The 72089-nt window shown below is 34.0% G+C and overlaps 7 protein-coding genes, 1 long non-coding RNA gene and 2 pseudogenes across 10 annotated transcripts; 7 read left to right on the top strand and 3 right to left on the bottom strand.

The window, feature by feature from the left end:
• The first annotated feature begins 900 nt into the window (after positions 1-900).
• LOC146926982 (beta-glucosidase 13-like) lies at positions 901-6534 on the top strand. The gene is made up of 13 exons (XM_085700421.1): positions 901-1055; positions 1148-1217; positions 2561-2619; positions 2719-2794; positions 2948-3025; positions 3125-3212; positions 3527-3779; positions 4174-4289; positions 4704-4918; positions 5007-5038; positions 5602-5704; positions 5789-5885; positions 6110-6534. The coding sequence occupies exons 1-13, from the start codon at positions 927-929 to the stop codon at positions 6276-6278; spliced, it is 1485 nt and encodes a 494-aa protein (XP_085556547.1). The 5' UTR covers positions 901-926; the 3' UTR covers positions 6279-6534.
• A 14403-nt stretch (positions 6535-20937) lies between these two features.
• Positions 20938-24826, top strand: LOC146926983 (O-fucosyltransferase 20-like). The gene is made up of 6 exons (XM_085700423.1): positions 20938-21802; positions 22219-22384; positions 22645-22734; positions 22819-23102; positions 23468-23726; positions 24190-24826. The coding sequence occupies exons 1-6, from the start codon at positions 20961-20963 to the stop codon at positions 24418-24420; spliced, it is 1872 nt and encodes a 623-aa protein (XP_085556549.1). The 5' UTR covers positions 20938-20960; the 3' UTR covers positions 24421-24826.
• Positions 24827-25448: 622 nt separating this feature from the next.
• On the bottom strand, positions 25449-30419 carry LOC146926984 (TMV resistance protein N-like; annotated as a pseudogene). Its single transcript, XR_015005566.1, has 5 exons — positions 29834-30419; positions 28539-29634; positions 28137-28412; positions 27252-28055; positions 25449-27150 (listed from the first exon to the last, which is right to left on the bottom strand). The product of XR_015005566.1 is annotated as a TMV resistance protein N-like (transcript).
• A 1042-nt stretch (positions 30420-31461) lies between these two features.
• Positions 31462-37281, bottom strand: LOC146926985 (TMV resistance protein N-like). The gene is made up of 5 exons (XM_085700422.1): positions 36651-37281; positions 34550-35654; positions 34167-34442; positions 33228-34031; positions 31462-33124 (listed from the first exon to the last, which is right to left on the bottom strand). Exons 1-5 carry the CDS (start codon positions 37118-37120, stop codon positions 31532-31534), a joined length of 4248 nt encoding a protein of 1415 aa, XP_085556548.1. The 5' UTR covers positions 37121-37281; the 3' UTR covers positions 31462-31531.
• Positions 35456-35797, top strand: LOC146926986 (uncharacterized). Its single transcript, XR_015005567.1, has 2 exons — positions 35456-35575; positions 35611-35797. It is a non-coding gene; the product is annotated as an uncharacterized LOC146926986 (long non-coding RNA).
• Positions 37282-38630: 1349 nt separating the features above from the next.
• LOC146926987 (F-box/kelch-repeat protein At3g06240-like) lies at positions 38631-40153 on the top strand. The gene has a single exon (XM_085700424.1). The coding sequence runs from the start codon at positions 38725-38727 to the stop codon at positions 39835-39837; it is 1113 nt and encodes a 370-aa protein (XP_085556550.1). The 5' UTR covers positions 38631-38724; the 3' UTR covers positions 39838-40153.
• Positions 40154-42190: 2037 nt separating this feature from the next.
• On the top strand, positions 42191-42976 carry LOC146926988 (uncharacterized). The gene has a single exon (XM_085707000.1). It carries the CDS (start codon positions 42191-42193, stop codon positions 42974-42976), a length of 786 nt encoding a protein of 261 aa, XP_085563126.1.
• A 3016-nt stretch (positions 42977-45992) lies between these two features.
• On the top strand, positions 45993-56388 carry LOC146926989 (disease resistance protein RPP2A-like; annotated as a pseudogene). The gene is made up of 9 exons (XR_015005569.1): positions 45993-46498; positions 46670-47777; positions 48032-48486; positions 49144-50248; positions 50664-50942; positions 52609-53412; positions 54575-55036; positions 55337-55502; positions 56023-56388. The product of XR_015005569.1 is annotated as a disease resistance protein RPP2A-like (transcript).
• Positions 56389-64821: 8433 nt separating this feature from the next.
• Positions 64822-65947, top strand: LOC146926990 (uncharacterized). The gene is made up of 2 exons (XM_085700432.1): positions 64822-65380; positions 65483-65947. The coding sequence occupies exons 1-2, from the start codon at positions 64856-64858 to the stop codon at positions 65813-65815; spliced, it is 858 nt and encodes a 285-aa protein (XP_085556558.1). The 5' UTR covers positions 64822-64855; the 3' UTR covers positions 65816-65947.
• A 991-nt stretch (positions 65948-66938) lies between these two features.
• Positions 66939-70562, bottom strand: LOC146926991 (uncharacterized). The gene is made up of 2 exons (XM_085700416.1): positions 69437-70562; positions 66939-67213 (listed from the first exon to the last, which is right to left on the bottom strand). Exon 1 carries the CDS (start codon positions 70451-70453, stop codon positions 69443-69445), a length of 1011 nt encoding a protein of 336 aa, XP_085556542.1. The 5' UTR covers positions 70454-70562; the 3' UTR covers positions 66939-67213; positions 69437-69442.
• Positions 70563-72089: the final 1527 nt, after the last annotated feature.

Consider the following 72089-nt stretch of genomic DNA (forward strand, 5'->3'; position numbering starts at 1 on the left):
ATAAAATTAGATCAACCCCTTAATTTAGGAGTGATGTGACATTTTTTTAGTCGAATATTAATTGTTGATGTGGACATAACATCAACATTTTAATTAAATAATAATTATTGACGTGTGTCCACTAATTTCATAAATAAAAAATTGCGAAACTAAAAATGTGAGTATTCAAATCCAAAAATTGACAAAATAATAGGTCAAGAATGCAATTAAACCAATAAAAAATTAATAGATTTGTTTTAGTTATTAAAAAATTAAATATACCAACTATCAACAACATTTTTATATTTTCTTTGGTCTTGTATGTAAGAAAAAAATTAAGAAAATGGGTTAAGTACATTAATTGATGAAAAAAAAACATATCAATTCCAATTATATACTCCAGGTAATAATTGACGTGTGTCGAGTTACAAACTACTTCTTAAAAAGAGTAAAATACTACATTTATTATTAAATTTAGAAAATGAATCATAATTCATTTTCGAATAAAATTAAAGTAATGACATTAAACAGAATATTTGAAGTAGATTTTTGCTTATATTTAAGATCATATTAGATTATTGACCAATTTCTAAGGCAAACATAAGCAATTTCCTTAAGTTAATTTCTCCCTTCAAAAGTTGCACTAACTACCCATAAAGTTAACCCATTTTTTGAACTTCTCATACACAACTCGAATGAAGCAAAGAAGCAAGTGTGAAACTTCACAAATTTAAGCATCGAACCTTTATTTAACCCTTATCAATAATCATAGCATCTTTTCAATTTTCAAGAAAAGCAATAAAATAATAAAAACTAGTCCTTTTTCCTTTCTATTTTTTATATTTTTTGGGTCCACTTTTACTAAAAGACAGAGAAAAAAAACCATCCTTTAACAAGTTCCTTTAATGGAGTGAAAAGTTTAAGAATCAAAATCAAAACTTTGAACAATGTCGGTTAAGGTTTCTCTTCTTCTACTTGCAACAATCTTCTTTGCTCTTTTTAACTCAGCAGTTTCTCTTAACCGTAGCAGTTTTCCACATGATTTCCTGTTTGGAACAGCTTCTTCAGCTTACCAGGTTTTTGTTCTGTCTTATGTTTTTTTTTTTTTTTTGCATCTACCTATGTAAATTGTTTGGTTGGATCTTACTTGTTTTTTTGTAATATCAAGTATGAAGGTGCAGCACATGAAGGTGGCAAAGGACCAAGCATATGGGATACCTTTACTCACAACCACCCAGGTTTGCATCTAACTATACCTTTTTTTTTTAATGTTTTTAGTGTTTATGTTTAAGTAGTCATTTAGTATGTTTCTCTATGAAGCACGGACACACGTTGGTGTTTGACACTGACATGACACCGACACCTATAATTATACTGAATCATGTCATTTTCTCAATGTCAGTGTGTTTGTGTCATGTCCGGTGTCCGTGTCTGTGTTACGCAGATATTGGACACGACATTGACATTGATAGTAATTTAAAAAATGAAAGAAATAGTTTATAACTATGAGTGTCGGGTGTCAGATCGGACACCATGCACACATTTAATATGAAGTGTTGATGCTATATAGCGGTTCTTACTTGGCTTCTATTGAAGTAGTAGTTTAAAAAATGAAATAAATGAATCTTCTCACTTATAATTTAACTAGTTACTACTATTGAACCTTCTTACAACACCTACAGTTTAGAATAGGGCTATAATGGGTATATTAAAATAATAAGGTGATCATGTGGTTGAGATCAATGTGGACTCTGTGGTGGTTGTTGAGACAATTTGTTCCGATTAGATGGAGTCGGTTGCTGGTAGGGGTTTAGTACGTAAGATTCCAAGGTTAATGTCCCTGAATTGGAATATTAAAGTTAGTTACACTTGGAATCCAATTCTTGTGCAGACTTGCTAATATTGATTGTCATCATGGAAATCACTTGATTGTTTATGAGCAGCCTCCGCCTTCTTTGGCCCAGGATCTACTTTTTGATGTAATGGGAGTTACGACTTGTCAACTCCCAGACTTATGTCCGTGTAGTTTTCTTCCTTTTGGGGTTACGAACCTTCCCTTAAAAATTAAAGATATTGAAAAGATTTTAATTGGGTTGGCAATGAAGAGACTGAATCTGAATTCCCTGCACCGAGGGATTCAAGCATTTAACACAATTACACGATCTAAACGATCTATATTCTGACTTTAAATCGGGTTGGGATGTGAGTAATCCAATTTTTATATGACGGTCTAGATTGGCTATTGTGCGATTGTGTGAATGCATAAAATCCAAATTTGGATTAACTTCAATGATTCCCTGTTTTGTCAATTTGGGTGCTAATATGTGGAAAGGTAGTACCAAGATTATATATGTCAACAATATAAGCCATGCTGCTACTAGGCAAAGAATACAGGATTTGAATTAAGTCAGTTAAGAACTGATAGAAAAGAAAAGCTATGTACCAGCTTCCTGATAATTCACTACCAACTAAAAGCGAGTTTCTTTGTCCTTTCACATTTTGCACAAAGTCTCTGTACAACTGTGCTTAAATTTTAATAAAACAAACTTATAAATATTGTGACATTTTCTTGGTTCTTCAGATAGAATAGTTGGCCGCAGTAATGGGGATGTTGCCATTGATTCATACCACCGCTACAAGGTACTTTCATTTTCTTAATTCAAGTTTATAGCTTTTGATAAATTTCACTACTGTCGAGATTTGATTACATCGAAATGGATGATATTGTTCACTCCTCAGGAAGATGTGGCCATGATGAAGGATATCGGATTTAATGCTTATAGGTTTTCGATCTCTTGGTCCAGATTACTACCTCGTGAGTAACTCTCTAATCATCTTTTACTTATCCTCAGACTAGTTTTCTAATAAGTAGCTATTTATTGTTTTATGTATGATAAATTGCTAATTTGGATCATTAGCTTGTGTGATTCTAGGGTAACTATTAAGCTTAACTATATTGTTTTTTCAGGTGGAAACCTAAAGGGAGGAATTAATCAAGAAGGCGTCATATATTACAACAACCTCATAAATGAATTGATATCAAGTGGTAAGTAAAACTTCATTCTCACTTTCTCTTTTTATTTTTTCTCATGATACCTTAAAATAAACTAGTATATTTGATTTTGATGCACATTTTTTTCTACAGGACAAACACCATTTATAACTCTATTTCACTCTGATCTCCCTCAAGCTCTTGAAGATGAATATGGTGGTTTTTTGAGTCCCAAAATTGAGTAAGTAATTGTAAAACTTTACAACGTTGTGTAACAAAGAGACAAACTTGTTCTTGCCAGCAACACACTCTCTAACAAAGTTTTCAACAGTTTCTTAATAATTAGTTGCAACTAATATGGGTCCCATTGAAAGGAAATGAAACCGACATAAATTAGTTTGAACCGCATGAATTTCGATCAATAATAGATAGAATGTTAAGAAAATAATCAACAAAAAAAAATGTTAAGAAAATAGGACAAAGAATGTTGCTAGCCCGTTCTTCTTCCTATTCCATGCCAATAATCGAAAATTGACATTTTGATTATGCAAACAGGCAAGATTTTGCTGATTATGCAGAAGTATGCTTCAGAGAATTTGGTGACAGAGTTAAGCATTGGATTACATTGAATGAGCCATTGCTTTATAGCACTCAAGGTTATGGAAGTGGATCATCTCCACCCATGAGATGCTCTAAGTCGGTAGCTAACTGCAATGCCGGTGATTCTAGTACTGAGCCCTATGTAGTTACACACCACCTGATTCTTTCTCACGCTGCAGCAGTAAAAGTCTACAGGCAGAAGTTTCAGGTTGCTGCATAGTTATTATCATATTTTTTTTCAAATCCAACAGCATATAGAAATAGAAATTGATTACAATTTAGGACTCAAATCATGGTATATGTTGTTAGTAAAAGACTAAGGCTCTACTTGGATAAACAACTTAATTAAGCGCTTATTATATAAGTGTTAATCTATAAGTTATTGTTATAATTTTTTAAAATAAGATAAAATAAAGCAAAAGTGTTTTTATATAAGCTAGAAATTGTTTTCATAAGCTATCCTGGAGAGCTTATGGACATGCCATAAGTTGTTTCCTTAAGCTCTCCAAAATAGTCTCACACGTGTTTATGCCAGTAGATACCTCAGATAAGATAAGTCAATCCAAACAAGCAATAACTAACTGTGAATGTGTCTATGACAGAATACTCAAAAGGGTCAAATTGGGGTAACACTAAATTCTGCATGGCTTGTGCCACTATCTCAATCAAAAGAGGACAGAGAAGCAACGTCTCGGGGTCTTGCTTTTATGTATGACTGGTAAGTATCTTTTTATTTTCTGCTCAAAATGCTCTTGTTTATCGTTCTGTTAGTTTTCATAAAATTCATGTGTGGTTTTATTTTGAGATTAAGCTAGAAACTTCAATGAAATGTTAATTTATAACTTCATTTTAATTTTTAAAATCTTCCAGTTCGTATAAATTGATTAAAAAATTAGAAGGTTGGTTTAATGTAAATTATATTAATGTGGAATACATTGGAGAGTGTAGGCTTTTAAAAATATTACCTAGTGAAACATGATGAGTTTGGATTCAAACGGAATATTGTGAAAGAGGTCCAGGGTTTGATCATTGCTGCTAACAAATTCTCACTCCTCAAAAAGGAATAATTCATTGTTTTCTAGTAATTTCCGGTACACAGTCATGTCTAACTAATCATTTTGTGTTTGTCAAGGTTCATGGAACCCCTGCACTCTGGTACATATCCTGCAGTAATAGTTAACAAAGTCAAGGAACGTTTGCCAAAGTTTTCGAGAAGTCAATTCCTAATGGTCAAAGGGTCCTACGATTTCGTTGGTTTAAACTATTACACTTCAACTTATGCTGCCAATATTCCTTGCCCGCGTGGAAAGCCAAATGTTTTTACAGACAATTGTGTTAGATTTACTAGTAAGTCATTCTATATAAACCTTTTTTAACTATTGAAGTTTCCTCATAACTTTTCTACTCATGGTTCGTTTTGTTTCATTTGCATCAGCTTTAAGAAATGGAGTTCTCATTGGTCCAAAGGTACTTGCATATGGAGATAAGTTATTACATTTTACTTGGGCCATCTTTGAATAAGTGCTTGTGTATAAGCTATTTCTATAATAAAAGACTAAATAAAGTTAAACTGTTTTCATAAGTTGTTTCCATAACTCCTAAACAGTCTTACAAGTGCTTGTGTCAGTAGGTAAGTTCAAATAAGTGAATCCGAATAGACCCTTCGTTTAGATTCTTTTAGTGCATGACAATGAAAAGTTATCACTAAAACTAAGAGTTGACAAGGGATTCACTCTACCTGTGAATGACTGATGTAATTCCTCACCGATTTAGCTCCTCTAAAATTATTTATCGCTTCTGAGAATTAAAGAGCAAAGTAAGATATCTCAGTTGCTGATGAGAAAAAACAAATGTTAATATTTTATTCATTGATTTTTTTTTTTTTTATATCAGCAATTGAGACCAATACTTTGCTCTTCAAAGTTCAAAGCGATCAACTCTCTTTAGAGGAGCTGAATTGTTTCTCACCACACTTCCATCCTCAATAATTTTTTTTTGAAAAGGAGTTAAGAAGTTAGTGATGTTTGCAGGCTGCTTCGGACTGGCTCTATATCTATCCACCAGGAATTCAAGGCCTACTAGAATACACCAAGGAAAAATTTAGCAATCCAATCATTTACATAACAGAAAATGGTAAGAGTATTTATAATGATCTTCTATATCTTTACCATGTTACAATACTTTGTTTGTTTGAATCTAATATTCAAATATATGCAGGAGTCGATGAGGTTGATGATGGCAAAAGGTCACTTGATGACAAACCAAGGATAGACTATATTAGTCACCACTTATTGTATCTTCAAAGGGCCATAATGTGAGTTTAAAATGAACAATTTATTCAATTGTAAATTTTTTACACTTAGCCAGTGTTGTCAAATAGCAGATATAGTGACACTAAAGTGTAGTAGATGCTATAGCATTGTAGCCTAGCAGAATTTGAACAAATTGTTATTCTCCGCGATTGACAATACTGCATTTACAATCTCTGTATTTTGAACTCAACAATTGGAATCCTAATTAAAACTTTGAATTGGGCAGGAATGGAGTGAGGGTGAAGGGATACTTTGCGTGGTCACTGTTGGACAATTTTGAATGGAATGCTGGCTACACACTCCGCTTTGGACTTGTGTATGTCGATTACAAGAACGGACTCCGAAGATACCGTAAAAGGTCTGCATTGTGGTTCAAATTATTTCTCCGCAAATGAAATGGTCCTTAGTACTGGTTAGAATTTGTTAAAAGGAGATTGGATTTGGAACATGTGTTGTATCCTTCTAAATCCTAGTCATAGCTTTAGGCCATTGTAAGAACTAAGCAGGACAAATTTGATGATTTCTGATAACTGGCCAAGGATGAGGCTTTATTAACTGTTGGTTTGCTAACTTATTTGCCATCTTGTTTGTATTCTATATTTCGAGCAAGATATTGTTGGAAGCGGCGTGCTATTTATTAGCAACCAAAAATGTACAAAAATGCAAAATTAGTACTAACAAGATCTGACACAATTGGTTGGTCCGAGGTATGGTTTCCTCGGTTCAATTCCAATTGTTAGTTTAGAAATAATCTTGAAGAAATAGGCAAAGTTCATTTCAATTATCTCTATACTCTGGAGGATTTTTCTTCCAGAAGTACACTTGTAGACAAAATTCCTCGAAAGATATATTTCTAGAATCGTGTATTTCCGCGTGAGGAACAGGAAAATAAACATCATTTTTCACCTCCGCGATGGCACATCCGAAGAAAACAATGTACTTTTTCAATCCAAAACGGTGCATTCGGACGGGTTTTTTTCTAAAATTATTGAGGGATAAAAACAGCTCTCTTCTTATTTGGTCAAAAAGGGGTGTACACTTATGTTGGGTGGGGTGAGTCTTTATTTGACACAACCCACATGACCCAAAAAGAAAATCATTACACAACTCACTTACACTACATATAAAATACTAAAATATTAAGAACTGCTATCTATGCCTCCTTTATCTTATTATCCACACTCCTCCAGTTTTCTTGAATTATCTGCCTCTGCTAACACTCTAGAATGATCAATTTATGTTTGAAAATTGCTCTTCAGTCATCCACTATTTGCTCTCATGCACCTTAAATAAACGAAAATATCTCTAACGATAGTTAATTATCGTTTACTGATCGATAGCGGCAGTTAACTATCGTTGGAATCTCCTACAAAATTTTGATCCTGTCTGAGGCAGTGCCACTTGATATATGCAGTGCCACTTTAATCACTTAACAGGAACCAACTAATCACACATCTATTGCATATGCATAACACTAACAGTTCCACTACAAACATCTAATCCATAGATGCATGCGTTATGTGATATCCTTAAGAAACTCATCAATTTAGTATGAGGTATTACTTTTTAAGTTCACTAAATAACTGTCCAATGAATCTAAAATATAAAAAATTTCTTATAATAGAGAGCAGATATAAAGTAAAACACATTATTTTATCTATGGACTATGGAGTAATAGAAAAAATAAATCAATAATTCATTGGTATTGTCAAATGATATAATATAAAGTGAAACACATTATTTTTGTTAGAATACTTAGTATATAACTTTGGATAGAGGGAGTAATATTTATTTTCCCACTTGTCACCATGGATACACTGAATGAAGAGCAAGACCAACAAACAAGCTCCTAAGTCTCCAACACATCTCTCAAAGCAAAATCCTATCTCTAAAATTTAGTAAATAATGGAAACCAATTGGATCAGAGTAGTATGAAACAATTTTCAACAATGTTATGAATTCAAAGCAAAATTAAAATAGATAATACTTACTCTAATCTGATGTGATTTTACCTTTGATGTGAATGTTTTTTTTTTTTTACAAATGATTTTACCTTTGAGTTAGGATTTATAATAGATCCAGGGGAAAGATGCTATAATAATTCGGAGTTCGATTGTGATGTAAGGGTAGTGTACTCATGAATCGAACTCGAAGTCTCCTGAATGATTCATCTTTGATGAAGTTCATTTACCACTTGAGTTCAATTGTTTGTTTACATTTTTTAACTAACATGTTAACTTATACACATTTCCTTTTTTGTCAAGAACTAATACATACTTCCTATTTCATCTATATCAACAGAATTGCAATCATGTTCAGAAACTGTACCATCAATAATGCACAGTACTGGAGAAATAATTCGTCTTCACATATTAAAAGTATTTTTTTTTTGGTTCAATACATTAAAGTACTTTATATATATTAGAAAAATAAAGACATGATATATCATGATATGATCGGTTAGAGTAACCCTCAATGAAAAAGAACACAATAAATGCACATGGAAGAGGGACAATCCTCACATGTTAGAAACATGGCCCTTCATTGCTTTGCTTCCTCAAGTCAAAGCATTTCTTCGTTGGTTTCTTTTGATGCAGCCAATCACATCTCCTCCCCTTATCCTCTTTGCATTTTTTTTTTACCATTAGTAAATTTTTCATCTCAGTCATAAATAACGGTTATTCTTTGAAGAACGTGTAGGAATGAGTTCTCTACTCTCAATTAAACTTTTTCCATACGCATAGATCAGAAATCGAACTTCTAATCATGTGCTTTAGAAGTCCGAATTACTTACAATTTAAATCAATTTATCATTGGTCTCTTTATCAAATTATTAATAGTTTCTTCCATAAATATATAATCTTCTTGTTTTGATCACTAGAATTAGAAAAGTTTATAGTATTAATAAAGTATGCTACAATTGTTCTCGTAAGTTTATTTCAGTTGGTAAGGACAATGTATAATATATGCAAGATCTGTTTGTAAAATGACACATCTTAAAGTTCTCTTAATTAAGTAAAGATAAACGCAATGATATTCAAAAAAATTGATTATATATATCGCTCATTCAATCATTCAATGTCATTCATAAAATTTCCAGAAATTCTATCCAAATTTTTAAAAATCTAGTATTATTGTTTTTCAGTTGTGATGGCGGGAAAACAATGTCCAATATTCATCTTTAATTTCTCCCTCTCCTGACAATAATTTGATCATGGGCTACAAAATGGGGCATGATTTGCAGAACTAAATTGTCTGTTCTGAAAAAAGCAAGGAAGGACAATTCAATTTCCATGCAATAAGGGGGTCCCTTTCTTTAATGGGCATATATCATTTTTCATCAAAGTAGTAACAATTAACATGAGTGACATGGTAGCTATCCATAGAGTGAGTAGGCATATTTATGTATTGGTAAGTGCCAAACTACATTGACCTACTTGTCACATTGTTGTATGTCATGTTTTCTCAATGATATAAGAAACATCATAATTGGTTTTCTCACAATAATACAGCCTTAATTGCTTATGGACTTGAACAACCTCATTGCTTTGCTTGCCCTCAAAGCAGGGGTACAATCCATATAGATAGGGTTTCAATAATTTTTTTCATTACTTTTTCCATCCTTTGAGCTTTTCGCGTGCCTATTCGAAATATTTCAATGTGCTTTTTCAGAGGTTTTATAGTGTTTTTATGCAGTTTGGATTCTAAAATCTAAATTATATAGCGCATGAGAAACTCATAGGGTGGGAAAAGAAACAATCTAATTTTTTTTTATAATTATCAAATAAACATATAAAAAGTGCAAAACATAAATCAAAGTTGAAAATGTCCTTCTCTCTACTGCTTTTGAATAAGTTACCTTCTTGATGTTATGACAATTATTATTGATGACATACAATCCAGTACAAAAAGAACCAATATAATGGAATATCATTCACATGAAGATCCTTCAATGTAATGGTATATCCCCCCTAGTTTAATTATCACATAGAACCCGAAGAAAAAAAATCACGTGATTTGTTTTAATTAGATCAATAGACAAATTGACATATTAACATTTAAAATTAAATAACTGCTTAGTGGTGTATATGTGCCTAGTTGCCAACTACTTTTTTAAAGGAAATAATACGTCATTTTTTTATTCAATTTGGTATATTCAACTCTTGTTATTATGTTTACAAAAGAATTTCTTATCTACATGATACAAATAGGTTGTCAACATTTTTAATTTCCTATAAAAAAAAAAATAGGTACAATGCAGGTGATGTATCGATGTAGGAGGGTTTTCATAGTATTTTTATTTTAGCTTAATTTTAGTAATTTTCTATTTTTGTTTCAGTGTGTTATTTTCAGCTCATTAGGGTTTTGTTATTTCCCTATTAAGCTTAACAGTTGTAGCATAAGATGCAACTTTTATTTGTTCAAATAATATTTTAGAGAGTTTTCTCAATTTCTGGTGGATTTTGGAACCTTATTTTCACAAGTTTGTCGCTTGCAAACTTGTTTCTTTTCCATCTAGGTTTAGCGCTTGTTAGCCTACACTTCTTCTAACTGTGTCATGTATTGGAATACTAATTAGTATCCCCTAAGTATAACTTATATAAGTACATACATACCCACTTTAGAATGAAATATAAACAAAATTAACTCGTGTTTTTTAGAATAATATATATAAAAAAAACAATTTATTTACTTACAATAGTATCTCTAAAATACTTCTACTTAATTTCTTCAAAAAGGGATTATGAAGTTTTTACTTGGGGATTGATATCTTGTCCCAAGTAGGATCGTGTTACACGTTATACCCATAACATTAATGATATCCGGCTACATTATTTTCTTCAAATATACTCAAAGTGAAGAGCATATTACACAAAAGGTTCAAGATTGCATATTCATAACCAATATTATGATATCTTAGTAAAATAGTAAAATATAACCATTATTCAAGTGGTAACTTGTTCGTACAATATTCCTTGCTTAAAAATTACAACAAAAATTGAAAAAGTTCAAGGAACTTGAGTTGTTAATTAATTAATGCATAATTAATTCAACCTTGTTCCCCAACCATTCCTGGCTAAGAAAATGTGTGTCCTACAACGATTAACTGAAACACACCTTCATTTCTTTGTTTTTGTGTGCTTGTTTGTCATTAATTTCTAGACACAAACTATATTATTCTCACATGACTTGTTCTAATGATTTTGACCTATTAACTACCTTTTTTTGTCTTTTGTATTTAATCCAATCTTTTCTCCTATTACTTTAAAGTGTACCAAAATACCAAATGAAAAGCCATACCACATAGTCAAGGCTAACAACATGATTTTAATTTCATCTTTTTAAAGTAGAAGTTTAGAGTTGAGTTCTAAGAATTTAAAAGGGAAATTAGAAATGGAAAAACTGATCAACCCGTTTTCGTTTTACCTTTCCTTGCCATCAATCCGTCTAAAAAGAGGCGAATGGTGTGTTCCGACTTGGATAGGTGGGTTGAATTCCACCTTGTCCAACCTCTCGACAAATTGTGTGTTGAAGCATCAATAACAAAATAAAATTAAAAACAAAACAAAAAAAAGTATTTATTTTTAGGCATCAAAAGAGAAAAAACTTCAAAACTTGTATATTAAAATTCAACGTATATAATCCAAAAATCGTACACAAACAAAGAACATTTAATTAAATCGGTTTCTTAGATTCAATCCATTTTACCACCCTTAAAGAAAACCACACGCTCCTATAGGATACGAGTCGTGTACTCACTACATCAACATTTGTTTGTATAATTTCAGTTTCATCAAAAAGAAGATAGATAGCTAATATATTAATATTGGCTCTCTTCTTTTGCAATTGATATTAAGAAGTTTAATTCTGCCATGTTGCTAAAGTCGCCTTCGAAAAAACTTTTTAAGATAATGACATTGGTGTAACCACTTTCGCCTAAAGTAGGACAATAATTTAGAGTTAATTATTATATGGTTTAGTAGTTAGAAACAAATACACACCCACCAAATAATCACAAAAAACCTTAAATCATTTTTCCACCAAAAACCACCTAAATCATTAATATAATGTCATCCCCTCAAAAAAAAAAATTAATATAATATCATATTATAGCCCATTTTATTGGTCCAATTGGTGTAGTTAAAATATGACAATCAGTTAATGATTTCTTCCAAAAACAACTCCACGTTTTGTCAATTCTAGGGTTTAATATATGTTCAATTTGATGAATATGCCCTCAGACAACTCCATGCATGTATGAAACTAGCCAGTGTGTCATAACGATGAAATGAGGCAACCCTCATCCACGTTCAGCTTAAAGCAATCTTTACTAAATAGATTGTAAAATTTAATTTTACAATAACTAAATTCTTTAATCACTAAATTTGCCTCTATTTTTTTAGTCCTAATAATAATTAATATGGATAAAGCTTATGCAACTATAATTAAGTTTTCGTCAGAGAAATTAGGTGGAGTTGCAATTTTTTTTAGTAGATTCCTTCCATCGAGACAAATTGGAGGCACTATCGAACATTAAATGTTGGCATATCTCTCAATCATGATTTAAACTTTGGTTCGTCGCATTTGTGATAGTTTAAGGTCATTCAAATTTATGAATTCTTCATATGAATTTTGAAATATCTCATATTTATATAGAGAATGAATGTTTGTGCTAATAAATTAACATTTTACCGTCTTGCTCATCATGGTGCACATTAATTTATGGTTTTCTATTCCTAATAGCATTTATGAAGACTATTTTAGGAATAGGATTTTGTTTCTCAATTACCATTTCACTTAATTGTTTTATTGAGTTTTGGCCTAATCTCCAAGTTTTTATCTTCTTTAATACATTTATTTTGTGGTACTGCAAATGATTGTCAAGGCAAAGAGATGGCAACATAGTTGTGATGTTTTTGTTCTATAATGATGCATTTGCACCGCATTAGTCTTTTACAAATAAAAAAAATAGTGTATTTATTAATAATTAAGGATAAAAAAATATTAAAAGTATATTTTTATAAAATACAAGACCTCAATCAATTATTGTATGCTCATGTGCAAATTAGAAAGTGGTTTACGGTACACCAATTAGAAACTATAGTATAACTCCCATTTGATGAGAAAAAGAAAACAAATATACTTCCTCATCCCTAACTACTCTCTCGGGTTGCGTATGTAAGCAACAAAAAATATACTATTTTCATGATATAAAACATAAACAAAAGTCTACTAAAATTATTTATATTTAATTTCATTATTACAAATTTACCTTTAAATTAATTCAACTACAATTATTCTTATTCCAATATTTTCAACATTTTTCAAAACACTTTTAAGAGTAAAATTGTAAAGGGCATGCTTTTTTACGACGACTTAAATGCATTTAAACAACTTTTTTAAGGGGCGTGTTTTTTTTGGTATTTTTTATTACATATAAAATTGGAGGTAGTATGTTTTGGTCTCTAAATATAAGAATATAAACAAATCTCAACATAGATTGATGATTTCTTTATAAAAATGTCTTTATTATTTTTTTTTAACAAGCAAAAATGAGATTAAATTAATACCAATGGTTCATCTCGCACAAAGCGTGCAAAAGAGACCCACCAAAAGAAATTACAAAGTCAGATCACCGGTGTTTCAAGATCACCGCAATAAAAGCGTAATAAGAATAAGATTAAAGCATAACACCCATGCAAGACAAAGGGTACATCCACCAATCATGATAGGAAAACGCAAAACTAGACATATTTGCATTTAACCGTTGGAAAGATAACAGTTTCACTCTATCAGCAATGGTACTAATATCCGCAGTCTTGTTGTTGAAAACGCAATTGTTTATCTCTTTTCAAATAACCCAAACACAAGTTAGCCAAATTATAAAAATGTCTTTTTTTTTTTAGGGATATAAAAATGTCTTTATTTAGTTTATCATTACAAAACATAAATATGTTTGCATTTTCGTATGATACACATTTTAGATAAATTTACTTTTACATCAATTTTTTTAATGTTCTGTAACTCATTCCCGTCGACTTTTCCTTTCATTGAAACCATTTTTTTTTTTTGTTACTTTTGATTGAAACCATTAATAATATAAATAAAATTGTAAAAATTACGATGAATTCAATCCAAATACTTTGAGCGGAGATTACAAACCAAAAAGGAAACCACCAAAACCAAACATCTTATTATGTGGACCCTAAAACCCCACACACAAATTAATAAACCACATAATACGAGAAGTTGCACAGCTGGATTATCGTGTTCGAATTTAGCTTATGATTATTGATTCATTGGATAGAGAAGCATCGACAAATAGTACAAACTATAACTATAAAGGTGTCATTCTCAATTCTTATCCTATTTATAAGAAAAATTTGACTTTTTAAATTCATTGAGTAATTGATGTATCTTGTCTACAATATAGACCAAATACATCATTTATGCAATGAATCAAAAAAGTCAAATGTTTCTTATAAATAGGACCGGAGGAAGTATCTTTTTAATTATTCTCGGATGCTTTACTTATTCACGTTAAAATAAATAAATTTTTAGCATAACTTGATCGAAAATGAAAAACTATTATAAAAATAAAGAAATAGGAACATGAATACAGAGAAGTAAGAATGAGAGAGAAAGAGAAAGAAGAGAGATGACTCGATGTTGACTCACATGTCCCCCAAGTCATTGTATTTCTCTATAAAAACCTTACCAGAAAAACTCAATGAGATAAAACTATTGTTAAAGAAAAAAGCGTGCAGAACACATTTATCTCTCCCCATCGTAAAGACAGTTATATATGAGACGAAGAAAGTCAAATAACATTTTATACTAGTTACTCAAAAGTTTTACTTGACGGTGACTTTATAAAAAGATCTGACTTATCTCCATACTCTTCTCTAAATTAGTAGGACTTGAGATATTATCTTAATATTGAGTTGTTGAAAAAGCCTCCTTATAGAACAAGAAAACCACAACTTGTATGTGTAAACCCATAATCCTTAATAAAAGAGCATCCTCCGCTTTCTTGATTATATTGTTTCTTAAAGATACAAAGCGTATATTTGGCTTTGTTCCGATATCTACATTTACTAATATTGACAAAAACAAAATACCACGATACATATGATTAAGAAAATGCACATATGGCCACTATTAGGGTCCGTTTGGTTCGAGAATTAGGAGGGGAGGGGAGGGGAGGAATTTTAACGGAGGGGAGGGGAGGAGAAATATATTAATTAAAAGTGTGTTTGGTTCACAAGGGGAGGGGAGGGATTTTAATATTATTTTACTGTTTTATAATAAATGAAGTATGTAATTTATAATATTCATTCAATAAATGAAGTATGTAATTTATAATAAAGATCACATACATCAATAATTAAATGAATTTAAAATATAAATGTTTGTTTATAATAGTGACGGGATGGTGTACATTAATGTCCTCGTTTGAACTAAGATATGATACTTCATGATCAATTTAAATTGATCATCATTTTCTTAAGGGCATGATCTATACTAATATCAAATGATGAATTTTTAAATCACATAAATAAATTTTGAAAGTTCTTAGAAATATAAAAAATTTACCAAACACATTAATCACATAAATAAATTTTGAAATCATGAAAGGAAGGGTGACATTTTTATTCCTGAGAATAAAACACAAATATCAATAACTATACTCATTGTTTTCCTTAATAGAAAAAACTACTCATTGTCTTATAAATACAAAAAATTTACCAAACTCATTTATAAGAATAATATCCTCCAAAATAAAACTTATGAGAAAACTACTCTAAGAATAAATTTTAGGTAAAATATATCTTTTGGTTATTTAAGTTTGACAAAAATACTGGATTAATCCTTTTAGTCTTGTAAGTTTTAAATAAGTCCTTATTACCCTTTTAAGGACATATTTGAAACATAAAAACTTAAAAAACTTTAAATAGGTGCATTAAATTAATGACTTAAATGACTTAATTTATTTTATTTTATTTTATTTTAGCAAGATCTAATTGAAACTTAAAAAAACTTAAATAACCTATTTGAAACTTAGAAAAACTTAAAGAACTTATTTAAAAATTAAAAAACTTAAAATATTAATTCGGTATCATTGTAAAACTTAAAAGATAAAAAAATGTATTATGCCTAAATTTTAAATTCATAATCTTCGAGAACATAACTCAATTTACAGAAAACGTTGCAGTATGCAGGGATCAAAGTTCAAACTTTAAATTTTGTACTTAGACATTTTTTTTTTTGACAGTTTTTTTTTTACTTATACATTTAAAAGGTGAATTTTTTACTAATAAACTACTTGAAGAAAAAAATTAAAATCATAAAACAATCACACCCCCTTAGAAATCAAAATGGAATGGAAGGGTTAATGAAAAAATAAAAAAGGTGAAGCACACAAAACCGAAGAACCTTTGAAAGCTGTGAAGCCATGGCATCAGTTGATGTGTCACCATCGTCCCCGTGGCAGATATAATATGTTAGATATGACCACGATCCAGCAAAGCATATAATAATAATAATACATATACATTTTATCCAAGTAAAAAAAAAAATCCAATATTACTGAAAGAGTTCAGCAATCTAGAATCCAGAAATAAAAATAAAAATAAAGGACAATGTAGAAACATATGATTAAAACAAGGATCATTCCCCTCAAAAAAAAAATTTAAAACAAGGATCATTTTAACGATGTCCTAAGAGTACATATTAAAGATGATTTAAGAACATATGTTAAAAATTCTACAAAAAAATATATTTATTATTAAACATTAATTTTTAACTTTTTATCAATAAATTGATGCAATTTTCAAGTTAAAATTAACTTATTAGGTTCTTTATAACATGTCTCCTAAGAACACATGCTAAAATAAATGTATAAGTCTGCATTTCTCTTAAAATAATGTATAACTCCGCATTACCAGAACTCATTCTACTGAAAACTGGAGGATTAACCTGAAAGGTTAAAAAAAAAAACTCATTTTAAGTGATTAAATTAGTCACATAAATACACACCGATCTAATTATATTTTTTTAATCTTAATATCCAATAAACATATAGTATCCCAGACTTTTTTTTTTGATACAAAGTATCTTTAGACTTTAGCTTAACATCTAAAATTTTACTATAAAGTCATACTAATAATTTTGTATTATTGTATTTCAATAGAAATTTTTTATTAAGGGTCCCGTAAGTGTGGCTCAATTTGTAATTATCATGAACATTATATGCAGCAGTTGTGATTCGAACTTCAGATTTCCACATCTCCGCATATTATGTGTGTGAATCTAATCATTAAACTATTTGACCAAAAAATATTCCGTAAGTGTAACTCAATTGATAACTATCAAGATCATTCCCTCAAAAAAAAAAAAATATCAAGAACATTATATATGTATGAGTCGTGATTTAAACTTCAGATTCCTCACTTTTCTACACATTATGTGTTTGAATCTAGTCATTAAACTACTAAAAAAATGAAAGAAAGGGAAAATACTTCAATAACCACATTTTTCAATAATAAAGATCTAATATTTTTACTTCCTATCATGTGCCTATATAGTCATGTAATGTAATAGATATTTAAACTGGTCCCCTCGAAAAATAGATATGTATCCTTGTGGATAATTAACTAGTTCACATACCCATGTAGTTCCAAACAAAAGTTTGGATTGAAGACTACTCAAGCAATCTTTCTCACATAATTAAATCTGATTGACCACTTATAGCCAGCCCATTTAATAAAAATGTTTCCCTTTCAAAGAAAAACCTAGGATATAAGATGTATATAAATAATAGGAACATCTTAACGAAAATAGATGTAGCACCTGCTAATCATATAATTAAAGGATAATGAGATTATCTTAATGAAATGGATGTAGCACCTACTAATTATAATTTTTTTTCCTCTTATAAATATACTTTTTAATCCACATAATAGATGTTAATATATACAGATGTTAAAACAATGTTAATATATACAAAAAAAATTACACATAAGTAGAAAGCAATCAGACAACAAATGGCGTCGCTGAATCTTTTTACATGACAAAATCAATCATCGTAAATACAATATTTATGAATTTAGAAGACATAATATTGTTATGCATGATCTTTATACTCTATATATGTAAAATGTCAGCTATACCTCTGATGTTAGGAAGTCAAACATGTCAAAACAAATTGTATCAAATAAAACTTTTATTTTGTGTTTTGTTGGTCATTTGAAAAATAAAATATTGAAGTAATATTTTACTCCCTCCATCCCTATATATAAACACCCTTTTATCAAGGGCAAATGATAATTACAGGGACTGAGGGAGTATTTTGTTTGTTAGAAAGTTATGAAAATGCAAATTGCTAAATAGTGTATTGTCGTGGAATGGCAGAAGTCTTGAATGCTACCTTTCTTGATTGGTTCATTCATTCATACTTGGCAGCTGGCCTTTACCATGAAACAACACACTTATCTGTTTTTTTCTGCTTATAAATATAAATAATACAATTATTACATGTATATATAAAGACTGAAGCCTAACCCAAGATTCCATTCCATCCTGCCATATCATCCATCTTTTTCCTTAGCTTTTTTCACACTCCAAGAATACTAGTATGAACTATTTCAACATGTGCTTTTAAAATTCAAATTCTTTTGGTTTGTTCTCTCCCTGTTTAACATTCGAGCTTGACTTTCTTTGCAAGAACAATGTTTGTGAATAGGTCATTAAATTATTAAAGATTAAAATTGTCTATTAACATACGCAAAATAATAAGTTAAATCATTTATGTTGAGACAGAGAGAAAATATATATAAAAATCAAAAGAAATTACTTTTGATTCTGCATGTCATCTTTGTTTATAAAATTGTTTATAAAATAAGTTGTTCGAGGCGAAAATAAGTCAATATGCAAATTAATACTCCCTTCGTTTCAAAATGAGTGTCGCTTTAACCAAAAAAAATTGTTTCAAAATGAATGTCACTCTCAGTTTCCAATGCAATAATAACTTTTTCTTTTCAATTGTACCCTCCAATTAATACTCTGTACACTACTTCCAAAGTATTACTTTTAAAACTAACCAATAGTTAATAAGGATAATTTGGTAAAATAACCATTCTCTTTTTTTTAATCATTGCATTTCTTAATATGTGTGTAAACACCTAAAATGACACTCATTTTGAAACGGAGGGAGTATTAATTTTGGCTTTAGATTAACTAGTAACTTAGATGGATGGAGAAAATAAAAAAATAACTTAGATGGATGGAGCAATTGATGATTAGATTACTAATAACAGTATAGCCTAATTTAGGCAGAAAGTTCTACCTAAAAATGTGTTTATTTATTGAAGAAAACGAGCAAAGACAATGTATTTTTTATTTATCAGGAAGGGACATAGATAAAACCAAAAAAGTACTCCCTAACAAGCATACCATAATTAATTAAAGAGCAAGGATATTTGAACAACCATTTGGTACAATCTATTTGACAACCTTCCTTTTCTCTCTTTTCATTGGTCAAAAACAATGGAGAGAGAAAAAAGAAGAAAGAGAGTAAGAATATAATCTGAGTATGAGAAAGAAAGTTGTCTAAAAGTTGTCACAAAATGATTGTACAAATATCATTTCTCTTAATTAAACTACAAAATTCATTCACAAAACGAAGGAAACACTCACTTTTAAACCGTAAAAAAAATTCCAATAATAATAATTTTTTTAACAAACAAAAATGGATTATATTAACACTGTTATAGCAGTCCTCTCAGCACAATGTGTACCGAGAAGGCTACTAAAAATGAAAGGAGCAGTTTATTATTAATTATTTTATTTTCTTTTTGTCAAAAAATTTAGTGGTTAAAAATTCTTCTTTTAAAGAAAATGAAAATAAGTGAGATGTTCAGTATTTGAACACCGATCTTAATATTTTTTATACCATAGACAAATCAATAAAGGTGTATCCTTTTAATTATTCAAATGTCTTTCTTGCATTTTTTTTGTTGCAAAATTATTCATTCAGAATTAAAATTCTCTAAAATTATAATTTCAATAGAATTAATTAAAATAAATTTTTTAAAAAAATCTAAATAGTACCGATAACTATTAAGAAAAAAATAATAATTTTGGTACCCTTAGAAAAATGGTATCCTGGGTTGCTGCCTCTCCCGCAAACCATCTAGGCCACCTCCGCCTTGTGTCACTTTTTAAAGGCTTTACACAGTAACTTTTGAAAAAAAATATACACCCTCCGGTCACTATTATAAGCAAAAATTAACATTTTAGATTCATTCATTAAATGACATATATAGTCTTTATTATAGACCACATACAATCATTTAATGAATGAATCTAAAATGTTGATTTTTGCTTATAATAGTGACCGGATGGTGTATATATTTAGTGCATTGAAAATTGAAATGTTGAAAGACTTTGATTTGAAATTTTTAAAAAGTATCTTAGACACTCCTTAACAAAACGTACCTTATATACATTTGTTAGTTTTTTTTTTGTCAACTAGCCTAGCGACTGGAGTTCCCACTTTTTAAATGTAGAGAAGTGTAGTTGGTGTTTGAGGTTTAAATTCTGACTCTGCATATATTATACGATGTCTTTATTAACTGAGTTAAACTCACAAAACCGTTGTCATTTTCTTTAAAAGTACAAATCAAATCTATAATTGAATTGACAAAAAAAAAAATTCTGACGAATAAACATGAATGAAATGGCAATTTATAAGAAAACGAGTAAAAATCAATAGCAATGAATGGAAATAAATAAAATATTGTCACACCCCTCAGCTCCTTATTTTTGATTCACGCGTATGACTTTGTTCTTCCCGCCGCCCTTTCTCTCTCTACTATTCTTCCTCTCTCTTTCTCTCTCCTCTTATTATTCCATTTTCTATAATAAAAAAGAAAAAAGAAAAACATTTAACAACTCAAACCCAACACAACAAAGCTTTGTTGTAAAGAAACACTCTTTCTTTCTTAGTATATAAAAAAACCAAACATTCAACAAGAAAAACCCAATACTCTTTCTTTCTTTCTCTTTCATCTTCAATGGCTAAGTCAAAGAACAATGCAAAGAAACTCTCATACATCTCAGTTCCTTCACAAATAATCAATTCCATTTCATCTTCTTCTATTCAATCATTACTTGATGATCAAACTCCAAAGAAATCTTCAACAAAAATTGCTTCAAACTTCTTCTTCACCACCTTAACAAAATGGAAAAACCCTTCAAGATTGTTCTTCTTTTTCACACTCTTTTTTCTTGGTGGTTTTGCTTTGTTTATGATTGGTTTCAATCTTAAAACACCGTTTTTTAAAACCCCATGTGCTACAAATGTTGAAAAACCCTTAATCTCAAATGGGTTTGGTTCAAAATCTGAACTTAAGGTTGTTTCAATGAATAAAAATGAGATTTTTAATGGTGATGTTTTGGTAAAATCTGAACTTGGGGTTGTTCAAAACCCTTCAATCTCAAATGGGTTTGATTCAAAATCTGAACTTGGTGTTGTTTCAATGAATAAAGATGAGGTTTTGAATGATGGTAGTTTGTCAAATTCACTTCCTTTGATAGGTAATGTAATGTTGCAAGCAAAGGTTCCTAGTGGAGTTGACTTGGAGGAGGAAGAAAAGGGTGAGGGAGTTGAAAAGAGTGAGTTTTGGAAGCAACCAGATGGGTTAGGGTATAAGCCTTGTTTGGATTTCAGTAGAGATTATAGAAGAGAAAGTGATGGGATTGTTAAGAATAGAAAAAGGTATCTTATGGTGGTTGTTTCTGGTGGGATGAATCAGCAGAGGAATCAAATTGTTGATGCTGTTGTTATTGCAAGGATTCTTGGTGCTGCTTTGGTTGTTCCTATTTTGCAAGTTAATGTCATTTGGGGAGATGAAAGGTAAACTTTACTAATCTTCTTGTTCATGGTTTGTGATGATTTTATTGAATGAAGTTTTATGTAAGGTTTAGTTGTTACAATTTTGTACTTAAATCTTCCTAATGACCAATATTGGAGCATAATCTAAGCCTAAGCATAGATTGTCTTGTTTCAATATTGTTTGATGAAGACCAAATTTGGATATATATTTAGCTGTTACAAATTTGGACTGAATCTTGAGAAAGAACAACTTTGGAGCTTAAGCTTTAAGCATAGTTCTATTCTAGCTATAGTTTCAATCTTTTTGTTCTTTCTTGATACTGGTTATGTTTTGTTGTTAATGTTGATTAAATTTCTTTCCTTATTTATGAATGCTAGAAGAGAGTTTTTTGTAATTTATTATGTTTTTCCTTATTGGTTTTGGTTTTGTTTTGCAGTGAATTTGCTGATATATTTGATTTTGAGCACTTTAAGAATGTTCTTGCCAATGATGTGCGGGTGGTTTCGTCATTGCCATCAACACACTTGATGACAAAGCCAGTGGAGGGAAGTCCTCCTCTTCATGTCACTCCAAGTTGGATCCGTTCGCGCTATCTCAAAAGAGTAAGATTTTTTTGTTAATTACTCTTATGTTGTTTTAGCATGTTTAGGTTTCAATACTAAGTTGTTGCTTAGTTTTTATCTACTTTTGCATTGATAATTTTCACACAATGATTGTCTCTTTGATGAGAAAGTGTATTAACTTGTATATATCATGTTAACTAATAAAAGCTTTGACTTTTGTGGAAATAAAAATTTGGGCAGTGAGTGATTATTGTTCTTGTTAAACAAAAGTTTAACATAGTCTTTGTTGTCCTTTGCAGTTCAACAGAGAAGGTGTTTTGCTTTTACGCAGCTTGGATTCAAGGCTATCGAAGGATCTTCCTTCGGATCTTCAGAAGCTTCGATGCAAGGTACTGTGAAGTCTCTATAGTATCTTCATTTGTGTAACAATCGGTAGCATATTCTAAATGTTCTCATCTCACCTATGTTTTCAGGTTGCTTTTAGTGCATTGAGATTTGCGAAACCAGTTCAAGAACTTGGAAACAAGATTGCTGAGAGAATGCAAAGCAAAGGACCCTACCTTGCTCTTCATCTAAGAATGGAAAAGGATGTGTGGGTGAGGACTGGTTGTCTACCTGGTCTAAGTCCTGAGTTTGACGAGATTGTAAAGAATGAGAGGAGAGAACGACCGGAGCTCTTGAAAGGAAGATCAAACATGACTTACCATGAAAGAAAGATGGCTGGTCTTTGTCCCTTGACTGCCATGGATGTTACCAGGTAAATATTAAATTCTTCTACTTTTGTATAGGAGTCTGTTTGGATTCTCTTATTCGAGTTTATTACTGGCACTTACACTTATGAAACTATTTGGGAGAGCTTATGGAAACAACTTATGACATGTCATTAAACTGTTTCCAGCTTATTCCCACAAGCTCTCCAAGATAGCTTATGAAATCAGTTTAGTTTATATAAATATAGTTCGATTTTATTTTATCTTTTATTATAGAAATAGCGTATACATAAACACTTATGCTACAAGCGCTTAATTAAGTTGTTTATCCAAAGATCCTATAGGCTTCACTTTTCAGTGGTTTCTGAATATTAGTGTGACAGAGTTTTGTTTATTTGTTTTGGATTTATAGGTTGCTTAAAGCTTTAGGAGCTCAAAAAGATGCAAGAATTTATTGGGCTGGGGGACAACCATTGGGTGGAAAAGAAGCTTTGCATCCATTAATCCATGAGTTTCCACATCTTTATAATAAGGAAGATCTTGCATTGCCTGGAGAACTAGAACCATTTGCGAAGAAAGCTTCTCTAATGGCTGCCATAGATTACATAGTTTCTGAGAAGAGTGATGTTTTCATGCCATCTCATGGAGGAAATATGGGCCATGCGCTTCAGGTATGACTATATAATGACAGCAAGAGTGCTTTGCAATTAAGATACTCACATAAGCATTGATGATTGTTGCATAACTATATTGCAATCATGCTTACATATATTGGCCATGCATTCATATATATTGTATTCACACATATTTTATAAGAAAAGATTGCGACCTTTCAACTTTAGTCCCTATAAAATTTGTACTCACCTTTAGTGTTCATATTTAATAAAAATAGTGTGCTTTTAGTAATTAAAAAGGACTGATGATACAATCAATTATTTTAGGGATGTTGATGGGTCGTGATTTTATAGGACCAAAAACATATTTTCTCCATAAATTGTAATCATGCAATTAAGATAGTCACATTGATGGATGTTGCATAAATATATTGTAAATGTAATATTGCATACGCATATTTAATGTAGATTCTTCATTTGACAATTTCTAATATCTGAACCTAAATGTTATTCCTTCCAGGGTCACAGGGCCTATGCAGGACACAAGAAATACATAACCCCAAACAAAAGACAAATGCATCCCTATTTTCTGAATTCTTCCCTCCCTGAAGCAGAGTTTAACAGAATTGTCAAAGAATTGCATCAGAATTCATTAGGACAGCCGGAACTCAGGACTAGCAAGGTCGGGAGGGATGTCACGAAGTATCCTGTCCCAGAGTGCATGTGCAACGACTCACATAATGATTCGTAGTCGAAGAATCAATGTCAAAGCTTTTGGCATAAAAATATTACACGGAAACGGATACACAAACGTGGAAGCAAGTAGTACTTTTGGCAAACGTGCACATTTTTTATCCCTCGAAAACTACTTGGAGGCTACTTTCAGGAAACCATAGTTCTCAAAAGCAACATTTTGAAGAGCTTAAATGTCAGCCACTCCTCTCCGCAGGTGTACACGCATAATTATGCAATTTAGGTTTCCTGTGATCCATTAAAGGGATGTTACATACACAATAGATAATTCTTTGATTCTTTCTATAGATCTTGTATAGGATATGTGTTCTTTTGTTTGTAATTCTTTATAGTATATAAAGCCTTGTACATATATCTGAATAAATGATCAGTTTTGATTATATAAAGCCTGCAAAATTTTATGATTGTTTCCAGCTCCATCTTCATTATCTACAAACTACTGTACATATACAGATATGGAAATACAGTAGAAAAATGACAGAGAAACCTCCTTATATTTTTGATTCAAAATTGACATCGAAGTTCGTCACAAAAAAGCTACATGCTTTACACAATTTAAATGTGGTTAATTACGTTTAGTAAGCGATTAATGAATATAAGAAAGCGCCTCAATTCATTAACCAAACACTGAACACAATTAACTACAATTTAGAATGTCATTAACCATGATTTCCAGGTGTTCAAATATTATACATAAATCCATTAACCAACCAAATTGTCTTAAAATATACATGACTTTGAGATGTTCAAATATACATTATATTCATTAACTACGATTTGTGTTCAAAACTGCCTGATTACTTGTGTTCAGTGGATGGTTAATAAGTCGAGACACATTGTTATATTCAATCACCTTATTCATACCTGTGTATGATTCAAATGGCACAATTTCAGTCAGAAAAATGGCAAAAACAACCAAAATCATCATTAATTTGAAATTGGATACAACAAATGAGAATGAGAACGAGAAGTAACACAAGATAAAAAAAAAAAATGCAGTCATGTTAAAGGATCAAGATTATACCTGAATTCAAGACAAATCCTCTCACAATGCAACTATTATAGACAAAGATGTAAAATCCTTATGAACAAAGCTATAGAGAAGCCAAACATTTGTGGACAAATTTACAAACATTCTGCCACTACAATTCCTTCTCTTTTATTCTCCTAATAATCTTGCCAGTTCCCCTGCACAAGTTTTTACAAGCCAAAAAAATATGCTTCACAAGCAACCAACCCCACCCTAATAACTTCCTTATTATTGGTATCCTATACAAATAAAGGCACACACGTACAAAGAAATAAAATGAAAATAGAATTAGGGCAAGAAGACCCAAGATCGAACCCCAGAAAAATCTCCTCAGTCTACGGAAAGGTTCGTCCTCTGCCCTAATCTTCCCATAAGGTGTGATCTTGAACTTGGTCAATGATCCAAACATTGTCAATTTTCCTAAAATCATTAGTCTTCTGAATAACAATGTCTCCAATATATAATTTTCAGAAATTAATTCATCAGTTTGAACAATAGATGCCTTCATTTTCCCATAAGATTTGTTCAAGCTCATAGCATCCTTCTCTATTCTCCTCATTAACTCTTCCAATTCAGGATTGTAGTTTCTTTCTTCCTCTGTATCTACAGGCTGGCATTTCAATTCAACAATGATTACCCTCGGCTCAGACGTCCCAAGTCCCCAGGAAAGTTGGTTATGCCTCTTCAACACTGGTTTGTAAAACGGATCTCCCAATTTCATCTCCATGATTCCCCAAAAGCGTCGTTTGTAGCTCCCGATGCATCAGTATACTCTAGTATAATAGGCATACTAATGTCCAAGCTATTTTCCTTCATTAATTCTACCCGTGCCCTCAATATTCTTTCCGAAGCTCCACATGCAATTTGAATATCTTCAGGAGATGAATCAGCAAAATGTTCTGATAAATTCTCTTTTATCATCTCTAATACCTTAATCACATCCTCCTCAGAATCTTCATGGTCTTGCTTTAGACTTACCCCATAGGCAGAGGAAGAAGTCTTTTCTATAACTTCAGCCTTGGCATTCCTCAAAGACCGCAAAAGCACTTTTAAAGACTTGACTGGACCTTCTTCTGATTCAAATAAAGGCAAATAATCATGAAACATGTCTCTTGGATTGAAACTTTCCAACATATGTTTCATTTGCTGCTCTGCAGATCCCTTTGGAACCAAACATGAGGATGGCATGTGGGAAAATGAATTGCGATTCGGAGGTATGAATTGAATATCATCCATGCTTGTTTCTTGCTTGTACACATAAACTCCCCAACTAATTAGAACCAAATCTGAATCATATTGAACCTGAATGGCCTTCCAGTCATCTCCAAGATTAGCATCAAGGTCCTGCCACTCTTCATCACTGAACAAAACTCGTAGATCACACAATAGCACATGATCTTCCCCAACAATGAAATATTGACAACCCGTGCCACAAAATTCTTGGCCATCAATAAATAAACGGAGGCCAACAGTGTGCCAACCTTTGACTCCAGTTAACAAATTTATATCATCAAAGACTTTAGAAACATCGTCCGTCTTTTTTACTTCCTGGAACACTAATGCTATAGCAACAATGGGAAACTTACGGCGAGCCCATAAAAGCGGAATCTCTTGACTGCAAATGTAGTCAAACCATCCTGGAATATCCCTTTTCGGCATCGGCATCACAACTTGTATTCTTTGGATCTCTTGCGAAACCTGTGAAACCAATTCAAAGGACATCAGTGTGTTTGCATCAACATACTACTTACAAATTGGCAATATTTCTATTATGTAAATAATGGAGAGAGAAGTAAAACCTTGGACCAAAGCACACTTGTTGCATCTGAAGTTAAGGATTGACATTGTCTTGCATCTATCTTCTGAATACTCAATGGAAGTTCTGAAATTTCCGTAAGATTCCTGCAAAAACTCACATCAAGACTTTTCAAGTGCATAGATCCTCTGATGCAATTTGGGAGGGATACAAAATCATTGTGTGAAACTTTCAAGTATGCCAGTTTTGGAAAATTTTCAATAATGGCATTAACATCTTCATCTGATAGATTAGCCTCGCTAAAATGAAGTGCTTCTAAATTTGAATAGTTGTTTGCCACTGAATGGCATTCGTTGAACCGTTGAAATGATTGTCCAAGTTGAGAGCAGCCATCAATTTTCAAAGTTACCAGTCTTGGAAGCAATAAGAAGCTACTTGAAAGATCTTCAAGCCCTTTACAAATTGACATGTCTATATACTCAAGGCCTGTAAGGTTAGCAATAGACTTTGGAAACTCCTTAATGGCAGTACTTATCATGTGAATCTTTAATGGCTTATCCATCTTTTGCATTACTTGAGGGAAGTGTTCAAATTTTTTGCAGTAATTGAATGAAAGCACTTGAAGGGAGGGTAAATACATTTTTGGCACAAAACTTTTAAGCTCAGTGCACTCAGAAGCACTTAAATACACCATATTAGGCATAAATCCAATGGATATATCAAACCTTACCAATTTATGGCATTTATCAAGTGTAAACACTCTTAAGTTTTTAGCTCCAGACAGATTAGGAACTTGAGTTATGGATTGACTATGGGAGAGATTGATGAATGTTAAATCCTCAAAAATCTGCAAAACAAAATATAATTGAAATGACTAGAGAATACTCAATTATGTTAATTTATAAATCCTTATAGCTAATAGGTGTACCTGAAAGGGCTTTTTCAATATCATAGAACTATGAGGTAACTTGAAATCAACAATTCTGTATGGATAAAAATTTGGTGGGAAATCCTTTGAAGGGTAGCACTTCCAATCGAGTAGCCGTAAATTATTTGGCAAATAGCTAGGTCCTGATGAAAATAATGTATTCCTTACAATCAAAATTCTGAGGTTTTTCATCTTCTTAAAGGCAGAATAAGCCCAATAATCTACTTTTTCTTGTTTTGGGGGATGAAGCATCATTCCTTCTACTTTAGTACTTCCCTAAAGAAAATACATGAAAAATAAAAAATACATCAAGAACAAAATTCTTACCAGTAGAACTCAGTACATGCCAAAGTTCAAAAATAAAAAGGTCTATTAAGAAAGTAAAAATGATAAAATTCTTACCAAATTTCCTTTCAGTACATCAAGAACATCTTTATGAGACCACAATCTGCTACGTTCACCAGGGTTTGATGTTGATTCTTTCCGTACAATCTCTCTACCCATGTCTTGTATTAGATCATGCATTTGTAGCAAACCATTTTCATCAACAGTTATGAGACATTTACTATTAAACACTCGTATAACTGGGTAGAAATCACAAGCGTCTAGTATCCTTTTAACATAATCCCATCTTTCCCCTTTGAAGAAACAAGCGATGTCTAGAAAAATTTTCTGGTCCAAGTCAGACAGGCATCTGTAGCTTATTTCCAGTACACCTTGAATCTCAGCATCTGGGACCTTTCTATATCTCTGCAGTTCAATTTCCCATTCTTCTATGCTTTTACCTTTCAAGTTGGATCCTATTACTCTTAAAGCCAATGGAATACCTTTTGCATAACTTATTGCATGAGAAGATATTTTTTCAAAGTTTTCTACGGGTCTGTTCATATTAAAGGCATACCAACAAAAGAGTTAAGTGGATTCATGATGATTTAGCTCTTGTAGTTTATATGGTTTGATTTTAACATCATGCTTATGTAGAACATCTATATCTCTTGTAGTTATAATGATAATGCTACCAGAACCAAACCAATCATGTCCTCCAGCTAGTGATTCCAATTGTTTTACAGAATCAACATCATCGAGTATCAGAAGAACTCTTTTGTGAGAAAGCCTGTGTTTTATTTCAGAGCTTCCTCTAAATGAGCTTCCGAACACTTGCGTCGCCTCACCTATCTCATTCAAAAGTGTCCTTTGGAGATTTTCCAGACCACCGATGCTTTCATTTGATTTTTCTCTAACATTAGCAAGAAAACTCGCAGCTTCAAATTGATGTCTGATCTTGTTATATATATGCAAGGCAAATTGGGTTTTGCCTATTCCACCAGCTCCGTAAATTCCCAACATGCAAATACGTTCACTAGAGTCGATATCAATAATAGATTTCACCTGTTTGAAACGAGTATTGAGTCCGACTAGGTGTTTGATTTGTAAAGGTACTGGAGGTAGTTTAGTAGAGATGTCTGTGACAATCTTTTCAATAAACTCAGATTCATAGCTGCATAGAAATACAAGATGAAGAATGAGATATCAAAGGAGCACGAGGAGAAAATGATTCAATACAATAGATTGCTCAACTAAAAAAAGAAAGAATGAGAGAGATGATAGTTTACAAGTCATTGATCCTATACATATGTACAGAAATTCATCTTAACAGAATAAATACCTCTAACTTCAATCTAAATAGCATAACTTACACATCGTCCTTGCAGTGTAGTCCACTGAGAGCACAAACTCGATTCAAAGCCAACTTCCATGCTTTCACCTTCTCTGATTCCCTTCCAAATCTCTTTTCATGTTTCCTCATAGCATCTTCATAACTATTTTTCTAATACCTAACATCGCTAGGTTCCACCTTATAAAATATAACGAAAACCGATTTTCCACTATTTTCATAACAGTCAACGATCTTTACAAGTTCGTCAAGGCACCATGTTGAAGAAGCGTAGTCATGACACAGAACAACAATCGAGATTCTAGAGGCTTCAATTGCTTTTAGGAGTGAAGGTCCGATTTCATGGCTGATCTTGAGGTTTTGATCGTCTCTGAAAACGTTTATTCCATGACGGAGAAGTGAACGGTAGAGATGATCGGTGAAAGAGTAGCGTGTTCCGCCTCTGAAACTCAGAAATACATCGTGAGTGAAATCTTCGTAGTGATTTAGCATTGATGAAGATTATGGTATGTTTTAATTTTGAGCTTTACGGTTTGTGTGTGTAAAATTGTAGAATCTTTTGTTTTAAATGAAGTGTGGAGCTTCAAAAGTCAGAAGAACGTGAGATTACAAAGAAACGTTCCTAGTTTTTTTTATATGAATCATGGATTTGACTTTAACCGTAAAATACAATTCCTTAAAACAAAATACTACATAATAGTCAACATTACCATAACACACACACACACACACACACACACACACACTGTTTTACCCACCTGTAAGCAAAAGTTTCTTGTTTCACACGTATCAACAAATTAATTCTTTTTTGTTAAAGGAATCAACAAATTAATTATATTTACTAAAATATTTGTAGAAAATAGAAGAATTAGTAAGAGCCTTATGTGATCATGCTACTTAATTATTTAATAGTAGTAATTTTATGTACGCAATTTAGGTTTCCTTTGATACCTTAAAGGGATGATGCAAACACACAATAGATAATTCTTTGATTCTTTATGTAGAGTTTGTATAGCATACATGCAACTTTTGCTTATATAATTCTTTATAGTACATAAAGCATTGTACATATATTTGAATAAATAATCAGAACTCATGAATCAGAAGACTAGAACTCATGAATCAGAACTTGAGCCACCGTAGTCATTCAAAAATATTAGGACTCCAACTACTAGTTCATAACCAAGTCATAACTGTGCAAGTTTTTGTGATGTTTCGGCTACTGTACATATACATAGTATATGGAAGTCCACATAGTAGAAAAATGAAAGAGAAACTTCCTTAGATTTCTATACAAAATTGACATCAAAATTCGAAAAAAAATTAGATAGTTAACACAATTTAAATACATCGTTAATTATGTTCATTAATTATCCATTGAACACAATTACCTACAATTTAGATAATTAACTAAAAATTTTAGATGTTCAAATATTAATTTGAAAGCTGTGTATGATGCAAATGGCACAATTTCAGTCAGAAAAATGGCAAAAACAACCAAAATCATCATTTATTTGAAAGCTACACACGGTAAATGAGAATGAGAACAAGAACACAAGATAAAAAATGCAGTAATGTTAAAGGATCAAGATTATACCTGAATGCAATTCAAGACAAATCCTTTCACAATGCAACTATTATAGACAAAGATGTAAAACCCTTATGAACAAAGCTATAGACAAGCCAAACATTTGTGGACAAATTTACAAACATTCTGCCACTACAATTCCTTCTCTTTTATTCTCTTAATAATCTTGCCAATTCCCCTTTTTAACTTCCTACAAGTTAAAAAAATATGCTTGACAAGCCACCAACCCCATTCTAATAACTTCCTTATTATTGGTATCCTATACAAATAAAGGCACACACGTACAAAGAAATAAAATGAAAATAGAATTAGGGCAAGAAGACCAAAGATCGAACCCCAAAAAAATCTCCTCAGTATGCGGAAAGGTTCGTCTTCTGCCCTCATCTTCCCATAAGATGTGACTTTGAACTTGGTCGCTGATCCAAACATTGTCAATTTTCCCAAAATCCATAGTTTTCCGAAGATTAATGTTTCCAATAGATAATTTTCTGAAATGGACTCATCAGTTTGAACAATAGATGCCTTCATTTTCCCATAAGATTTATTGAAGCTCATAGCATCTTTCTCTATCCTCCTCATTAACTCTTCCAATTCAGGATTGTAGTTTCCTTCCTCCAAGGATTCTTCAAGGCTAGAGCTTGAAGCTTCCTCTGTACCTACAGGCTGGCATTTCAATTCAACAATGATTACGCTCAGCTCAGACGTTCCAAGTTCCAAGGCAAGTTGGTTTTGCCTCTTCAACACTGGTTTGTAAAATGGATCTCTCAATTTTATCTCCATGATTCCCCAAAAGCGTCGATGTGTAGCTCCTGATGCATCAGTATACTCTAGTATAATAGGCATACCAATGTCCAAGCCATTTTCCTTCATTAATTCTACCCGTGCCCTCAATATTCTTTCCAAAACTCCGGTTGCAATTTGATGAACTTCAGGAGATGAATCAGCAAAATATTCTGACATATTCTCTTTGAACATCTCTAACACTTGAATCACATCCTCTACAGAATCTTCATCGTCTTGCTTTAGACTTAACCCATAGGCAGATGAAGAAGTCTTTTCTATAACTTCAGCCTTGGCATTCCTCAAAGACCGCAAAAGCACTTTTGAAGAGCTCAATGGACCTTCTTCTGATTCAAATAAAGGATTGAAACTTTCCAACACATGTTTAAATTGTTGCTCTGCAGATCCCTTTGGAACCAAACATGAGGATGGCACGTAGGAAAAGGAGTTGTGATTGGGAGGTATGAATTGGATATCATCCATGCTTGTTTCTTGCTTGTAGACATAAACTCCCCAATTAGTCAAAATCAAGGCTGAATCATATTGAACCTGAACGGCCTTCCATTCCTCGCCAATATTTGTATCAAGGTCCCGCCACTCTTCGTCACTGAACAAAACTCGCAGATCACACAATAACACATGAGATGCCCCAACATTGAAATAATGGCAATCCCTGCCACAAATTTCTTTTCCATCCATAAACAAATGGAGGCTAACAGTGTGCCAGGCTATGAATTCAGTAAACAAATTCATACCTTCATAAAACATTGACCAACTGACTGTCTTTTTTCCTTCCTGGAACACTAATGCTAAAGCAAAAACGGGAAACTTCCGGCGAGCCCAGAAAAGCGGAATCTCTTGACTGCGTTTGCAGTCAAACCATTCTGGAATCTCCCTTTTCGGCATTGGCATTACAACTTGTATTCTTTGGATCTCTTGTGAAACCTGTGATGCCAAAACAAAAGACATTTAGTGTGTTTGCATCAACATACTACTTAAAGATTGACAATATCTTTTATTAAGTAAATAATACAGAAAGAAGTAAAACCTTAGACCAGAGAAAACTTAATGTCTCAGGAGTTAAGGATTGACAGTGGCTTGCATCTATTTTCTGAACACTTGAGGGAAGTTCTGGAATTTCTGTAAGATTCCTGCAGAAGCTCACATCAAGAATTTTCAAGTGCAGAGATCTTCTGATGTAATTTGGGAGGGCTACAAACCCATTGTGCGAAACTTTCAAATCTTCCAGTTTTGGAAATTTTTCAATAATGGCATTAACATCTTCATATGATAGATTCGCCTCACTAAAATGAAGTGTTTCTAAATTTGGATAGCCGTTTGCCACTGAATGGCGCTCTTTAAACCTTCTAAATGATATTCCTAATTGAGAGCATCCATCAATTTTTAAAGTGACTAGTTTTGGTAGCAATAAGAAGCTACTTGATAGATCTGTGAGCCCTTTGCAAATTGACATGTCTATATACTCAAGGCCTGTAAGGTTACCAATAGACTTTGGAAACTCCTTAATGGCGGTACTTATCATGTGAATCTTTAATGACTTATCCATCTTTTGCATTACTTGTGGGAACTGTTCAAATTTTTTGCAGAAATTAAATGAAAGCACTTGAAGGGAGGGCAAATACATTTTTGGCACAAAACTTTTGAGCTCACTGCACCCTGAAGCACTTAAATACACCAGATTCGGCAAAAATCCATTGGATTTTTCAAACCTTACAAGTTTATGGCATTTATCAACCGTAAACACTCTTAAGTTTTTAGCTCCAGACAGATTAGGAATTTGAGTTATGGATTGACTATGGGAGAGATTAATGAATGTCAAGTCCTCAAAAATCTGCAAAACAAAATATAATTGAAATGATTAAAGCACAACCAACTATGATAATTTTTAACTCTTGCTGGTTATACTAACAATTTTACCACATAATAAAATAAAATAAATACAAAATGTTGAAGCAAATGTGTGTACCCGAAATGAATTTTTCAATATCATCGAGCTATGAGGCAACTTGAAGTCAACAATTCTGTATGGATAAAAATCTGGCGGGAAATTCTTTGATGGGTACCACTTCCAATCGAGTAGCCGTAAACTATTCGGCAAATAACTAGGTCCAGATGAAAACAATGTATTCCTTATAATCAAAATTCTGAGGTTTTTCATCTTTTGAAAGGCATTATAAGCCCAATGATCTACTTTCTCTTGTTTTGGGGGATGAAGCATTATTCCTTCAACTGTGGTACTTCCCTATACATAATACATGAAAAATGTAGATAGTTTGAGACTAAAATATATTTGCCAAAGTTAAAAAAAAAGAAGGTATATTAACAAAGTGAAAATGATATAATTCTCACCAAGTTTCCTTTCAGTACACCGAGAACATCGTGATGAGACCATAATCTGCTGCGTTCACCAGGGTTTGATGTCGACTCCTTCCGAACAATCTCTCTACCCATGTCTTGTATTAGATCATGCATTTCTAAACAACCATTTTCATCTACAGTTATGAGACATTTGCTAACGAATACTCGTATAACTGGGAAAAAATCACAAGCTTCTAGTACCCTTTTAACATAATCCCATCTTTCCCCTTTGAAAAAACAAGCAATGTCCAGAAAAGATTTTTGTTCCAAGTCAGATAGGCCTTTGTAGCTGATTTCCAATACACCTTGAATCTCAGCATCTGGTACCTTTCTATATTTCTTCAATTCAATATCCCATTCCTCTATGTTCTTACCTTTCAAATTGGATCCTATTACCTTTAAAGCCAATGGAATACCATTTGCATAACTTATTGCTTGAGAAGAGATTCTTTCAAAGTTTTCTACAGGTCTACTCATATTAAAGGCATACCAACAGAAGAGTTCAGTGGATTCATGATGATTTAGCTCTTCGAGTTTATATGTTTTGATTTTAATATCATGCTTATGCTTATGTAGAACATCGATATCTCTTGTTGTTACAATGACTATGCTACCAGAACCAAACCAATCTTGTCCTCCAGCTAATGATTCCAATTGTTTTACCGAATCAACATCGTCGAGTATCAGAAGAACTCTTTTGTTAGCAAGCTTGCATTTTATTACAGAGCTTCCTATAAACGTGCTTCCCATCATGGTTTGCGTCTCCACACCCATCTCAGACAGAAGTGTCCTTTGGAGATCTTCCAGTCCCCTAGTGCTTTCATTAGATTTTTCTCTAACATTAGCAAGAAAACTAGTAGCTTCAAATCGATGACTGATATTGCTATATATTTTCCAGGCAAATGTTGTTTTTCCTATTCCACCACCTCCACAGATTTCCAACATGCAAACATCATCATCAGAATTGGCATCAATAAGAGACTTCACCTGTTCGAAACGAGAATCGAGTCCGACTAGGTGTTTAATTTGTAAAGGCATGGGAGGTAGTTTAGCTGAGATCTCTTTGACAATCTTCTCAATAAACTCATATTCATAGCTGTACAGAAATACAATAAGAATGATAAATCAAAAGAAAGTAGGGATAAAATGATTAAGTAAAATGTACACCAATCATACCGACAAATATCATAATTTAGAACTATTGATCCTATATATATGAACAAATTTGTTCTATTGTTGTAGACTTCGGTGTCCTGAAACTCAGGGAAGGATCTTCCACAGTCTTTTCTGCCACTGAAGTAAAATCACCACTAAAGTAAAATCTGCCACTGAACACCATAGACTCAAATACTTTTACCCTATGAAGCATGGACACCTCTAGGATTAGGCGGCGGTGTCTGACACTCCCATGATACCCATACGACACGTGTCGGACAAGTGTCCTAAATAAGTTGTTTTCATCTTTACTTTGACACTCCTTGGGCTGGTGTCCAACACCAATACAACACTTACGTGAGGTGTGTCGGACAACTCAAACAATTGTCTGAATTTGTTTCTTTGCTTCTATGCACAGTAGATTCAAGAGTTAAAGATGTGCTATAAAAGTGGTTATAGACATTAAAGTTGATTACAACGTTTTTAAATTTTCGATAGTAGAGGGATAAATAACGGCTAAATACTATTGTATCTTGTTATAAGATTTTTTTTTTTTAATGAAATAAATTGTTCAAGTTAGATGCATTTATATAGGCAGGGGTGTTGGTGTCCTATGTGTCAATGTGTTGTGTCAGTGTTGTGTTGAGTGTCCGTGTCGGAGTCTATGCTTTATAGTTTTTACCACTCCATTGTTGGTGTACTATCCTACTTTAGAAAATTAATTAATGAGTAATGATATTTTGACATCCATTTGATGACAACTTTGTTGACAACCTTGTTTTTCTCACTTCTTATTGGTCAAAAACAATGGAGAGAGAAAAAGGAAGAGAGAATAACAACATCATGTGAGTATGAGAGAGAAAGTTGTCTAAAAGTTGTCAAAAAGTGGTTGTCAAAATATCATTTCTATTAATTAATTAAAGGTTTGAGGACTTACATATTATCTTTGCAATGTAATCCACTGAGAGCACAAACACGATTCAAAGCCAACCTCCATGCCTTCACCTTCTCCGATTCACTTCCAAATCTCTTTTCATGTTGAATCATTGCAATTTCATAACTATTCCTCTGATACCTAACATCTGAAGGTTCTACCTTATAAAAAACAACAAATACCGATTTTCTATTTTTGTCATAACAGTCAACGATCTTAACCAGTTCATCAAGGCACCAAGTGGAAGAAGCATAATCACGGCACAGCACAACGATGGAGATTCTAGAAGCTTCGATTGCTTGTAGAAGTGAAGGTCTGATTTCGTCACCGAGGTTGATGTTTTGATCGTCTCTGAAGACGTTGATTCCGTGACGGAGAAGAGAGTGATAGAGATGATCGGTGAAGGAGTAGCGTGTCCCGCCTCTGAAACTCAGAAATACGTCATGTGTAAAATCATCTTTGTGATTCACCATTGATGAAGATAATGGTAAGGTTTGAAGTTTGTGTGAACGGAATTGTTTTAATAAAACGAAGTTTTGAGCTTGCAAAGTAAGAAGAACGCGGGGATTACAAAGAAACAGTCTCTAAATGCTAACGTTATGAATTTTGTCTCTTACACTCTAAACAAATTCTTAAATGTGTAACTATTAATTAAGTTTTTATATGATGAAAAACTAAAGTAAACTACATTTTGGTCCATATAAATATATCAATTTTTAGTTTTAGTCTCTCTAAAATTTTCCTTCAATTTTTAGTCCTTGTAAAATTTTCAATCACTACTTTTGGTCCATATTTTTAAGTTAATTTTTGTATTTCTTAATGAAATTATGCAGAAATGTGTAGAATAATGTAAAAAAATTTCCCAGAAAAAATAGATTTTTTTAACAACACATAAATTAAATATGAATTTTTAACTGTAAAAAAAATATAAAAATTCATATTAAATTCATGTTTTGTTAAAAAATTCGAATTATTTTTTTGGAGAGATTCTTATAATACTATGAATTTTTTTGTAAAATTTTATTCAAAAACATGGATTCTACATATGATTTTACTTTAAAAGATGGACCAAAAGTGAAGATGGAAATTTTTTTAGGGACTAAAAGTTGAAGAAATTTTTTAGAGGGACTTAAACGAAAAATTGACATATTTATAGAGATCAAAAACATATTCAACCCTTGTTTTTTTGGGTCTGAAAATGTAAATGTTGCTCCTCTAAATTTTGTAAGGTTAAAATACTCTCTCTATAGTACTTGTCTGCATAGTCTAATTGATAGAAACATTGCAATGTACAAGGGTTGAAGGTCAAATCTTATATTTTATTCATTTTAAGAGATGAAAGGAAATTGTCTATTAAGTTGAGATGAAAGGAAATTGTCTATTAAGTTATTTGACAAAAACAAATCTCTCTGCCAAGTAGCTTTGATATGTATCGATGTGTCACGTTAAGTCACATCGTGTTGGGAGAATTCGAGTTCAATTTTAGGTAAAACAATTCTTAGTCATAATTTACTTACCTCACAACTGAACTCCAAATTATTAGGGCTCTTTTCCTGAGAATCAGATGATTAAAAAAAACACTTAATATTTTTTTTAAGTTACTATGGGATTTGATTTGTTAGAATTTGTAGGTAAAATGAGTAAGGAAATGAACACAAATAACATGTTCTTTCTTTTCCTGTATGTAAACGAGGGTTCTGTCTACGGTGGACGACCTAAATAAGATTTTTTTTTATGTGTATCTATTTAGATATTCGTCCTGTATTGGTTCGTGGTAAATTTTCTATGTGGATACCTTGCATACAAAATTGTGGTCATCATTAATTATATGTCTAACCTGAATAATGCCGGTAAATACACTACTAATTTAGAATAAAAGAAAGCAATTAAGTGTTGGAGGTGTACAATTAGCATTTTGATCCAAGCCCAAGCCCACTACTCTCTCTCTCTCTTACCATTACGTGTAGATATATTTTCTTTGCCACTGCGTGTCTTTCGCTTTCATTTTGTCTTCAGCACCGTTTGAAAAATTAGGGCTTGATCAAAGCAGAGTGTGAAGAGTAACGTTGCTCAAAGCATGGATCTTCCTCAAGAACTGATCATTCAAATTCTGTTGAGGTTACCGGTGAAGTCTCTTATATTTTTCAAATGCATTTGTAAGTTATGGTTTTCTATTATCTCTGATCCTCACTTTGCAAATTCACATTTCCAACTTAACTTTGCAAAACACACTCGTAGATTTTTATGCATTTCAGCTCTATCTCCTGAAATTCGATCTATAGATTTTGATGCATTTCTTAACAATGTTCCTGCTTCACCCAACTTTAACTGTTCCCTTCCAGACTCTTATTTTCCCTTTGAAATTAAAGGGTCATGTAGAGGGTTTATATTCTTGTATCGTCATCCAAACATATACATTTGGAATCCATCCACCGGATCGAAAAGACAAATACCAATGTCTGCTTTTAATTCCGAAGCGTATGTTAATCTATATGGCTTTGGTTATGATCAGTCTAGAGATGATTATGTGGTGGTTTTATTGTCCAATAAAGTTAATCCATTCTTAGTTGGTGTTCCTCAATCACATTTGGAGTTTTTCTCGTTTAGAGACAATACTTGGAAAGAAATCGAGGGTAATCACTTACCTTATGGCGACGATTATAGAGAAGGAGAAGGGGTGGTTTTTAATGGGGCTATTCATTGGTTGTCTTCGCGTCGTGATTTAGTTTTGGATGTCATTGTTGGCTTTGATTTAACGGAAAGGAAATTGTTTGAGATGCCTGTTCCAAATGATGTTGATCACAGAGCATTAGTACATTCTGGTTTGTGGGTATTTGGAGAATTTCTCAGTCTATGGGTTAAGGACACTGGTAATGATACAATTGAAATATGGGTTATGAAAGAATACAAAGTGCATTCGTCTTGGACTAAGACTCTTGTTCTTCCTCAGCAAGTCATTCCTGGTCACTACTTTAACCCTCTGTACTATTCCAGATTTGCGGACTACTTTCACCCAATGTATTCTACAGAAAATGGTGATATTATTGGAAAATATGGTGGTACTAGATTGGTGAAGTATAATGACAAAGGACAGTTTTTAGGGCATCGCTCCTTCTGCAACAGTCCATCCGAAGTTGTCGTGTATACCGAGTCGCTACTTTCACTCTCTGGTGACAATGAGCATGTTTAAGAAGATGGCACAAACAAGAACAATGAGCTTGTGCAATACTCTCCTTCACCATTTTCTTCACATTGTATTATGAACTCTTGAGTGGCTGCATTTGTAACATGTGCTGAGCTGCTATGTTTTGAAATGTTTATTAGTTTACTATTTATCATATTCTTGTCAGAAATATTGACAACTTTGTTTCTTTGTTTGTATGCTTCAATGTTATTTATGTATGTATAACTGAATTGCATTGTAAATGTATGTTATTGTCACTACTTGAAATTGTTTCATATGGTAAATTAATCGGATGAGTTTATGCATGTTGAAGGATAAAGAAGGTTTTGCTCTTTAATTTTCAACTTTAGCTCCTTCCATTTCTCTGTTTTCAACTAGGAAAGATTAAGAAAACTAATTTCAAATTAATGAGCTACTGCACATGAATTCATAAGACTTTTAGATTATAAAAAACATTTAAATCACCCCATGATCATAAATAGTGTTGCAATTACAAGTTAATGTCTTAACGCTTCATTTAATGTATAATGCAAATATTCACTGAGGAGATTTTTTTACACATCTGCAATGCATGTTTAAATTTAACCCAACTTGAAGTCTTTACACTTCATTCAATGCATAAAGCTAACAAAAATAAGATAGATTTTTTTTGTTAAAATGTAACACATCTACTAATCCTTTTCTCTACTTAAGTTTGCAAAGTCATATATCAGTAGGAAATACTACTAGAGGACTAGAGGAAGCATTCTTTTAAAGCTAGAATAAAGAAGTAGTTTGATGACTTGACGAAAAGTAGTATAAAAAGGTTCATTATCTCATTGTGCACCTTACATGTAGAGTATATATGCAAGCAGTCCTCTAAAAGCTTTTCTTTTCTTTATTAAATGAGAAATTTTATAAGGCAGATAAAATTTGAGAAAACTGGTTCTGAATTGGATGGAGTCCTGATTTCATTTCTTCATTTCTTCTTGTCATATTATCTGTTGGATGATAAATTATTCAATCATTGCTTGTAAATGGTGAAATGATATTCAGCAATAGATTGTGGTTATAAGCAATAGATGTTTTATATCTAATGAGAATCACTCAACAGGGTAACCCTATGACCTATAGTCTCCATAATATATTGTGGTTATATGGAATTGACAGGAATGATTTTTTATGCTTTATATTGCTCTAGCCTGTATATAAAAAATCATATTTTCGTCATTATTCTTATTTATTTATGTTCATTATGTTTTAGGCTTTGGTCAATGTCAGCATTCCTCTCTCAGAACCAAGTGTTTGCACACATACAACTGATTTGCTGCTATGAGATGATGCACATCATATCATGTTCCCGAAGATTATTAGTGTATAGAATCAATTTGCATAGTTAGAAAACCCAGTTTAGCATAATCATAGGAATCTGTTAGGCAGATTTTCTGGATGTTTGTTCAATTGCTCCTGTTTGAAAGGATGCTAAAACCTTGTGCAGATGAAGAATCTCAAAATTGTTAGGAATGCAACATTTTCAACAGGACCCATCAAAGTCCTTTCTGATCCTGAGAAAATTGTTGACTTCATAGTCCTCTTATATTGGGAAATACACTCCACTTAAAAAAGATAGGTTCTGAAAATTATACTTTCAATTTGTGTGTATATGTTCATCTTTATAGATAGATAGAGAAAGAGATAAATTCTTCTATAGAAATGCATGTAACAAGTAACTTTTAGACACCACGGATAATGGCTGCGATGCATGTCAATCCCACCACCAAAGCTTCCAAGCTTTTAACTTGTAATAAGGACAACTCCAAAAACATTAATTTTATATGTTCCACAATGGATTCTGCACTGGTGCAATCCGGATTATATATTCCGGACATAATCGATGGGTTCTGGTAAATATAATCCGGAGAGGTAGCATTTATGCCCCATGCAAGTACATTTAAGGCTCATGCATGGGGTGTATCGGGATGTTCCGGATTTTATAATCCGGATTACCTTATGTGGTTCGAAAAATAAAATCCGGACTGTATCAGTAGTGGTAACAGAATGCATGTTTCTGACTGTTTTCCATCAACAACAATAATGACAGTTTTTTACACATTGTAGGCCCGGTTCAAGGACGCCGATTACAACATGAAGGTGCATTTGAAAGAACAATTCCGACAATTTGTTTTACCGGAAACCACCTCTATGCGTCCACCGCCAAATAAGGTCACCACCAAAGGAGCTCCAAAGAAAGATAAGCAAATCATTCGATCGACAAGGCGGGCCCCTTCCCTATGGGAGATTGTTGACTCCGGAGCAAGAAACACAGGGTTCACAGACACGGTCAACAGGGACGAGTAGAAAGAGTGCACGGAAAAGCAACATGTCTCCTACTCCTCCTAAGCCAATTCCAAAAAATCCAAAGAAGCCAACAATCGTTGAAGTCCACATACCACACAAAGACCAAATCCCAATTTGGATGCATGACTTTATTGAAAAGGTTACGGATGTACCCGGTGATGGCCATTGTGGGTTCCGACCAGTTGCGGTCCTACAGAACTTGACTGTTGATGATCACGTATTAGTCCGGTACAACCTTTACAAAGAGTTTATCGGTGTAGAAAATGACCGCTATCGGAGGATGATTAATGATGATAGGCGGTATAACGAGGTCTCAGACGCTTTATCTTACTCCGGTATTGGCAATGCACCACGGGATAAATGGATGACAATGCCGGATATGGGGTTCCTCATCGCACAGAAATTCAGCCAAACGGTTGTTGTGTTGTCCATTGGGAAATCAGAAACCTTTTTCCCTCTATGTGGTCCACCGCCGCCTCCAACTATCGATCCGTTGATATGTCTGGCATATGTGAATGACAACCATTTTATGGCCTTGAAATTGAAGGATGGTTGTCCGATTCCTCCCACTTCCGCTCTATGGAGACAATACCATCGAGAGGATGCAAACACTTGGCCTGATAGATATGTCAGCCGGATGGCAGATTATAATGAGCTAAGTCGGGCGGCGGGTGTAACGGTCATAAAAGATGATGAAGAATTGTACATTGTTGAAAATCTTGATCCCGATGAGAGGCTTGGTGCTGGTCCTGCTCCTGGTGTGAAGGTTGAAGTGGATGATAGTCCCATTGATCTTTCGGCGCCATAGATTAGATATATATCATTAGTTTAGTTGAAATGTATATCATTAGGTGAAATGTGTAATGATATAAATTCAACTTTTTTTGGTATAATGATATATATATATATATATATATATATATATATATATATATTGATATAATATTTAAGTTAATTGTCTTTTATACAAACATATATAATGATTTATTGGAAAAAAAATGATAAAAACCACAATGACATGCAAATCTGTTTCAGTTCTGTGCACTGGTTCGTTCCGGACTATATAATCCGGAATGTACCGAGGGTAAAATTGGAAAAAAATAGGGCGTGCGAGGAAAGGCATAGGTGGGAAAAGTAATCCTCTTCTTCTATGGATAATGGCTGCGATGCATGTCAATCCCACCACCAAAGCTTCCAAACTTTTAACTTGTTTGTAATAAGGACAACTCCAAAAACAGTAATTTTATATGTTCCATAATGGATTTTGCTGGTAGAACTCTTTAATTTCTTGCTTTCAGAATAGTTAAAAACTGTTTGTCCACAACCCTCACTAAATGGATTAGTCCCACAAAATTTGAAATGATTTTTACCCTCATTGTAAAATATCGTTTTCACTCTAACTAACATGGCAAATTATTCCAAATTATTATTATTCAATTATCATTATAATGATTCCTGAATTATTATGATTTTTCATGCATTGAATTTTTCATGCATTGATTTGGTATTATCTTAACCTTTCTCAGTCCTTATTCATCACATTGATTTAGCAGTACATGCTCTGAAGAAAGATCTTTGTAGTCTTAATAGCATTCATACCAATTAAAGGAATAAGATTGCCATATATACAAAGGGTCTTATAGTCACTAGGCTACTTAACAAAAAAAATAAAATATAAGGACCTATTTATATATATTTTTAATTTATTCTCGTGTCTATAGTTTTCATCATTTAATACGAGATACTATTTTTCATTCATTTTTTCATTAAGAGTGTGTTTGGTTGTGAGAAGAAAGTAAGAAGAGAGAAATAGGTGAGAGAGAGTGTGGGAAGAGAAAAATATGTGAGAAATAGAGTAGATTTGATGTATTGTTTGGTACAAGAGAAAGAAGAGAGATAAAGAAGAGAAAGAAGTGTGTCTGATTTTTGAAATGACAAAAATATCCTTATACTATATATACAAATATATGTGTCATTTTATTTATTTTAGTTAAACTAAGGCCAAATAAATTCACTTTCCACTGATCAACAAAAAATAAAAATTCACATTCCACAATAAAAAAGAAAATAATTTTACGTCAATTAACAATTGCAAAGTAGTAGTAGTAGTAGTAGTAGTAGTAGTAATAATAATAATAATAATAACAACAACAACAACAACAACAACAACAACTAAAGTGAAATACTATAATGTAATATATCTTTTTTTTATCCAAATATATATCTTATGAGATGGGAAATTAAAAAAAAAAATCCTGCAAACTATGACAGGTTCATTCGCAATGCTGGAATAACAACCAACCACAATGTGTAAAAAATAAATTAAAATCCACAACTTATAAAAAAAGAAAAACAGAAGTTCACAAGGTACACAAGGGAATAGGATTCCCTGCTGTAACAGCAGGGTGCTGTAATCAGTGACAACCGTCCGATTAAATTGGATGACAGAGATTGTTTGAACTAAAAACACACAATTTTCAATCTCAACCGTTCGATCTAAGATGAACGGCTGAGATCAAATACAGCGTGAAACTGCGTGCTGTTTTTACAGCAGCAGAACCTGGTCCGTACACAAGGGTATTGCTGAAAAAAAGATAAACTAAGCCATTTCTCTCTTTCTCGGCAGTTTAGGGAAGAAACAAAAAGTGGGTGGGGTCCATACATTTTGGGTCTCTCTTCCCTCTTTCTCTCCTAACCAAATATGATGAGTTAACAATCTCTCTTATAACTCTCTCCTCCCTAACTCTCTCCTACCAAACACACCCTAAAAAAACACAATGGTGAAGCCATGAGAGAGACGACATTCACCGCTAAAAATCAGGAACAAAATTTAAACGCCCTGAAACAATAGAACATGATCCATGTCGATGTGTTGGCGATATGAGTATTGCAATTTTTCAGACGCCTCTCATAATTTTACAAAATTTGGTTTCGGATCAATTAATCAACAGAAGCAATAAAAAAAAAAACTCCCTTTATTTCTATACAAACTGGGATCTCCATCTCTCTCTCATCAAATCTCTCTCTGAGGGTGAGGCAGTAGTCAATGGCGAGGTCCCTTTTTTTTGGATTTTTTTTTTATCAATATCTGGGTTTTTGTTGATGAAGATATGAGTTTATTGATGAATAACCTATTTTTGTTATGAATTTGCTGGCTTTTAAAAAAAAGATAATAGTGTAAACATTTAAAAAGATAAAGGATTGAAATGGAAAAAAAAAAAGATAAAGGACCAAAACGTTACCTAAAATTAAGTTAAGGGACTATTAGTGTAATTTTGCCTATGTAATAATATTTGTTTTTCTTCTTATTATTTAAATGAAAAATGACGATGAAACCCACTAAATTAACGAGATTAAGAGTATAACGTTGATATTTTAGACAAAATGGTCGATATTATTTTTCTTATGATAGATGTAGAATTAATAAACATGTTAGAGAATGTGTTTTTTTATATTTTTAAAAATGAAAAATATTATCAATAGATTTTTCTCTGCAAATGTTCACCTTTCATTATTTTTGTTAGAATAAATTAGAGTTGATACACCTTTCAAAAATAGTTTTTTTTTTTTTGAGTCAGGTCTGATTACCCCGGATCTTTATATCTCTTTCCTTTTTATTTAATATATTTTCTATTTTACCTAAAAAGAATAAATAAAAAATACACATTGTTAATACGCAAAAGAGATGTTGTGGAAGAGGTGAGGCCACGAAGAAAAACAAAAATGTTGTGGTGGTGCACTACAAAGGTATTTGGAAAAATAATTGGAGACGACTTTGACTTACTATGATAAATAAACAAAAAGAGTCCGTTAGTCTTCTTCTCATCCTCGTCTTTCATATTACTCACTTCACTCATTCAACCATGTCTTCTTCCTCAAGCTCCTCTTCTAAATCTCTTTTTCAAGATTCGGCGTTTGATGTGTTTTTGAGTTACCATGACAAAGACATTGGTAAATCTTTTGCATTGGATCTCTATTCCGCTCTCACACAAGCTGGATATGTTGTTTACATCAACAATCACGGAGGTCAGAGAAATTCAGCTGCTGCAATCGAAGAGTCTAGAACTTCCATCATCATTTTCTCAAGTAAATTTGATTGTTCAACATGGTTTCTTCATCAACTGGAGAAGATATTGGAGTGTCGTAGAACCATAAAGCAGGTAGTTGTGCCTGTGTTCTATCATGTTGATCCCTCCGATGTACAAAATCAGAAGGGGGTGTTTGGAAAAGCTATTGCACGAAGCATCTTTAAGAAAGGCAAGTCAATACGTTATAGAGACGCGCTCTGTCAAGCTGCCACCATTTCAGACTTTTGGATGATAAACTTCAGGTAATTAGAGAAACATTGAAGCATTTTTCAAGTTACATTTTGAAATTAGTTAATTACTCTAATAGATTGTTATTCCCTAATTAGTAATTACTAGTTAATTGCTCTTTTATTCTCTATTTAAGGGATATAAGAGATGTACATTTTTGCTTATCTTGACCTCATATTTTATAGGAGCCAAAGTAAAGATATCAATGTCATAGTTGAAGGTTTGTGTCATTTGATAGGAGATAAACAATTGTCATACAATGCTAAACATCCGGTGGGAGTGCAAGGTCTGTCTCGTTTGATTGAAGACCAACAATTGCTTTTCATTGCTGAACATCCGGTGGGAGTAGAAGCTCGGGTGAAAGATGTGATTCAGCTATTGAATAGCGGACAACCTGAAAATACCATGATTGTAGGGATATGGGGGATGGATGGGGTTGGTAAAACAACAATTGCAAAAGCCACTTATAATCAAATGGGTCGCACTTTTGAGGGAAAGAGCTTTCTCCATAGTGTTAATGAGATTTGGGAACAGGGTGTTCATGAGCTGGTTTCTTTGCAGCAACAACTTCTTTCAGACATCTGCAAAACAACCAATATGCATATAAGTACAGTTGCATCAGGAATAACGATTTTACGGGAAAGACTTCATCATAAGAAGATATTTCTTGTACTTGACGGTGTGAATAAATGGGAACAGTTGGATGCTTTGTGTGGTCGTCGCAAATGGTTTGGTCATGGAAGTAGAATAGTTATTACAACAAGTGATAAACGTTTACTTCCAGTTGATCATGTGTATAGAATGAATTATATGGACAATACTGAATCTCTTGAGCTTTTTAGTTGGCATGCATTCAAGAATCCAAGTCCTATAGAAAGTTACACTGACCTTTGTAGAGATGTTGTTGAGTACTGTGGGGGATTGCCGCTAGCTCTTGAAGTCATTGGGTCTTATTTGTTTCAAAGATCTGTAGAAGAGTGGAAGAATGTACTGGAGAAACTCAAAACCATTCCCCACGATCACATATTAAATAAATTGAGAACAAATCTTGATGTCTTAGACCGTGACGACAAAGATGTATTCCTTAAAATAGCTACTTTATTTATTGGGATGCACAAAGATGATGTAATTCAGACATTAAATTACTCTGGGCATTTCCCGGAAAATGCAATATCAATCCTTGAAGATAAAAGCCTTGTAACTATAGATAGCAACAACAGGATTGGAATGCATACTTTGGTACGAGCAATGGGAAGAGAAATCATAAGGCAACAGTCGATGGATATGGCTGCGGTGAGTAGATATATGCTCTGCTCTATTTGATTTATCCTTAATTTTCATATTTTGTTTCTAAAGGAATGAAGCCGAGTGACCATGAATTTGCTTTTAACATTTAGTTTCATAATTTATTGAAAGAACTTATGAGGTTTGTTAGGTTGTGACTTGTGAGGCAAGAAGTAGTATCAAAGTTCAGGTCTCAACTAATAGTTAATTTGAATTGCATCCACCGTATATTTAAGCTTTGGTAATTTGGTTTTCTGTTTCAGACAAAGATGTACGACGTGTTCTTGAGTTTCAGAGGAGAAGACTCTCGCTCAAAATTTATTTCACATCTCTATTTCTCTCTTCAAAATTCTGGGCTTTATGTTTTCAAAGACGATGATGGGATTCAACGAGGAGATCAGATCTCAGTCGCACTAATGCAAGCTATCGGACAGTCTAAAATTTCTATTGTTGTTCTGTCTAGAAACTTTGCTAATTCAAAATGGTGTATGACAGAGTTGGAGAGAATTGTGGAAATCAGTAGAACCAATGGTACGGTGGTTGTGCCAGTGTTCTATGAGGTAGATCCCTCGGAAGTACGTCATCAGACAGGAGAGTTTGGAAAAGCTTTTGAAGATCTTCTATCAACAAAATCAGTGGATGAATACACACAGAGAAATTGGAAAACAGCACTCCATGTAGTTGGTGGCATAGCAGGGTTTGTCATCTTAAAATCCAGGTAATTTACTTATTAACTAATTAATTTGTTATATTATCAAACAGGTAAGTTTGGAGAATCCTTTTAATTGTTTCTGTACTTGTATTCCTTGAATATAAGTTCTTTAACAAATAGGTGTTCCTAATCCATTTGATTTTTCAAAAAGTTTAATACTACATTAAGTTATTCAAAACAATATTTTTTCACTTTCACCTCAAACAAACAATGTGTTTTTTTTTTTTTTTATAAGAACAAACAATGTTTTATGGTCCCATCATTATGCATTGCTTTCTCAGATTTTAGTAAACCCTCATTTGAAAATTTGAAGTCAACTGAAAATGTAGTGCCTCAATTTAATTATACTTGGTCCACAATTTCAACCATTAATTTTTTAATCAATCATCAGTTGTTGTTACACTGGATTCTCTAAAATGCACTATCACTGTTTCAACTGCTCAAAAATGCAACGCACCTGTACCTGATAAAAGCTAATTACATTGTGTCATTCACTTTTAAATTGATGATATATTTCAAACCATCTGTGATAAAAATTTAGCTTTCAATGGATTGCATATGCTATTATACGACTGAAAGTGATCACACAAGACAACAGGAAAATGTATATGTTCTGCAATGCTTGTATAACTGTTTTTTTATTATTGGGATCATATTTTACAGCGACGAAAGCGAGGATATCAAGAAAATAGTTGATCTTGTTACTCATTTGCTAGACAAGACAGAATTATTTGTTGCTGACCATCCAGTGGGACTAGAATCACGAGTACGAGATGTTATTCAACTACTGAGCAGACGAAAATCCAAAGATCCTCTACTACTAGGGATATGGGGCATGGGAGGGATTGGGAAAACAACCCTTGCTAAAGCCGTTTACAATAAAATTCGTCATGATTTTGATGCAAAGAGCTTCCTGTTCAATGTCAGAGATGTTTGGAAAGTAGACGATGACAAAGTTTCTTTACAGCAACGACTTCTTTTTGACATCTTTAAAACTACAAAGATAAAGATAGACTCAGTTGAATCAGGAAAAAAGATATTACAGGAAAGACTTTGTTCGAAAAAGATATTTCTTGTAATCGATGATGTGAATAAATTGGATCAATTGAATGCTTTGTGTGGAGATCGTAAATGGTTTGGTAAGGGAAGTAGAATACTCATCACAACAAGGGATGCTGATTTACTCAGTAGGCTTGAAGTCGACCATGTATACAGAATGAAGGAAATGGATAGCAGTGAATCTCTAGAGCTTTTTAATTGGCATGCATTCAAGCAATCAACATCTAGGGAAGGTTTTACCAACATTTCCAGAGATGTTGTCAAGTACTCTGGAGGACTGCCGCTAGCTCTTCAAGTCATTGGGTCCTTTTTGTCGACTAAGAAAATAAAAGCAGAGTGGAAGAATGTACTGGAGAAACTCAAACTGATACCCAATAATGAAGTGTTGGAGAAGCTGAGAATAAGTTTTGATGGTTTAAGTGATGATGATGTGAAAGATATATTCCTTGATATTGCTTTTTTCTTTATTGGTATGGACCAAGAGGACGTAACAAAGATACTACAAGAATGTGGACATTTTTCAGTAATTGGGATAAGTATCCTCGTACAACAAAGTCTTGTAACTGTTGATAGAGAAAACAAGATTGGAATGCATGATTTGTTACGAGACATGGGCAGAGAGATCGTGCGCAAGGTATCAAAAGATGCGGGCAAGGAGCCTAGTAGATTATGGCGTTATGAGGACGTGCATGAGTTGCCAAAAGATACTGTAAGATCTTCATGTATGCTTTTATTTTTTACATTGCTTGTGTTGTGTTTTGCCTCTGTGCACTGTATCAGACACCGCAAAGACAGAAATGTCTCTGTACCTTAAGCTTTCAAGCAAAAATTATATGAATGATTTTATATTATATCTCTAACAAAAATATATGATCTCTAATATAGATGGATGAAAAGTGAATATCGATAAATCTGTTATTAGCTGTTACCATTCATTTGCTGGCTTATTTTTCTCGTTATTAAAATTTGATTCATTGTGAATCATTTAATGCTACTTCTTTCCTTGTAACAGATCATTGGCTTCAAACCTTACTATTATATATAGTTATACTAGAAGATTTTTAACTACCACTTACACTTACCTAAGCTATGTGTTTTATTTTACATTTCATTTTGCTTCACAGAGTACCTTAGCTGTTAAGGGACTGAGTTTAAAGATGTCAAAAATGGACTCAACAACTTATTTGGATACCAAAGCATTCGAGAAGATGGACAAGCTGAAATTGCTTCAATTTACTGGCGTACAACTTAATGGAGATTACAAATATCTTTCAAAAGAACTTAGGTGGCTTTGTTGGCATGGATTCCCTCTAAGATATATACCTGCAGACTTTCATCAAGATACTCTAGTTGCTGTTGTCTTGAAATATTCCAATCTGGAACGAGTGTGGAGAAAGTCTAAGGTATAAATTCAATTTGTTTTGCTCTTGTGACCTAGTTAATTTAACGTCTCATTTTGTGTTTTTTATTAGTATTTAATTCATCTTTACCAGAGGAATTATATCACTGCATAATAATAGACTAAAATGGTTATTATTGAGGAAATCCATGACCAAGAGCAAGCCTTTACCAGATGTAGTAAACATAATAACATCCGATCTGGTTACACTATACCATTTCAGTACTAACTCTCAACAATAACAAAAGAAATATTTGCCAAGTTTACAGTCAGATAATTCATCTTTCAGAATAGTCTCTGAATGGAATCATCTACTGGTTATAATTCAGCCTTCCATTTTCTTCAAGAATATATCTGCTAAAATATTTTTTTTAGTAGATATATTTTTTTATTCAAGAATCATCTACTGGCACACTTGAATTTATTTATAAAAGCATATGCCTCTCTTTCTTCAAGAATCATCTACTAAAATATTTTTTATTCAGCATTCCATTCAATTCTAAGAAAATATCTTAATTGACCCAAGTATTTTGTTTCAAAATGGTGTATTATGTGTTTTTATATTTCTGAATTTCAATATGATGACTTGATGTTATGACAATATAATCTACATAAACCTTATCACAGACACAAACTAGATGAATACTTTACTACGTATCCTCATCATTACAAATCGTTCCAAATTTCTTTTTGATAAAGTTGAATCACTTAAATCAACTCTACAATGATTTTTAAGTGTACAAATCAATCCTAACTCCTCCTAAGCAACAAATCCAAGAGTTTGCTCCATATATATCTCATCTATTAAGTCTCCATGCAAGAAAATATTTTTTATGGCATCCATTTGTAGAACATGGAAGAGCTTGGGGTGAAGACAGTGTTTTGTAACAAGAGATAAAACACCTCCATGATCCAGGACAAAAATTTGAAAGAAACCTTTAGTAGTAAGACCAAAATCCACTGAACCCTTAAGTCCTACTTTGACAGCAAATACCCAATGACATCCCACAATATTTTTATTTGGTGATAAAGGAACTTGAGATCAAGTGTGGTTGATTCCAAAATTCGCACTTCCTTAATCATTTCCTACTGCCATCTTATATGGGAAAGAGCTTCCTAAAAATTTATAGTAATAGAAACATACTACAACGAAAGACTAACAGCTTATTTAGTAGAAGATTGATGACGATAACTTCCAAAACTATACATTGGGTGAGGATTACAAGTGCAGAGAACTGAAGTAGATGAAGATTGCTTCAGAGAAGGTTGAGATGCTGAAACGGGCAATGAAACCAATGGGCAGATCCCAGTTAAGATGCTGGATGTTCACAAGGACAGTGATGATAGGTGTTCAAAGGACAAGCACTATCATCTTGAGGGCTAGAGGTTGGAGGACTGAGTTAAGCAGTTGGCAAAATTGTAGATGGGTGGAGTACTTCACCCTTTAAGGTGAAAATTCGAGAATCATCAAAGAATGCCACATCAATAAAAGTAAAGAAATGATGTGGACTTCAATATGCTAAAGCAATCCTCTAAATATTTTAAATTGTTTAGGGAGGATGACTAATAGTTGTGTTTTAATAATTCTTCTCAATATTTATAGTTGCTTGTATTTATTTTCTAGTATGTTTTGTCTCTAATATATGTCTTCAAATTTTCATTTGTTGCAGTTTCTGGTGAAGCTGAAAATTCTTAATCTGAGTCATTCTCACAACTTGAGACATACCCCTGACTTTTCAAAATTGCCAAATCTTGAAAAGTTAATACTTAAGGATTGTCCCAGTTTGTCTTCGGTTTCTTCTAATATAGGACATCTCAAAAAGATTCTTTTAATAAATTTGAAAGATTGTACAGGCCTTCGAGAACTTCCAAGGAGCATATATAAGTTAGACTCGCTTAAAACACTCATTCTGTCTGGATGTACAAAAATTGACAAGTTGGAAGAGGATATAGAACAAATGAGATCTTTAACAACCTTGGTTGCGGATAACACTGCTATCACAAGAGTTCCCTTTGCAGTAGTAAGATCAAAAAGCATTGCATATATTTCTCTTTGTGGCTATGAAGGATTCGCACGTAGAGTGTTTCCTTCTATTATTCAGTCTTGGTTGTCTCCTACAAATAATATTCTATCCCGAGTTCAATCATTTGCAGGAACTCCATGTCTTGATTTCACAGATGAACAAAATAATAGTTTCTATTGTCTATCATCCATTTTAGAAGATCTTCAAAATATTCAACGTCTTTGGTTGAAATGCGATTCAGAAGCTCAACTAAATCAAACTGTAGCAAGTATTTTGTATAGCTTTAACAGTCAAAATTGTGAGGGATTCTCAAACATCGAGACTTCCACATCAACTGATTGTCGCAATCAAGCTTGTATTTCAAGCTCAAAAAATTTATTAACTTCCTTTTTTATTGAAATGGGAGTGAGCTGTGATGTCACCAACATCCTTAGACAAAATATTTTGCAGGTTCGCTTTCTCTTTCTCCTTCTTTACTTACCCACACACAAACACAAGTTACACAACCCTCTCTATATCTGTTTTATACAACACAAACAAACTCAAAGTTCGATGAACTTGTCAAAGTTAGCATATATTGAATCATGTATATAAAACTTAAATATTTTGTTGGTATGTACCTTAATAGTATATATTTCCTCCGGACAGACTCTGAATCACAAGAGCTTGTTTGCCCTGGAAAACAGACGGTTGACACCAAAGAGTCACAATAATTTTTATACCCACACACAGTCACTTACCCACACACAAACACAACCCTATCTCTATATGTTTTATAGATCACAAACACCTTCACAAACACACTCAAAGTTCGATGCACATGTCAAAGTTACCATATATTTACCTCACAACAAAATTTAAATGAATTGTAGGTATGCACCTCAATAGTATATATATACCTCCTAGTCGAACTTCAGGGTTCTCTTAACCTCTCTTCCTGGAAAAGGGGTAGTTAAGACCAAAGATTCATGCTTGTGTAAATTATAAACATTGTTTTTTTATGAAATTGTTATTTTGATTTTGATTAAAATTATAAGTATAGTTGTTTGTGACTTTCAAATTGTAGTAAACCATTCTTATTAGTTATCGGTTTCACCAACACCAACAATATAGCAAATATAACATAAATTTTTATCTTTTCTAATGACACCAACTATATAGCTTTTTATTTTTTATTTTTTTAGAGGAACAATAGAGCATTCTATAGACAAATTTGTTCAAGGGTATAATTGGAATAATGAAAAAAATTAGCCCAAAATCTCCCATTCCCTTTATATATTGTTATTGATAGATAATATATTTAGTCCCCCTTGTTTGGTTTATGTTTGAATTTCCTCCCTCACTTGTTTTTGGTCAACTAACTCCCTCTATTTATAAAATTAAGCAACTTTGACTTATTGTCAATTTACTTGACACAGGCCCTTAAACTACTCTAAGTGTTTTTTTATCCAAAAGCAAAAAATTCAGTAAAAATATGATCAAATGCGAACAATTTTGTAAACTATAATATTAGGGTTTAAAGATTTTTTTATTAAGAGTCTTGACTCTTGACCTTGTTTATAGATTACATAATTGTCAAATAATTGTTTGTTCACATATGTAAATTGAACAGAAAATGCCTCCCATTGGGTCTGATTTGCTCCCCGGTGACAACTATCCCGATTGGCTAACCTTCAATAGCAACAGTTCTTCTGTATTTTTCGAAGTACCTCAAGTGGACGGGCATTCTTTGAAGACAATCATGTGCATTGCCTATTCTTCTTCCACAGACAATACAACAGAAGATACAACAACAGAAGGCTTTAAAGTTGTGTTGGTCATAAATTGCACAAAGAACACCATTCAAGTCTACAAGAAAGGCGCATTATTAGCACCTTTTGATGAGGAGGAGTGGCAGAGAGTAATATCTAATATAGAAGCTGGAGACGAAATTAAGGTGGTTGTTGTTTTTACAAATGAATTCGTTGTGAAGAAAACAACAATTTATCTTGTCTATGATAAACCGATTGAGGAAAAGAGGAATCACTGCCATGAGCTAGATGAGAAAGCCATTGTTTCTAGAGGTGATGAAAATGTAAGTAATAGTAGTCTAAATTTATACACTCCCTATGTTGATATTTTCTTTCCTTTCTTTTCATGTTGTTATGATAAATACAAGATATATGAATTGGAATGTGAATCGGTAATGTCACACATGAATGATTGCTCATGAGGAAACAAAAACTTCACAAATGTTTTTCTTATCAATCCTAATCAATTATTGATTTACTTTATAAAGATATATTAATACTTGGAATCTTTTTGATCTTGTAATTTTATGATGTTACTTTATACAGTTCACTTATCACTCCTTTCATTATGTTTATGGGTTTAGATATTTGGTAGACTCTTCTTCACTCTTCTTTCCCTTGTTCGAGCTGTCTTGTTTTCACGGCCTTTCTGGTTTTGTTTGGTGGTATTATGGTTTGGTTTGGTGGTATTATGGTTTGGTTGTCTCGCAGCCATTCTAACAAACGAAGAAAATGCAAGCCTATTCTAAGGTACAATCATGTCTTTATTTCTTTTGTAAAACATTTTTAAAAGTCCGTCATAAGTAAAAAGTATTTGAAGACATTAAAAAACATTACTTCTTGTTTGACATCCATTTAAGCTTTCCCATGAAGCTATCACTATTAAAAGGTCACCCATCCATTTAATTTGTCCTAGACATTTTTATATATGTGTTAGTTCACTCTAGTCTAAACAATAACTTTGAATTTAGATTGTGAATAATATATTTCTCCTTGGAAATCATGATTTTATCATATTCTGCCGAGTTCAAGTGCTATCATAACACTTATTATTACCGGGTAAAATTTATGTGGTAACGTGTCCCACTAAATAGGCAACAATATCGATATGATTTTGATTTAGTTCGATCCACGTGAATTTCATCCAATAATATAAAGTGTGTTGGTAGTATTGTATACTTTCTATAATGAACCCTTGTAAGAATAATGATTCTGTTGCTAATATTATTTTGATATGTTTCCTCCTACTGCACTGCTTTGTGTGAAACAGGGAAGGAGAATCCTCAAGCTCCAAGAATTTAATAATCCAGAATCTTGGGACAAAAGTCCTTTGGTTGATGTACAAGAAATGAAGAGGTACTTGAGGTACTTGATTCTGGTCAACATGGAATGTTTCCGATAACTTCAAATTCCTGAAGCCATTGGACGACAAGATTGAAAAGCAAGAGGAGAAAGCAGAAACTACCTAGTTCATTTTTGTTTAAAGGCGAAATAGTTATCTTTAGTTCATTGTATAACAATTTGACTGTTTCCTTAAAAAAAAAAAAAAAAAATTTGACTGTTGTAGAATCCTTAAATGTGTACCAGCAAGTAGACTCTTTTAACCATATTTATGGAGAATTTGCAATCGATAAAAGTCGAATTTTACTTGGAAAGTATAGAAAAAGATTGTGTTGTATATATGGTTATTGAAAGTGGTATGTTTGCATAATGGTATGTTTACTCCTCAAAACATCAAATGGGCCAAATGAAATTAAACTACTACAAAGAAAAAATGGCAAGAGTATTACTTTTCCCACCCTATGCCTTTCCTCGCGTGCCCTATTTTTTTTTCAATTTTACCCCTGGTCCGGATTTCATATTCCGGAATGAATTGTTTGTATTTTTCAGATGATTCCGGATTATAAAATCCGGAATAGTATTATAGCAGAACTTTTGCAATTTTAAGCTCTACAGTTCGTAAAATAAAATGCGAATAAAATAAAAAACAGAAATAAAAAGACACAAACATAAAAACAACTCATTTTATTAATATATGAACAATACATTACAATAATTTTCAAGCTTTTTAAGCTTATTACATAAGATCCTAAATCTATTTCTAACGAAAGGCCAACGATGGAAAACCATGGTTGTAGAAGGAAGAAGAGGAGGAGAGGGATGGTGTGAGAAATGGTGGGGTTTGGAAGGGTATTTATAGGGAGGGGTGGGTGAAAAATGGTTGGGAAGCCATAAATGCAGTCAAAAAACGTGGTAAAACACGTTTTTTTGACTTGACCACTGTCAAAAATGTGTGGTGCAGACCACCGGCCATGGCACTGAGGCGTTCCGGAATATAAAATCCGGAATGCACCTTTGGTTTCCGGAATATATTTTCCGGATTAATGCGTTTATGGTGAACGAGGGAAAAGTTGGCACTTCTTTGTAGGGCTAAGGACATTCCGGAATGTATAATCCGGAATGATTTAGCACTTTTGCCAGAGAGCCATCAATGTCGGTTTGGACGGTTACAACCATTAACACGTTTTCATTGACTGTATTAATGACCTAGGACTTTTTTTAGGCTATAAATAGGCTTCCATCTTCAACAAATACCTTCATTCTTCACTCCACCTCTTTTCTTACATTCTCTTCAAATTTTTTAAGTTTTGTAGGAGTGTTTGTGGTGTCATGGTCATTGTTGACCGTTCCTATGAACCCTGCAATTGCATTGCAGCTTGTGTGGGGTTCATATAACGGTCAACAGAGACCCTTGACATCAAAGAAAGACACAAAATATTCATAACGTTTTTGTTCGGATTTAATTTTCCGGAAATCTCTTCATCTCTTTTCTTCAATTTTCTTCAAATGTTTTTAGTTTTTTAGGGGTGTCGGTGGTGTCATGGTCATTGTTGACCGTTCATATGAACCCTGCAATAGCATTTCAGCTTGTGTGGGGTTCATATAACGGTCAACAGAGACCCTTGACATCAAAGAAAGACACAAAAAAACGCACAACATCTGGTCCGGATTGTATGTTCCGGAAGTAACTAACAATCTGGTTCGGAAAACATAATCCGGACCAGGGGTATTTTTGGAATTTTTGCAGGGCGCTGTTATACCCTAATTTTGGACCTAAAAATACTTGTTCAATTCTTCTTTTCTTGCATTATAAGTCATCTGATATGTCTCTGATCAATTGCATCTTTCTCTGCATTTTATTTCAATGTTATTTGCAAAATTTACATGCAAGGGTATTTTAGTCATTTCCTATGTCAAATGTCTCTCAGTCTTGCAAAATTTTGTTTGAGTCTTTTCAAGTAGTTTGAATAAGTCTTTGTTTCATTCCATGTCGAAACCCTTGCCAAAAATTGCATTTGAAGTCATTTTGAGTCAGTTTTGCCCCTAGGGGCATTTTGGTCTTTTCATGTGTCAAAACCCTGTTTAAATCCTAAAAATTTGTCTCTGAGTCTTTTAATTTTGCTTGTATGAGTCTTTGATTCAATTTCTGTTAAAAATCCATTTTTTAAATTGCATCTGAGTCATTTTTAGTCGTTTTAAGCCCTAGGGGCATTTTGGTCATTTCACACGAAATTTCGGCAGAGAGAGGTTACTTTAAAGTACCTCATTTAGGCCATTGGTTCGTTTTAGTCCGTTTTGTCAATTTTAATCGTTTCACTTTACGTTATTTGCCGGTTACCAATTTTAATTCATTTTATTTTATTTTTAAGTCCTAAATTTCTAAAATTTGCATTTTAGTCCTTTGTCCAAGTCATTAGTCCAGGTGCCATGTGTCAGGTTTTCATTTGTCCAAGAGTTAGTTACGCCACATGGCAGATCCTGATTGGTCCAGGCAGTACTGCATCAGCCTATAAAGCCCAGTCATCAGTCAAAAATTCAACAGATCCATTAATTCACTGCCACATCACAATCACTTTTCAGAAACAGAAACTTCTTTCTCTCTCCAAGAGAAAACGGATCAAAAGCCAAAAAGTGCAAGAACAATATGAACATCACGTAAAGCTTCATGAACATTCACGCGATCTTGTCCAAGAATTCATCTTAAGTCAACGCAAATTTGTATCAAATCGCCGCAATCTCATCGCAGAACATCACAATCAGTGTAGTTTCGCACTGAAATCCTCTCAGCAACAGGATTCAAGGCGTTCACACTCAAATTAACGAAGTGGTTCAAAAAAGAGGAAGAAGAGGAATTCGATTTTGGGAGCGTTACCGTTCGAATCCGAAGAAGTAGACAAAAGTGCCGGTGAAAGAATTTCAGTCTGAAGCTTTCTGGTTTCGTTCTCAAGATTCCCCGCTCGAAAACACGGTACGTAACACTTCCTTCTCTTCTTAGATTGTGAGGTTTCGATTTGGTGAAGATGAAAAAGAAAAATACCGTCAGGTTTTGAGATCCGATCTACTCCGATTTAAGCTGTTTTTGTAAAAATGAATTTCGGATTTGGAAAGAGCATGAAAAGACGAATCTAGCGGTGTAAAAATCTTGAAGATCGGAGTATAACGGAGTTCGCCGGCGCCGGAAACCGTCACCGGAAACCGTCGCCGGCACTCAAAGCCTCGTCGGAGAAGAAGGGATTAATGTGCAGAGCTTCTCTCTCTAACCTTTGTTAGAGAGAGAAACGTAAGGTCTTTGTGAGGCTTTCTTCATGAGACGTTCTTTTATACCCCCTGTGTTCCTCTACGCGCGCGCCCTTATTCATACCATGCTCCTTAGGCCTTCGCAACAGTTGGATCTTGGATCTGATCCATGTGGATCAATCCAACGATCCCTGTGCCCTCTGGTAATCCGTTTTCTTCTTGTGTATGGGTTTGGGCTTATTTCTTGCAAAGCCTGCATTTCCTCTTATTGTTCTTGCTATTTCACACCTTGTTTTCGCTTTTTATACCTCTGGTCATGTCCAAATTTCCTTAGAAAATTCTATAAAAATTTGTATGTATTTCTTGTAATTCTTTGTGATGGTTTTATGCATATTGTTACTGAAAATCTTGATGAAAAATGTTAGTGTATATTCTTGCTACATTTCTTGTTTTTTTATGCAAAATTCATGAAAAATTGTTTAGTTGTACTTCAAGTTCTTGATAATTGTTGGTGATACATGTTACTTGAATTTTATGCGTTTATTGCTACTGTTTGTATTTGATTTTGACTGCATGTGTGGGAATTTTTCTTAATTTCTTGGTTTACAAGTTATGTTTGTAAATAAATAGTGTAAATATGCCTAAATTCACTTCAAAATGCAAAGCTTATCATATTGCTTCGATTCTCCTTCTAAAACCTGAGTTTGTGCCTTTGGAAAATATGTTGAATTGTGAGAATTATAAGCCATATGATTCTTGCATTTTGTTTGTTTGAATTTTGGCTATATTTTGCATTGTTTTGGTTTTGTCTTGTGTTGGTTTCTATTGCACTTGTTATGGTATCTTATTTGCTTTATCTTTACCATATTATACCTTATGTTACTAACCACTTCCTCCATTGTGTTTCATACATCATGAGCATTTCTCTCCCCATCTCACATCTTCATTCTTTTGTTTTTCTACCCTTTACAATTCATGCCAAGTTTAGAATGTAAATACTTAGAAGTTTTGTAATATTTTACTTTCATGCTTTTAATTTCTTGGCAAAGGGGCCATAGAATGTATCTAGGGTGTGATGTAATAAGGACAATGGACTCTAATAATGTACACCGACACAAGCACCGACACATGCACACACTCCACTTTAGGTATATAGCTAGAATATGCATGTTTAGATGTATGTTTAGGATTGTATGTTTAGATGAATGTTTAGGCTTTATACTTAGAAAAATCAATTTTCCCAAAAAATATGAACAAACTTCATTCAAACCATTTTCAAAATAAACCTTGGGATCAAAGTCCCATTGTATTCTCCCTTTTGTTTTCTTAATCAAATTTCAATGAACTTTAATCATACTTTGACTTTTTTTTTGCAAATGATTAATTCAACCCCACTTTTTTACAATCTCATGCCCTTGAGGCCTCTTTCTATTCTTCAAATTCCATTTTCAAACCTTAAAATCAACCAACAAAAACAAAAACATTTTTGGAAGAGAACTACGGTGGATTTGATCCCTTAAACGGGTACGTAGGCAAGGAATCAAAATTCCTTCAATTCAACTAAAATAAAAATCCAAAAACATTCTTCTCCCTCCAATTCTTCACTTAGAACATTCTTAGGTTAAATAAACATTTTCAAATAGCATTTAAAAATAAAGCGCGCGCGTAGAAATTAAAGACGGTTCCTATAGGATACTATAGTCGTTATGGGTGCCTAACACCTTTCCGTAGCGAAAACAACTCCCGAACCTCGATTCTCAAGGGTTTTGCTTACTTTTTCCCTTCCCAAGAAAAAATAAGATATCACCGGTTTAAAAGGTTCAAACGTAATCAATGTTTGACACCCGAAAACCAAGATAAAACAGCTGGCGACTTCACTGGGGAGATTCGAGAGTTACGCCTAGTCTTTATTTCCACGCTTGCGCTTGTATTTTTACTTGTTTCTTTTACTTGCTTTCCTATGTGAATAAATGTTTAATTTCTTGCAAACGTGTGGGGTGAGAATATCAAAAGTCCTGCACCCGGGCTGAGTGAACTTAGGATTTAGGAGGGATATAATCGACAATTCATTCCGGGGGTTGCCTCGTGTTTTGGATTATGCGATCAATCCCACATAGCTGAGGCATTTTGGGGGTGATGTTGTCGGCGCGTGTTGTCGCGTTTAGGCACTTTACTTCTAATTGTTCTATGACGCTATGAACCGTAGATAACCAAACCCATCCATGGCCATTTTCTAGGATGTAGTGCGGAGGCTAAACCGAGTGTTGTCTCGAGTTTTAGTCGTCACGCGATACTACACTCAAGTTAGACCTTCCGCGGATAATCATGGAGCGAGTGTTGTCTCGTGACACCGTGATATGCGTCGGAGAGGTTGCAACTTGGGAACCTTTTTAGAACCCGGTTACTATTTCCTAAAGCCTTAGATTCACCGGACACCGTGTCCACCCGTGACTCCTCGACTTTGAACCTCAACCCACCATGTTTTCTCCGAACTTGAACATAATCATGCATTCATGCATACATGCATACATGCATAAACTTTTTCCATGCATTGTTATCAAAGGGCTTAGACAAAGTTGAATTTGTAAACATTGTAGGAATGAAGAGGACTAATTCCTACAAGTTCAAGGAAGTGGATTTGGCTAGTTTGAGAGATTTGGCACTCAAGATTGAGGATCCGACTGGTTTCCGACGTCGTTACGGGGCTTTACTTACTATTCTCCAGACTAATGTGGATGAGAAGCTTGTGCACACTCTAGTGCAATTCTATGATCGGGACTATCGGTGCTTCACCTTTCCGGACTTTCAGTTGGTGCCTACTCTAGAGGCTTATTCTTCCTTGATGGATCTGTCTATTGCTAAGGGGGTACCTTTCTCAGGACTTGAGCCTCCTCTTACTCCATTGGTTACTGCTAAGGATCTCTATCTCAGGACCACCGATGTCTCCAAGAATCTTGTCGCTAAGGCACGTATCCGAGGGTTCACTTCAGAGTATCTTCTTGGGAAAGCCAACCTCAATACCACTTGTCAGGACACTCTTGAGGCTATTCTTGCATTTCTTATCTATGGGCTTATTCTCTTTCCGAATCTTGATGGCTTCGTGGACATGAATGCTATTATGATCTTCCACTCCAAGAATCCGGTTCCTACTCTGCTAGCTGACACATACCATGCTATTCATGATCGTACTGGCAAGGGTCGTGGATATATTCTTTGTTGTGTGCCTCTCCTCTATAGGTGGTTTATTTCGCACCTTCCGGAGTCTTTCCACGACAATCCGGAGAATTGGTCTATTTCACAGAGGATTATGGCTCTCACTCCTAATGAAGTGGTTTGGCTCACTCCCGCTTCTAGGGTTAAGGAAATTATCTTTGGTGGTGGAAAGTTTCTTAATGTACCTCTTCTTGGTACCCGGGGTGGAATCAACTATAACCCGGAGCTTGCTTTGCGACAATTTGGTTTCCCGATGAAAGATAAGCCCATCAATCTTGCTACGGCTCCTTACTTCTTTCACTACTCCAATGCTCCCACGGGAATTAGAGAGGATTTCATGGAAGCTTGGACTAAGCTTCGGAAGAAAGAGGTGAAGCATATGGGTGTAAGGTCCGGTATTGCTCATGAGGCCTATACACAGTGGGTGATAAACCAAGCTGAGGAGATTGGTATGCCTTACCCCCCTATGAGATATGTGTCTGCATCTGTTCCTACCATGCCTTTGCCTCTACTCCCACCTACCCAGGAGATGTATCAAGAGCATCTAGCTATGGAGAGTCGGGAGAAGCATCAGTGGAGAGCTAGATACTATGAGGCTGAGAACTTGATCATGACTTTGGATGGAAAGGATGAGCAGAAGACTCATGAGGTCTTGACACTGAAGAAAGAGCTAGCTAAGGCTAAGAGAGAGATTGAAGAGAAAGATAGATTGCTTATGAGGGACTCCAAGAGGGCTAGAGGTGCCCGTGACTTCTATGCACGATGCTGTAGCTATGAGTCTGAGTCTGAGGACGACGCTTCCACTTCCTATGCTTGAGGATTTTCATTTCCTGTTGTTATTTCCATTTGTTCATGTTGAAATTGTCTTGTAAAACTATATGTTGGTTGTTTCCCGTTTATGTTAATTGTTGTTTAGTAATGTTTACAAGTTTCTAGTTTGTCTAAAAACCCTTCGATAACACACAAAAAGAGTCTTTTTTGCATATGCATTACCACATTTCATGCATCATATGCATTCATTGGTCACAAAAAACTTCTCTCGTGCTCATTGCCTCCTGGTTTTGTCCGCCGCAGTCTGAAAAGTGGCTCATGGTCGCAAGATTTACCAACCAGATAGAGTGCATCAAACAAGATTTCACAAGAGAAGGATCATGGCTAACTTTGAAGAAGAAAATGCTCGGCTCCGTGCCGAATTGGCTGCTATGAAAGAAGACTTGGCTAAGGCTCATGACACTATGTCTGCTTTGCTGGCTGCACAAGAACAACCAGCCACATCTGTCCCAGTTTCTACTGAAGCAATTCCCTCTATCCCATTGTCTGCTGTGGCTACTGATGCTCGGTTTGTTATGCCCAATGGCCGTCCTTATGGTCTCTCAGCTTACTATTCTCCTAATACTGCTGCTGGCGTCTCTGGTTTTGCTGGTCAAGGACAGATTCCTGTATCTACTGCTATGCCTCAGGTGACTACTGTTGTTACCGACCCTATTGTACACACTGTACAACAGGTGATTGATGTTGACACTCCGCGTGGACAAGATCCCGCAATGGAAGCTATGAGAAGACAGTTGATGGAGTTGGCTGGAGAACTCCGTGAGGTCAAGGCTAGCCGAGGAAACAATGGTGCTCCTGCTAAAGCTCGTGATCTATGCTTGGTGTCCCGATTTGAGGTTCCTAAGAAATTCAAAGAGCCAGAATTTGACAAATACAATGGAACTTCTTGTCCGCACAACCATGTTATCCGGTATGTCCGAAAGATGGCTAACTACGCCGATAATGATGCACTGATGATCCACTGCTTCCAGAGCAGCTTGACAGATGATGCAGCAGATTGGTACACTAGTTTGAGCAAAGACAACATCCATACTTTTGAGGAACTCGCTGCCGCTTTTGAGAGTCAATATGAATTCAATACCCGTCTGAGGCCAAATAGAGACTCTCTTAAAGCCTTGTCTCAGAAATCAGATGAAACCTTCCGAGAATATGCTCAGAGGTGGAGAGGGGCAGCTGCCCGTGTTTCTCCTCGACTTGATGAGGAAGAGTTAACACAGACATTCCTGAAGACTCTGAAGAAGGAATATAAGGAGAGAATGATAGTCTCTGCCCCAAACAACTTCTCTGATATAGTTACAACGGGAACGCGTCTAGAGGAGGCCGTCCGAGATGGTATTATTGTCCTAGAGAAAGGTGAATCTTCAAACAGTGCATCAAAGAAGTATGGTAATGGTCATCATAAGAAGAAAGAATCTGATGTGGGCATGGTGTCTGGTAACCCATCTGCAGCGGCTACACAATTACCTCTGCCCTACCACTACATGCAGTACTCTCAGCATCCTTTCTTCCCACCATTCTACCAGCAATATCCCCTGCCACCGGGCCAACCACCAGTGCCCGTCAATGCCATCGCTCAGCAAGTGCAACAACAGCCTCCTGCTCAACAACAACAACAGCAGCAACAGGGTCCCCGACCCAAACCTTCCTTTCCACCAATACCAATGCGGTATGGTGAGCTGCTCCCAACTCTACTGGCCAAGGGACACTGTGTCACTAGACCAGGCAGGCCTCCGCCTAATCCATTGCCTCCCAGGTTCCGACAGGATCTAACATGTGAATTCCATCAGGGTGCTCAAGGCCATGATGTTGAGGGTTGCCTTGCTCTGAAGTATATCGTGAAAGATCTGATAGAAAAGGGAAGGTTGACTTTCGAGAATAGTGCTCCTCATGTTCTTGACAATCCGCTTCCAAACCATGCTGCAGTTAACATGATCGAGGCTTTTGAAAGGATCCCTGTTCCTCAAGAGGATCCCATGCTGGATGTCCGCAATGTCGTTACTCCCTTGGTACCACTACATACCAAGCTTTGTCAAGCTTCTTTGTTTAATCACGATCATGCTTCCTGTTTAGAATGTCTCCAAAATCCTATGGGCTGTCGTGTGGTGCAGGATGATATCCAGAGTCTGATGGATGACAAACGCTTGACCGTCAGTGATGTATGTGTGATTGTGCCAGTGCTTCAGGATTCTCCGGGTCAAGAAGGGCAAGCTGCTGGCTGGGGCAAAGTGATTCAGATTTTGGAAAACAAGCGTAAAGAGGGCCTTGGATTCTCTCCAACCTCAGGCGTTTCAACAGGAACTTTCTACAGTGCTGGGTTCATCAACGCTATTACTGAAGATGCTGCTGGAGGTGGTTACGTGCCTACCTTTGTTATACCAGGAGGCACTGTGAGAAATTGGGAGGCCATTGATGTTCCCTTAGTCATGCATGCTTCCATGTAATGTGTCTTGTTGCTCATGTTTTTTGTTTTCAAAATAACAATCCTTTCGCTCTGCCCAAGGCGAAAGTGATATCATTGTAAGGGCGTGTTTGTTTCGGCATTGCCGTTATCAATAAAAGTTGTCGTTTTTCTCCCGACTCTTTGTTTTTTTACTTTTTAGTGCCTTTTTCTTGGAAATAATGGTAATGCCAGAAAAAACCAAAACATCTGTATTTTCTTATTAATTTCAAAAATCTGCATAGAAAAACTTTTTCTAAAAATCATCCCAATCATATTATGCAGATTGAACCATAATAAACCCGTTGAACACAGTGACCCTATGGTTCCTCCAAATTTTGAATTCCCTGTATATGAAGCTGAAGATGAGGATGATGATAATGAAGAGATACCGTATGAGATCACTCGACTGCTTGAACAAGAAAGAAGAGCCATTCAGCCTCATCAGGAAGAGATTGAACTCGTCAACCTGGGTACTGAAGAGAACAAGCGAGAGATCAAGATTGGTGCTGCACTTGAGCCAGAAGTGAAAAGGAAGATTACTCAGCTTCTCCATGATTATCCAGATGTCTTTGCATGGTCTTATGAAGATATGCCGGGTCTAGATCCCCAGATTGTGGAACATCGGATACCGACAAGACCTGAATGTCCTCCTGTCAAACAGAAATTGAGAAGGTCTCGTCCAGACATGGCTCTTAAGATCAAGGCTGAAGTACAAAAACAAATTGATGCGGGTTTCCTCATGACAGCTGAATACCCTGAGTGGATTGCCAACATCGTACCAGTACCAAAGAAAGATGGGAAAGTTCGGATGTGTGTTGATTACAGAGATCTGAACAAAGCCAGTCCAAAAGATAACTTCCCATTGCCTCATATTGATGTGCTTGTTGACAGTACGGCTCAATCCAAAGTGTTCTCCTTCATGGATGGTTTCTCTGGCTACAACCAGATACGAATGTCCCCTGAAGATAGGGAAAAGACGTCCTTCATCACTCCATGGGGAACGTTCTGTTATAAAGTGATGCCGTTTGGCTTGATAAATGCTGGTGTTGTAACACCCCGTTTTTCCCAACTTAAAAATTTCATTTAAATCAGAGTATTTTAAATCATAACGGAATGTCACATACTTCTTGAAAATCATAAAATGGATAATAAGAATTATCTCTCAATATTTAACATCAAAAATCTAAAATCATGCAGCGGAAAATAGTTCAACATACTAAAAGTCTTGGCACACAGGCCTCATCTGAAATCTCATAATTTTAGTTCGACATTTATTCATAAAAAGTTCATAAAGACACGTAAGGAACAGAAGTAAAAGCAAGCCCCCATCCCGTTACGTATCAGAGCACCTAGACAAAATGTGAGGAGTCCACTCACGTACGCCTCTAGTCTTTATTACCTGCAAGTTACCCATACGAAGGGCAACATTTTCAAGCAGAAGGGGTGAGATTTCACAGTCAATAAATTAAGCATGTAATTCATTAAAATGCATTTAGCAACATAAAACATTATTAACATATCAAACATTTATCATTTAGCATATTATCATTACATAATCAAATATCATCATCATATATCATCATCATTAAATATCATGTTCAACTTAACACTTGACTCGACAACACGACTCAACTTGACAATGCAACTCTTATCAACTTAACAACTTTAAACCATCGTGAAACTTCTTGATATGCAAATGCATGTGGTACCAATCAGCAACGTAAATGAGCGTAATTAGGCTCTCGACATGTGAGCACAAAGGCTGCCGGGCCTAAAGCCCCCAACTTTAATGAGCACAAAGGCTGCCGGGCCTAAAGCCCCCAACTTTAATGAGCACAAAGGCTGCCGGGCCTAAAGCCCCCAACTTTAATGAGCACAAAGGCTGCCGGGCCTAAAGCCCCTAACTTTAATGAGTATGCAATGGACTCAATCTTCCTACAACTTAGACAACAACATGAACATCTTATACAATTCCATAATCATGGACAACTTCTTAAACTCTTGCAACTTAGACCGACTCATGCAACTTCAAGACATTAACATTCAACAGCAGCAACAAGTGCAGCATATAACAACTCTTATATAACACATCTTTAAATCACACAACTTCAAATAGCACATCTTTATATAACTCATCTTTAAATTACACATCTTTAAATCACACATCTTCGAATAACACCTCTTTATATAACACCTTTCTTTAAATCACACATAGTCAAATAATTCATCAATTACACTTTGTTAAATAACTCATCAATTACACATCATCAAATAACACATCAATTTCACATCGTCATTTATTTACGCATAAATCAAAAACTATCCAATTCAAAACAGTTATAAATTGGCAGTAGCCTATTTACACATATAGTATATAAACTTATAATAATAAAGTAGCAACATGTAGCAACCCTTATCATTTATGGTATTCATTAACTCTTTCACAATTAATATTTGTTACATTTATCAAATTAAATATGATGAAAATGGACACGTACTGAAATATAGATTTGTTTCTAAGAACTAAACAAAATCATTGAAACAAAATTCAAAATAACTTTAGATATCTAATATACCATGAAGATCCAAAACAATTTTTTTTTTATTTGTTTCTAGTAAACAGGATAATCTTCGTATGCCAATTTCATGGACTCACCAAACACAAATTACGACAAGACCAAAAGCTGTATCATATTCAAAAAGGTAAAACATGCATATTGATGTATTATGTATATCAAATATAGGAGATAATTTGATCCTGCTCACAAATAAAATTCTTAATCGTATATAATCGAAACGAATCTTGAACAAGATAAAAGGCTCACAAAACAATTTATGCAATCCGACTAAATAATATTCAAAACGATGAAGTATATAATCATATTAGGCAACACAAACATATTCAAATTTAAATCGTAACCATTTTCAATCACAATTCAATATGAAAGCATCACAATTCAGAAAGGTAAATTAAATAGCAACATAAAAGAACATAAATTTAACATGAATTCAAGAAAAATAAACATGAAAAACAAAACCCCATATGTTCATACAGCCGTTATGGTGAATAGAAACTCCCCCTTACAAACTCATCCTAAAGCATGTTAGATGCAATTTAATGATCTACAGACTTAATATTAGTGAAAGATAGTCTCACCCTTACCTGGTAATTGAAGAAAATCGACAGCCTCCTCTTGTTCTTCTCTCTTTCTGACTTTTTCTCCCTTTTCTCTAAAAACGTACGTTCTGCCTAAAAACTTTTCTCAACCTAACTCCTTCTATTTATAACCTCACTCTAATTTCTCTTTACACCTCTAAAAATGCTCTTTTCACATCACAGCCCAAATTCTAATATTTTTATTTTATTTTCATATCTTATTTTATTTAATAATAAAATAAGTCACACCAACATTATAACTTCACAAAATCACATACTTCACATCAATCTTGAAAATCACACAATTTACCTATAAATCATGTAAACTACTTAAATTCATAAATCATATAAATCACACATATAAATCATATAAATATATGTTAAAACTCATCAAAATAGTTAAATAATTACGACGGGCGTTACAACTCTCCCCAACTTAAAGAATTTTCGTCCTCGAAAATTTACCTCAGATCAACGATCCTCACTCTCCGTCTGAGTACCAGATAAAGCAAACACTTTCCCTCTGGTCTGAGCCTTCTTCGGATTCTTGCATTGAGACCCAATATGACCCTCTTCATTGCAGTTAAAGCACACAACGTCTCCATGCTTACACTCTGCAAGTGTATGTCCTTTACTACCACAACGAAAGCATCGTTTAATATCCTTAGTGCAAGCATTACTCTTATGGCCTTTCTCGCCGCAAGTGAAACAAACAATCTCCGCACCAGCATCTTTCTTATTTGACATTCTTTCATCATTAGCTCTTCCTTTTCCTTTGTCAGCAGGAGCACTGTAAGGCTTTGGACGACTTTGCTGGCCCTTACCCCTCTTCTCACTCATAATCTTATAATGAGCTTTGCTATCATCTTCATAGATTCTGCATCTGCTCACCAAAGCAGAAAAGTCACGGATCTGTTGGTAACCAATGGCTCGCTTAATATCAGCACGCAAACCATTCTCAAACTTGATACACTTAGAGAACTCAGCATTGTCCCCAGTATAGTGTGGATAGAACTGAGCCAGCTCCACAAACTTTGCAGCATACTCTGTCACCGACATGTTTCCTTGTTTCATCTCAAGGAACTCGATCTCTTTTCTTCCGCGAACATCTTCAGGAAAATATCTGTTTAGGAACTCTCTCTTAAACACAGCCCAAGTAATAACTGCATCATCCTGCTCTAGGGTAGGTTGGAGGCTCACCCACCAGTCATCAGCTTCCTCAGCCAGCATATGCGTTCCAAAACGCACCTTCTGATCATCAGTACATTGCATAACTCTGAAAATTCTTTCAAGCTCTTTGAGCCACGTCTGTGCTCCATCAGGGTCGTACCTTCCTTTGAAAGTAGGAGGATGATTTCTCAGAAAGGTCTCCAACATTCTCACATCAGCATTCGCACCAGCACCAGCATTTGGATGTTGTCCCACAGCTTGGGCTACAGCTTCCAAAGCAGCAGCAATCGCAGCATCATTTCTTCCAGCCATTCTAGTCCTCTTATAACAGATAAAATTCGCAACCTCCAGGTCTCTTCTCTGCACAACACACAACAATTAGAATAACATAATAATGGTATTCCAACTGCTAAAGACACAACTCGACTCACTACTTGGCCGGACGGACCGACCTGCTCTGATACCAATTGTAACACCCCGTTTTTCCCAACTTAAAAATTTCATTTAAATCAGAGTATTTTAAATCATAACGGAATGTCACATACTTCTTGAAAATCATAAAATGGATAATAAGAATTATCTCTCAATATTTAACATCAAAAATCTAAAATCATGCAGCGGAAAATAGTTCAACATACTAAAAGTCTTGGCACACAGGCCTCATCTGAAATCTCATAATTTTAGTTCGACATTTATTCATAAAAAGTTCATAAAGACACGTAAGGAACAGAAGTAAAAGCAAGCCCCCATCCCGTTACGTATCAGAGCACCTAGACAAAATGTGAGGAGTCCACTCACGTACGCCTCTAGTCTTTATTACCTGCAAGTTACCCATACGAAGGGCAACATTTTCAAGCAGAAGGGGTGAGATTTCACAGTCAATAAATTAAGCATGTAATTCATTAAAATGCATTTAGCAACATAAAACATTATTAACATATCAAACATTTATCATTTAGCATATTATCATTACATAATCAAATATCATCATCATATATCATCATCATTAAATATCATGTTCAACTTAACACTTGACTCGACAACACGACTCAACTTGACAATGCAACTCTTATCAACTTAACAACTTTAAACCATCGTGAAACTTCTTGATATGCAAATACATGTGGTACCAATCAGCAACGTAAATGAGCGTAATTAGGCTCTCGACATGTGAGCACAAAGGCTGCCGGGCCTAAAGCCCCCAACTTTAATGAGCACAAAGGCTGCCGGGCCTAAAGCCCCCAACTTTAATGAGCACAAAGGCTGCCGGGCCTAAAGCCCCCAACTTTAATGAGCACAAAGGCTGCCGGGCCTAAAGCCCCTAACTTTAATGAGTATGCAATGGACTCAATCTTCCTACAACTTAGACAACAACATGAACATCTTATACAATTCCATAATCATGGACAACTTCTTAAACTCTTGCAACTTAGACCGACTCATGCAACTTCAAGACATTAACATTCAACAGCAGCAACAAGTGCAGCATATAACAACTCTTATATAACACATCTTTAAATCACACAACTTCAAATAGCACATCTTTATATAACTCATCTTTAAATTACACATCTTTAAATCACACATCTTCGAATAACACCTCTTTATATAACACCTTTCTTTAAATCACACATAGTCAAATAATTCATCAATTACACTTTGTTAAATAACTCATCAATTACACATCATCAAATAACACATCAATTTCACATCGTCATTTATTTACGCATAAATCAAAAACTATCCAATTCAAAACAGTTATAAATTGGCAGTAGCCTATTTACACATATAGTATATAAACTTATAATAATAAAGTAGCAACATGTAGCAACCCTTATCATTTATGGTATTCATTAACTCTTTCACAATTAATATTTGTTACATTTATCAAATTAAATATGATGAAAATGGACACGTACTGAAATATAGATTTGTTTCTAAGAACTAA

This window comes from Medicago sativa, chromosome 4, assembly GCF_051527215.1.
Source record: "Medicago sativa cultivar Bolivia chromosome 4, Bolivia_mono, whole genome shotgun sequence".
NCBI classification, from domain to species: Eukaryota; Viridiplantae; Streptophyta; class Magnoliopsida; order Fabales; family Fabaceae; genus Medicago; species Medicago sativa.

Excerpts from the sequence above, each read along its gene's own strand:
- LOC146926982 (XM_085700421.1), top strand. The coding sequence starts at position 927 with ATGTCGGTTAAGGTTTCTCTTCTTCTACTTGCAACAATCTTCTTTGCT. Across the intron at positions 1,056-1,147 it reads CAGCTTCTTCAGCTTACCAG|TATGAAGGTGCAGCACATGA; the intron begins GTTTTTGTTCTG and ends TGTAATATCAAG. Across the intron at positions 2,795-2,947 it reads TTGGTCCAGATTACTACCTC|GTGGAAACCTAAAGGGAGGA; the intron begins GTGAGTAACTCT and ends TTGTTTTTTCAG.
- LOC146926991 (XM_085700416.1), bottom strand. The coding sequence starts at position 70,453 with ATGGCTGGAAGAAATGATGCTGCGATTGCTGCTGCTTTGGAAGCTGTA.
- LOC146926983 (XM_085700423.1), top strand. The coding sequence starts at position 20,961 with ATGGCTAAGTCAAAGAACAATGCAAAGAAACTCTCATACATCTCAGTT. Across the intron at positions 21,803-22,218 it reads GTCATTTGGGGAGATGAAAG|TGAATTTGCTGATATATTTG; the intron begins GTAAACTTTACT and ends TTTGTTTTGCAG. Across the intron at positions 23,103-23,467 it reads ACTGCCATGGATGTTACCAG|GTTGCTTAAAGCTTTAGGAG; the intron begins GTAAATATTAAA and ends TTGGATTTATAG.
- LOC146926985 (XM_085700422.1), bottom strand. The coding sequence starts at position 37,120 with ATGGTGAATCACAAAGATGATTTTACACATGACGTATTTCTGAGTTTC. Across the intron at positions 35,655-36,650 it reads TTACATTGCAAAGATAATAT|CTATGAATATGAGTTTATTG; the intron begins GTAAGTCCTCAA and ends ATTTCTGTACAG. Across the intron at positions 33,125-33,227 it reads TAAGTTTTCTCTGGTCTAAG|GTTTCACAAGAGATCCAAAG; the intron begins GTTTTACTTCTT and ends TTGGCATCACAG.
- LOC146926987 (XM_085700424.1), top strand. The coding sequence starts at position 38,725 with ATGGATCTTCCTCAAGAACTGATCATTCAAATTCTGTTGAGGTTACCG.
- LOC146926990 (XM_085700432.1), top strand. The coding sequence starts at position 64,856 with ATGCAGTACTCTCAGCATCCTTTCTTCCCACCATTCTACCAGCAATAT. Across the intron at positions 65,381-65,482 it reads GCAATGTCGTTACTCCCTTG|GATGATATCCAGAGTCTGAT; the intron begins GTACCACTACAT and ends CGTGTGGTGCAG.
- LOC146926988 (XM_085707000.1), top strand. The coding sequence starts at position 42,191 with ATGTCTCCTACTCCTCCTAAGCCAATTCCAAAAAATCCAAAGAAGCCA.